General features: G+C 36.3%; 4 protein-coding genes across 4 annotated transcripts; all 4 read left to right on the top strand.

Moving 5' to 3' along the window:
* Window positions 1-8,739: 8,739 nt before the first annotated feature.
* On the top strand, window positions 8,740-9,687 carry LOC116867517 (olfactory receptor 4K13-like). The gene is given in 1 exon segment (XM_032857141.1): window positions 8,740-9,687. A coding segment is annotated over 1 exon segment (948 nt).
* Window positions 9,688-41,587: 31,900 nt separating this feature from the next.
* On the top strand, window positions 41,588-42,514 carry LOC116867516 (olfactory receptor 4N5). Its single transcript, XM_032857140.1, has one exon. It carries the CDS (start codon window positions 41,588-41,590, stop codon window positions 42,512-42,514), a length of 927 nt encoding a protein of 308 aa, XP_032713031.1.
* Window positions 42,515-47,764: 5,250 nt separating this feature from the next.
* LOC116867442 (olfactory receptor 4K13-like) lies at window positions 47,765-52,427 on the top strand. Its single transcript, XM_032857076.1, has 2 exons — window positions 47,765-47,776; window positions 51,501-52,427. The coding sequence occupies exons 1-2, from the start codon at window positions 47,765-47,767 to the stop codon at window positions 52,425-52,427; spliced, it is 939 nt and encodes a 312-aa protein (XP_032712967.1).
* Window positions 52,428-59,748: 7,321 nt separating this feature from the next.
* Window positions 59,749-60,676, top strand: LOC116867441 (olfactory receptor 4L1-like). Its single transcript, XM_032857075.1, is given in 2 exon segments — window positions 59,749-60,419; window positions 60,421-60,676. Coding segments are annotated over 2 exon segments (927 nt in total).
* Window positions 60,677-72,089: the final 11,413 nt, after the last annotated feature.

The raw sequence follows: 72,089 nt of genomic DNA, 5'->3' as shown, positions 1-72,089 counted from the left end.
TTTCTGATGGCCATGAAATATTTAATCTGTTATTTGCTCAAAAATGTCTTTTTCTTCACCTTTAAGTTTGAGAAGATAATTTTGGTATAGAATTCTACTTTGAGGTTTTTTTTTTGTCTTTTCATATTTTAAAAATAGTGGGCATAGTTTCTGAAACTAGTCTAGAGTTGTCAATATCTTATTCTTCTCTATATATCTTTTTCTCCTCTGACAGATATTAAGACTTTATAAATTGCTCAATTTCAGGATTTATTGTATGTCTTAAAGTGATTTTTTTCATGAAGCATTCAAACCTAATTTCGTTCTGTGATTTTAAAACATTTTTTTTTTAAACATTAAAAAACAAGTATATAATCTTGAACAGATAAATGGATACTCTGATGGTAATTACTATCACAAATTTGCACAAGCTCAAATGAGTTTTTATCTGAAGGCCTTGATATATCATTTATGATAAAAGTTTTATGAGGTTTATGACAAATATTTCCATTTACACATTGTAATGAAGAAAGTGAAGCATAGAAAAGACTTAAAATTGCTAGCATGTCCTTTACCATGTCCTACAAACACATGGATTTATCAGTCTCTTACTGATAGAATTACAGTTAAATAGAAAGAAGAAAAAGATGTAGCATTTTCCTACTATTTTTTCTTGTAATTATTTTCTAACTTGCAAGGAGAAAAATAAAATTTGATGAAATTATGAAAATAATAAAAAAAATAAAACATTGGAATGTTCCAGTCATTGTCAATGCCTCAATGTAGTGCAATAAGAGATAACTCCTGGGTTGTAGAGTTGAGAAAGAAGGCTTGCTAATGAGAATTAGCAAATCCTAGTGCTGAATCCGTGTCAGTTCCATTGAATTCCCATTTTTAGACCAATGGGGCTTCTGGAAGGAGTCCAGTATAATCCATTTGCTGCTTCTGTGCAGGACTTTGTCTTCAGAGAAATCCACTTTATATTATCGTCAGATGATTTCTCCTTGTGGACACTGAGTTAAGAACTCAGTGTTCAGACTAATGGCTTTGGAGGGTAAGAGAGAAGTATGTCCACTTTTTCTCTGCTTGGATGTTTCCATGTCATTTTATTCCATTACCCCCAATAGCTGGCTCAGGAATCCCTCAAGCATCTGACAAAAATCTTAGCATTCCAATCCCTTGCCTTAGTACCACATCTGTTTTGTGTGGTTTCTATATGGTTTGTCTTAATCTTTCTCTAATTCCCATAAATGTGTACATGACTGAATGCTTGAAATGAGAGTGGTTTTAGTTTCCAATTACCTACACCCAATTTACTTGCCTGAAATTTACTCTATTTAAATTTACTTTACTTAAATGATCACATTCTAGTACCTTTAAATAATATTATACCATTTCACATATAACATACTGAACTTCTCTACCCTCTTATCTCTGTACTATGTTGTCATGTCATACTTTTATTTGTACATATTATAAATGTAGTAAATTGTCATTATAGCTTCATTGAACATTTCTGATGGCCATGAAATAATCTTTTATTTGTGCAAAATGTTTTTCTTTCACCTTTAAGTTCATGAAGATAATTTTGGTATAGATTTCTACTTTGAGAGGGTTTTTTCTTTACATATTGTAAATAGAGTGTGAATAGTTTCTGGAAAAAAAGTCTAGAATTGTTAATTTCTTGTTCTTCTGTATATATCTTTTTTCCTTTAACAAATTTTAAGACCTTATAAATTGCTCATTTTCAGCATTTATTGTGTGTCTTGATTTTCTTTCTTTTTTCCTGACACATACAAACCTAATTTTGTTCTGTGAATTTGCACTTTCCATCAGAATTATTTTTAAACATTATTTTTCAAATTTTTTTTTCTGTCATCTTTGAATCTAGCACCACATGCATTGGATCATTTGATTTTTTTTTAGATCATTTGATTTTTTTTTAGATCATTTGATTTTTTTTTAATTTATTATTATTTTTATTTTTTTATAAACATATAATGTATTTTTATCCCCAGGGGTACAGGTCTGTGAATCACCAGGTTTACATACTTCACAGCACTCACCATAGATCATTTGATATTTTTTATAGGTCACTGAAATTCTGTTCATTTTTTCTACAATTTTTTTGGCTTTTGCTTTAGCTTTAGCTTAAATGGTTTCTATTTTCTACCTAGGGATTTTTGTTGTTGATATTCTTTTGTCTTTGCAATGGAATTTCTCAATTTCTATATTTTAAAATTCCATTTAACATTTTTTATGTCTTTTATTTTTTCTGTCATGTTTATGTTTTCCTATAATTTCCTGATTATTTAATAGAACCTGTTTTTAGAATCTTTAAAATTCCATCATCCAAGTATTTTTGAATATGGTTTTCTTTGTTGTTTTTTTCTCTTGGTTATCTTATCTTGCAATTTTTATTACATATTTTATATTTAAAATTTTATATTTAAATTTTATATTTAATATTTATATATTTATGTTTGTACTTATTATTACTCAAATGGAATATATCAGTCAGTGCTTCTCAACTGAGGGGGATTTGGTAATATCTGGGGATATTTTGGGGTGTTCCCTGTGGGGACAACTATTGGCATGTAATGGATAGAGGCCAGGAATGCACCTAAATATCATAGAGTGCTCAAGGCAGTCTCCCACAAAAGAGAATCACTGAGCCTAAAATGTCAATAATGACAAGACTGAGAAACCCTACCATACATTATGAATATTACATTATTGCATTTTTTGGTATATTTTCAAAATAAGAACATTGTTGGAAATACGTATTTGAAATGTCTTTTCTGGTATGTCAACTTTTCTTTTTTTAAAGTTTTTATTTAAATTCCAGTTAGTTGATATACAGTGTAATATTAGTTTCAGGCATACAATGTAGTGACTCAACACTTCCATACAGCACCTATTTCTCCTCACAGCAAGTGCACTCCTTCATCCCCACCATCTATTTCACCCATCACCCCACCCACCTCTCCTCTGGTGACTATCAGTTTGTTCTCTAGGGTTAAGAGTATTTCTCGGTTTGCCCCTCTCTCTTGGCAAGTACTCATATGCTTTGGACACAAAGAGGTAAGTAGATACTTCACAACTGGAAATATTCAAAAAGTAAATAACCATATGAAAAGCTATCTTACAACATGAAATATCAGGGAAATAATAATTAAGCCACAATCAAGATTCCAATATATCTAAAAAAATTGCTAGGGGCACCTGGGTGGCTCAGTGGGTTAAGGCCTCTGCCTTCGGCTCTGGTCATGATCCCAGGGTCCTGGGATCGAGCCCCGCATCGGGCTCTCTGCTCGGTGGGGAGCCTGCTTCCTCCTCTCTCTCTGCCTGCCTCTCTGCCTACTTGTGATCTCTGTCTGTCAAGTGGATGAATAAGATCTTTAAAAAAAATTTGGTAAAATTAAAAAGGCTTCATAATACCAAAATCTTGTAAGAATGTAGAACAACCTGAACTCTACACTGCAAGAGGGAGTGTAAAGAAGTACAACCACATTGCAACTCTCTGGCACTTTTTAAAAGACTTGCCTACCCCCATGATCTAGTAATTCTACTTCACAGTATATCTAAGACAAATGTGTGATTATGCCCATAGGAAATATACAAGAATGACTATAGCAGTTCTGGAAATAATACATAAACCCCATTAATAAATATGTTATTTTCTTTAGTGTCTGAGCTACAAATGTATGAAGTAATCAATGGTTGAATTAATCAATTCAGAGATGACCAAAAAAAAAAGTAGTTTTAGATATTGCTGACCAAGCTGTTCACTGAAATAATAGCATAATTAGATAAAGTAGTGGTTGTATAGGCCATAGTCCATTTGTTGACATCATAACCATAGGCAGTCCAATGTGAGAAAGAAGAAACTAGTCAGCTATTGCTTAACAAGAAAGAGATCAAATAAAGAATGACAAATTGCTTTCATTTTAACCATGAAGTGTTCTGGCACAATGCAGTATCAACAAAGCTTACAAATCCAAAAGGAACTAATTATAGAAGAAAATTAGAAAGGTATTAGAGAGATGTGACCCTTAGGAACCAGTTATTTCCATTAAATGGTACTCTTCTCTTCACCTTTATTCAGATAAGATTAATGAAAGAGATTTTTGTGACCATCAAAGTTTTATAAGAAGTTTTCTATTTATCTCATGTTTCTAAATTCTTCTTACTCTGGACTTCGGAAAATTCAAAGTTATCCACATTTTAAAGAGACCGTTTATATGTCTGCGTCTGCTCACAGAAACACAGTTACATTGTTTGGTTGATAATGCATTCTTTCTGTCTGCCTCTCTCTTTTTTTATTGTTCAATTAGCCAATGTATAGTACAGCATTAGTTTTTAATGTAGTGTTCAACAATTCATTAGTTGCACATAACACCCAGGACTTATCACCACCACACGTGCCCTCCTTGGTACCCATCACCCAGTTACCCCATCCTCCCTACCCCCCTTCCTTCTGTAATCCTCAGTTTGTTTCCAGGAATCCAGAGTCTCTCATGGTTTATCTCCCTCTCTGATTTCTTCCCATTCAGTTTTCTGTCTCTTCTTTATGGGGAAAATCTACACACTAATGAGAGATTCTGAATAATCTAGCTTGCCAAATGTATGGCTTTTAATTGCTGAGGGAATTCATTTATAAGATGCAAGGTTTTCCCAGGGTCACTAATTGACAAATTCCTCATGTTGTTTCTGTGGTTTCAAAATAAAAGGGAGTTCTCCTTCATTAGAATAGGGACACACAGAAGGAACATGGAAGAAGTGGGGACATGTGAAAAACTCCTGAGTCTCAATGACTTTCAGTTACAACTCCTAAAGCAAGAATAAGGTATGGAGAAGAAAAGTTAAAGATTTTTCCATGTTTCCATTTCATTAAATAAACTATTTACTTAAAAAATTTCCAATTTCAAATGTAGAATATGTTTAATACAGAGTATTTGTGATAAATCAAGAAATATAGAAAAATACATACCAGATATATAATTATACATCCAAAATAAAACACTAAAACACTTTGATGTATGTGACCTCAACGTATATTTTACTGAAATTAAACTCTCTTTTTCATATATTCAACCATTGTTTATATATTTTCTTAAACATTTTATTTTAGCTTGGCTTTTTATATAGGTCTCTTGAAATTTTCTGTATCAATGTTTAAGAATTTGATATTAAAGACATATATATTTGGTTACTTTTCTCCAGTTCAGCTTTTGCCTCTTAGAATTTTGAGTATGTTTTTGAGATAATAGAGAGCTTGCTCATCTTCACTGAATAAAATCTATTAAAACCTTAACTTCTGTGGTTTCTGCCTTTGTCATGATCCTAAGCCAATATTATAAAATATAACAAAGCATGATATTCACTTATTTATTTCTATTATTTATTGTTTGAACTATTATTTATATACTTAAGTATTTAAATTCATTTTTATTAACGACTGTGTAGCTCACCAGCCTATTTATTCCCAAGTAACTGCAACTTCATCCTAAACAGTATTTTTCATATAGGACTCTTACTAAAAAGTCTCGGGTGTTTTACATCTGTTTATTATTCTATCTATCCTTAGTAAGGTAAAGTATCATTTCATTACTCTAGCTTTGTAACACATTTTAAAATCAGAAGATTTGTCTCTCTCATTGTTGTTTTCAAGAATTGTCCTGGAAATTCTCAGAGGGTTTTGGAAGGGCTGGTGGGAAAAGGGGACAGAAGACATCTTGCCTTTTTTGATGAGTTGCTTTGTCACAAGTGGATATATGACACAGAATGTATTTCCAACCCTGGCTGTCTGTAATAGATTGCCAAATCCATACTATCACCTTTAGTGCTGCTGCAACTCTAAATGTTTTAGGGAGTAGATGATAAACCAGCATAGCCTGTTACTATCCCAAGCTGCAAGCTATTTACAGATTATTCTGCAAGTTCTTTACAGCTATATGTAACATAAATGACTTTCTGATTTGAAGTCCCTAGCTAAATATCAACTACATTTTGGGGGGCATTGATTATTTATCTAAGATCTAATTCAACTTCATTAAATTTTACAGAACCTGACTTATAAAAATCAGAATCTGCACTAAACCTAGAAGCTAAATAGACCAGAGGTAAGCACTCTTGATACTTCAATGAATCTATGTTTCGCTGAGATTCTCTGGAATTTGTATATGGGTGCATAATTTTTCATAAAATGTGATAATAATCTATTTAAAATATTTAATATAATGACATTTTAAAATTTAATAACATATCTTACACATTTTTCCATATAAGCACATATAGATTTCCATTTTAAATCATTCTATTAATGACAGGATTTGGAGGAGATTTCCAAATATTACTTATTAAAGCTAATAGTACAATAAGTATTTGACCATTTCCCTGTGAAAACTTATACTATAAATCACAGAATTGAGGGTTCTTTTTAAAAATGTTGCAAAGTGAAATCAAAATATAATGCCATGCCACAATTTTTTGTTTCTCATGTTGTTAATTTTAGCCATTCTGACAGGTGTGAGGAGATATCTCATTGTAGTTTTGATATGTATTTCCCTAAAGATGAGTGATGTGGAGAAAAGGGAACCCTCCTACACTGTTGGTAGGAATGCAAGCTGGTGAAGCCACTGTGGAAAACGGTATGGAAGATCCTCAAAAGGTTAAAAATAGACCTACAATAGGATCCAGTGATTGTACTACAAGGTATTTACCCAAAGGATACAAAAATTTGAATTCAAGGGCGTACATGCACCCCAATGTTTATACCAGCATTATCAACATAAACCAATTATGGAGAGCCCAAATGTCCACTGACTGATGAAGAGATAAAGAGGAAATGGTGTATGTATGCAATGAAATATTACTCAGCCCTCAAAAAGAATAAAATGTTGCCATTTGCAATGACATTGAGGGAGCTAGAGAGTATTATGCAAAGTAAAAAAAAAAAGTGCACTTTCTTTTTTTAATTGGAGTATCCTTGAAACACAACAGTATATTAGTTTCAGGTATTCAACACAGTGATTCCACAAATCTATATGTCATACTCTGTTCAGCTCAAGTGTAGCTACCATCTTTCACCATTCAACCCTATTACAATACCATTGACTATAGGCCCTGAATTTTACTTTTTGTTCTCCCATGACTTATTCATTCCAAAACTGGAATCCTGTGTCTCTCATTCACCTTCACCCATTTTGCTCATCCTCCCACCTTCTGGCAACCATTAGTGTGTTTGTTTATATGTGGAATCTAAAAAAAAAAAAAAAATCAAATGAATAAAGAAACAAAAAGCAGAATCCAACCTACAAATACAGAAAACAGACTGATGGTTGCACCATTTTTATAATAACAATACTTCAGTAAAAATAATTTTTTTCTCAGAATTTTGTTATGATAGGATATCATCTATTCATTTTTACAAGCCACACCCAAAATAGTAAGATGTTAAGTGAAATACACTTATTCCAGTAGTTTTTGTTTTATTTAAATCTGTGAAGCAAAATGATGAAAATACAAATATTTATTTACTCTAAATAATGGTATGAATATCTCAGTTATTTTATTCTTATACTTTTCCAAATTCTTACATTTCAAAATATTTTAAAACTATATTGTATCTATTTATATGAATTAAGTCTTCAGATATAAACTCTTTTGTGTTTTTTTCCATGTCTTCTTTTTTTTTCAGATGTCACTTTTTTTTAAGTCTCAAAAAATTTATTCTGTTACTACTATCTCTTCGTGGATATCTGTCTTATCTTCCTTGATACTTTACTTCAAAATTTCTGGCTGGCACAATTCATGCTTAAATGGATGTCATTCCACATGGGTCTGCCTTAGTCATCTAGAAGCACATGGATCTGTTCCCTACAGATCCTCCTTTGTTTATCAGAACTCTACAATCATACTCTCTTACAAATAATATGGATGTTATACCAAATCCATTAGGATGTTTAGCCCACTTGACAAAGAATGTAACTTAAGCGAGGCAGTAGGAAGCTAGCAGCAAGCATCCATTTATGTCATATCTGAGCACTGTACCTTCCTATCTACTAACTTCATATAGGTTTGGAGGTAAAGTCAGAGCCCATGGGAGAAGACCCAAACATCTGAGTCTTTTCTCCACCTTATGTAAAAAGAAAATGAGAAGCCACCTCAATTTGGCCAACCCTAGATTAAACTGTCCAAAACTCAGTGTTTATTATGACTGCTCATCTGATTTTCAGCAGCCACTCAGAACTGACTCTGAGACTTGCCATGTTTTATATTCCATCTACTTTCATTTTTCTTGGTCCTGTTTTTCAGTTAGAAAATCACTTTGGCATCATCTTCACTGATAGGCAGTGCAGAAATAGATTTCAAAATGGAAGATTTCCTCTTCTTTGCCCATGGATGACCAATAAATCTATACTTTATCCTTGAAAAAGGTGGCAAAGAACTTCTAAATTCTTTCACCAACTCAGATACTCACTTTTCTCAAGATTAGTGCAAATATGAGCTAAGTAGTGCCGACTATAATTTTCTTCAAATGTCTGAGTTTATGGCAGAAATTCCTCATAAGCTTTGCTAAGACATTCTGCCTATTCTTTTTTTCTTAAATTTTGGATTCAATGTTGTTCAAAACTTTTGATTCTTTTTGCACATTTCAGTGGATTTTAGGGAGCAAAGTTAAGTGTATATATATTTCATCTCTCAACTTTAATTCACTGATTTTGTTTTAGGTAACATATGCCAATAGCCAAACAAATGGAGAAACAAAATCACTCCATGGTGTCTGAGTTTATTTTGCTGGGCCTCGTAGTTTCGTGAGTTACAGATTTGCTTTTTCTTGTTTTTTTTTTTTTTTTTTCCATTATCTACATAGCCATTGTATTAGGCAACCTCACCATTATCTTTGTGGTAAAACTGGATCCTCACTTACACTCTCCCATGTACTTCTTACTGGCCAACCTCTCCTTTATTGATATGTCCCTGGCCTCTTTTGCTACTCCTAAAATGATCTGTGACCTAATTAGTGAATATAAGGCTATCTCCTATGAAGGCTGCATGGCCCAGATGTTCTTCCTTCACCTTTTAGGTGGAAGTGAGATGATGTTGCTTGTAGCCATGGCAATTGATAGATTCATTGCCATTTGCAAACTCCTCCATTACAAAACTATCATGAGCCACCGTGTTTGCATAGGACTTGCACTTCTGTCCTGGACCACTGGTTTTGTGCACACTATGAGCCAAATGGTGTTCACAGTGACTTTACCATTCTGTGGCCCCAATGTTGTGGATAGCTTTTTTTGTGATCTGCCTCAGGTCATCAGACTTGCTTGTACTGACACTTATATCTTGGAATTATTAGTCATTGCATTTAGTGGACTACTTTCTTTGTTCTGTTTCATCTTTCTGTTCATCTCCTATAGCATCATTCTGATTACTGTCCGGCATCGCTCCTCCAATGGGTCTTCCAAGGCTTTATCCACTCTTTCAGCCCACATTACAGTGGTGGTACTGTTCTTTGGACCTTGCATCTTTATCTATATATGGCCTTTCAACAGGGTGTCCATAGATAAGATCCTTTCTGTGTTTTACACAATTTTCACTCCCCTTTTAAATCCAATCATCTACACATTCAGGAATAAAGACATGAGAAAAGCAATAAGAAAAATAAAGACCAAACAAGTGAGTTCCAGATCAACCTTTTAACTGAAACATTACAATCATCAAAGTCATCATCATCATTTTTGTCATTACCATCATCAACCAAAGATACTGAGGTATTTAATTTTGTATCAACCATATGTCACATTTTTGGGAAATGGTAATCCTTCCCTACAAAAGTATATATATGCAATAAAATATCCTGAATCATACAACCAAATACAAACTATTCAATATAATCATTCTTATATGTTGTAATTTTCAGTTTTTTATAAAATAAATGAGATTCTAAATAAGTATTTATTAAGTTCTATTCATGGTTTAGGCACTTTGCATGTGTTTCTCTTAACTTTACAGCAATGAAAATAGAGCACATTATTAACATATTCTCAGTAGAAAACTGAGAATTCTTTCATTTAATGAACTTGCCACCTATGTACTAGACTGAGAATCAGATCCTCCCTCTAACTTCAAAATCTATACTTTTATAATAGATTGGCTTTATACTAAAATTTTAATAACATTCATAACTTTGCCTCCCATACCCTCTTTTACATGTTTTCAATAAATAACTCTTTCCAACAAGAAGATAAATTGATCTGAAGGTCAAAGTCACCAGCCATTTCAGTCTCTTTATATCTCTGATTTCATAGAACTTATTAAGCCAACTCAAAAGACTGATTCCAATTATCAAGGTATACTAGGATTAGTGTTACTCAGTAGGGTAGGAAAATCATGTATGAAATTCAAGTGATTCTCTGTGGGGCCTCGTAATATTTGCATATCAAGTAATAAAAGCAAATGAAAATGTTTTCCACAGTGGCTCCATCAATTTACATTCCCAATAACAGTGCACAGGGATAACATTAATGGTGACTAGCGGTGACTACATATATTATGTGAACACTAAGTAATGTATAGAACTGCTGAATCAATATATTGTACACATGAAACTAATATAATATGTTTATTATATTTCAATAAAAAAGTAAATGAGAAGGGCATGAGCAAATACAATTTTAAATTTAATTCACTCCACCAAGTAAAGAATCCTCATTATTGGAGATATTAGATGAAGACAAAAGAAGAAAGCAATTGGAAGTAAAAGAAAACAATGAAGGACAATTGAGCCTCATGACCCATTAGTAGGAAAACGATGATTATAGTAACTAAAATATTTTCCTCCTGAGTGTGGCAACTCAGTTCCTCCTGTATTATGGCAATTGTGTATTTATTGTATTTATTAAATTCCTTTTTTAAATTTTTCCTCACCAAGATGTTGGTGATTAATTTTACCATTTAGTCTCTAGGTTACAGAATATTCCTGTGAGATTATGACTAAACTAGAGGAGATCCCAACACTCCACTGAGATGGATATAGTAATTTATGAGAATATTTAGCTTTATGATTGGAGAAAAAGGGGAGAATGTCTTAATTTGTATGTAGGATAAGTGAATCCTTAGGTTGAAGTAACTGTCATTGATTGGAAGTTTAAATAAAGATGGAATGATGTGCATGGATGCTGAGCAACCAAATGGAAAGATGATTCTGGATGTTTCTCTTTTGACTATCAGCCCCTTATTAGCTCTTCTATAGTCTTCTCTCTATAGGAGATAGCTACAAGCCTGAAAATTACACTTCCTGAACTCCCTTGCAAACTTATTCTTATCAGGTTCTATCAGTGGGAGACATTAATATGATATTGGAGGGCAAGAAAAAGGGAGAAGCTTTAGATTCCTCTGCTTTGGGATCAGGTAGCAGCAGTATTGGGCAGCTGTGGACTTCAGAATTATTTTGGGGGGCTCAGCAGCATCAGCAAGTGAAGGATCCAAATTTCAACAAGTGCATGAGCTCTTATCTTCTTACTCAGTAATAGGATAGAGGTTTCAGCATCCCTAATGATGACACTGATCTGGCAACATTTATGGGTTCTGGGTAATGTCTTTTGCTCACCCAGCCTTCAAGGTGGAATTTTTTCTACTTACCCTCAGTAATATCATTTTCTCCTTTATGTTCCTCATTTCTGAGCTGTGAATTTTTATTTTCAACTTTTTACTGAGCCATTCCCTGGGTATCTTGAAGACATTTCAAGCCCAAAATATAAAAACTAAGTAAGTTACCTAACTTCCTAAACCTGTTATTTTTCCTGCACTCCCTATTTGAATTAATAAGATCTTGATCAGATTAATGGTCCAATCTAGAAGCCAAAATTTACTATTACATATATACTATCCTATTACATATATACTGGCACAGTTAATGGTGCTGTCATTCTTCTGAGGTTCTATTCACTTTTCCTCATTTTCTGTTTTACAACTATTCTTAAGATGGCATAATTGCTACAGGTGTATCTTCAAGTTCCCTGGTTCGTCCTTCTGACTGCTCACATCAAATGGTGAGCTCCTCTAGTGACTTCTACCTTTGAGTGAATTATTGTACTTTCCAACTTCAGAATCTCCACTTTAAAAAAAAATAATAATTTCTATCTGTTTTGATACCCTCTACTTGATGAGATATTGTCATCCTTCCTCTACTTCTCTGGGCATGCTTTCCTTTAGTTCTCAGGATATGTTTATAATAGTTACTTTGAAGTTTGTTTTTCTACTAAGTGCACATTGGAGTCCCCACAAAAGCAGTTTCTGTTAATCTTTTATTTCATGTAGTGGACATAGTTGTGTGCTTCTTCATATGTCTCATCAGTTTTGTTTAAAACTGGACATTTTGGGGGGCACCTGGGTGGCTCAGTGGGTTAAAGTCTCTGCCTTCAGCTTGGGTCATGGTCTCAGGGTCCTGAGATCTGGCCCCACATCAGGCTCTCTGCTCAGCGGGGAGCCTGCTTCCCCTTCTCTCTCTGCCTGCCTCTCTGCCTACCTGTGATCTTTCTCTGTAAAAATAAATAAATAAAATTTATTTTATTTTTAAAGTATTTTATTTTTAAAGTATTTTATTTTTAAAGTATTTTATTTATTTATTTTTGAGAGAGGGATAGAAAGAGAGAGAGAAAATGCATGAGCCAGGGGAGCAGCAGAGGGAAAGAGAAAAGCAAACTCCCCACTGAGCAGGATGCTCAATCCCAGGACTCTGGAATCATGACCTCAGCTGAAGACAGATGCTTAACTGACTGAGCCACCCAGGCACCCCAAAACTAGACATTTTTAATAATGTATTGTAGCAACTCTGGTTACTGATCCCTCTCCTCTCCAATATTGATGTTAGTGGAATTGTTTGATTGGTTGGTTGTTTAGTTCCTTGGCTGAATCAACTCAGAAGTGTATTGTCCCTGCAGTGTGTACCCTATGATGTCCCTGCTCAGATTTTTTCCTTGTGTTTAAGTTTTTTTTTAATTTAATTTAATTTAATTTAATTTAATTTTTTTTTCAATGTTCCAAAATTCATTGTTTATGCATCACATCCAGCTCCATGTTTTTAATTACCAGCTTGGTTACCTTTGGGACATCATAAACCACTTACTGTTTGGTGGTTTTGCTTAAGTCTCCTAGGCCAGGTAGAATTTTACACTTAACTAGTAGATATGTTGTGTGGCTTAGAGGCAGCTATCACAGTTTAGAGTTTACATTTTTGCCCATTTATTGAGGGACAAATAGCTGGATGCTCTAACTCTAGTGTTTCCTGAGAGGTGCACAGACTTCAGCACTCACACTGTCTTCCTGACTAACAGGAATTTGTGTGACTTTTTTTTTAAAGGTTGGCTTCCTAGAAGTTGCTTTTGGTTTGGTGTTGCTCATTATTCAGAGATAGAGCTGAGATAGAGCTATGGAGTTTTTCATCCTTATGGTATGCCTGTCCTTCTGTGCAGAGCATGAGTACCATTGCACAGGAGTTGAGGGCAGGGATACAGCCCATTTCTCCCTAAGTGACATCCTCCTGTGTGAGTGGGCACTAGGGAAGCAAAAGTCTTGGTCATCTCAACTTTCCCCTTCTGACATGAACTTCAATTCTAACTAAGCTGGAGGAAAGGGATGCTAAGGGGTGGTCTTGGTGTCCTCAGCCTGCCATGTCTAGAATACAGTTGTTGTTATTTATTGCTGTGTTAAAAAACATTTTTAAATGATTGCTATTTTTATATATCATTTATTTTTTAATGATTTTATTTATTTATTTATTTATTTGAGAGAGAGAGAGAAAGAGAGAGAGCGCTCACATGAGAAGGGGGGAGGGGCAGAGGGAGAGGGAGAAGCAGACTCCCAGCTAAGCAGGGAGCCTAATGTGGGAATAGATCCCAGGACCCTTGGATCATGACCTGAGCCAAAGGCAGACACTTAACCAACTGAGCCCCCAGGTCCCCTGTGCTAGATTATTTAGTATGGGAACCACCCTCTTACAAATTTTAAAGCACACAATGTAGTATTGTTACCTTTAGGGGCACTGTTTTACAGCAGAAATTCCAGAATTTGATCTTGCATAGCTGAAACTATATACCCATTGAACAGCAACTCCCCATTTAATCCTCTGTCCAGGCTTTGGTCACTACCATATTACTTTCTGTTTCCATGAGTTTGACTGCTTTAAATACCTTATATAGGTGGAATGTCTGTTACATAAGTAGATGTGGAATGGAGAAAGATAACCTCACTGTTTCCTTGGTACTCACCTGGAGTATAACCTCTTCAACACTTAAGTCCTTACCATTCCAGGGTAAAACCTAAGAACAAAATGCTAGCCTGGGGGGGGGAGGAGTCAAGATGGCGGAGAAGTAGCAGCTGAGACTACTTCAGGTTGCGGGAGATCAGCTAGATAGCTTATCTAAAGATTGCAAACACCTACAAATCCAACGGGAGATCGAAGAGAAGAAGAACAGCAATTCTAGAAACAGAAAATCAACCACTTGCTGAAAGGTAGGACTGGCGGAGAAGTGAATCCAAAGGGACGGGAAGACAGACCCCGGGGGGAGGGGCCGGCTCCCGGCAAGCGGCGGAGCAACGGAGCACAAAATCGGGACTTTTAAAAGTCTGTTCCGCTGAGGGACATCGCTCCAGAGGCTTAACTGGGGTGAAGCCCACGCGGGGCCAGTGTGGCCTCAGGTCCCGCAGGGTCACAGAAGGATCGGGGTGTCTGAGTGTCGCAGAGCTCGCAGGTATTAGAACAGGGAAGCCGGCTACAGAGACGGAGCCGAGGAGTGAGCTCACAGCTCGGGCTTACCTTGAACCGGTCACAGGCTCGGTGAGCTCGGAGCGCAGCCGGAGGCCAGGTAGACGGGAGTAATTGGACGCTGTTCCCTGAGGGCGCACTGAGGAGTGGGACCCCGAGCTCTCGGCTCCTCCGGGCCGGAGACTGGGAGGCCGCCATCTTCCTTCCCGTCCTCCGGACTCTATGGAAAGCGCTCAGGGAACAAAAGCTCCCGAAAGCAAACCCGAGCGGATTACTCAGCCCGGGCCCTGGTAAGGGCGGTGCGACTCCGCCTGGGGCAAAGACACTTGAAAATCACTACAACAGGCCCCTCCCCCAGAAGATCAACAAGAAACCCAGCCAGGACCAAGTTCACTTACGAGGAGTGCGGTTTCAATACCAAGGAGAGCACCGGAATTCCAGAGGAGGAGAAAGCAAAGCACGGAACTCATGGCTTTCTCCCCATGATTCTTTAGCCTTGCAGTTAATTTAATTTTTTTTTCTTTTTCAATTTTTTTCTCTTCTTCTGCTAAATTTTTTTAAACTTTTACCCTTTTCTTTTTTAACGTTTTTTAACTAGTTTATCTAATATATATATATTTTTTCCTTTTTATATTTTTTTCATTATTGGTTTTCTTTTTTTTAATTTGTTTCTTTTTTCCTTTTTTTTTTTTTTTTCTTTCTGAACCTCTTTTTATCCCCTTCCCCACCCCCCTCACGATTTGGGATCTCTTCTGATTTGGCTAAAGCATATTTTCCTGGGGTTGTTGCAACCCTTTTAGTATTTTACTTACTCCTTCATATACTCTTATCTGGACAAAATGACAAGGCGGAAAAATTCACCACAAAAAAAAAAACAAGAGGCAGTACCAAAGGCTAAGGACCTAATCAATACAGACATTGGTAATATGTCAGATTTAGAGTTCAGAATGACGATTCTCAAGGTTCTAGCTGGGCTCGAAAAAGGCATGGAAGATATTAGAGAAACCCTCTCGGGAGATATAAAAGCCCTTTCTGGAGAAATAAAAGAACTAAAATCTAATCAAGTTGAAATAAAAAAAGCTATTAATGAGGTGCAATCAAAAATGGAGGCTCTCACTGCTAGGATAAATGAGGCAGAAGAAAGAATTAGCGATATAGAAGACCAGATGACAGAGAACAAGGAAGCTGAACAAAAGAGGGACAAACAACTACTGGACCACGAGGGCAGAATTCGAGAGATAAGTGACACCATCAGACGAAACAACATTAGAATAATTGGGATTCCAGAAGAAGAAGAAAGAGAGAGGGGAGCAGAAGGTATATTGGAGAGAATTATTGGAGAGAATTTCCCCAATATGGCAAAGGGAACAAGCATCAAAATCCAGGAGGTTCAGAGAACCCCACTCAAAATCAATAAGAATAGGTCCACACCCCGTCACCTAATAGTCAAATTTACAAGTCTTAGTGACAAAGAGAAAATCCTGAAAGCAGCCCGGGAGAAGAAGTCTGTAACATACAATGGTAAAAATATTAGATTGGCAGCAGACTTATCCACAGAGACCTGGCAGGCCAGAAAGAGCTGGCATGATATATTCAGAGTACTAAACGAGAAAAACATGCAGCCAAGAATACTATATCCAGCTAGGCTATCATTGAAAATAGAAGGAGAGATTAAAAGCTTCCAGGACAAACAAAAACTGAAAGAATTTGCAAACACCAAGCCAGCTCTACAGGAAATATTGAAAGGGGTCCTCTAAGCAAAGAGAGACCCTAAAAGTAGTAGATCAGAAAGGAACAGAAACAATATACAATAGCAGTCACCTTACAGGCAATACAATGGCACTAAATTCATATCTCTCAATAGTTACCCTGAATGTTAATGGGCTAAATGCCCCAATCAAAAGACACAGGGTATCAGAATGGATAAAAAAACAAAACCCATCTATATGTTGCCTACAAGAAACTCATTTTAAACCCGAAGACACTTTCAGATTTAAAGTGAGGTGGTGGAAAAGAATTTACCATGCTAATGGACATCAGAAGAAAGCAGGAGTGGCAATCCTTATATCAGATCACTTAGATTTTAAACCAAAGACTATAATAAGAGATGAAAATGGACACTATATCATACTCAAAGGATCTGTCCAACAAGAAGATCTAACAATTGTAAATATCTATGCCCCTAACGTGGGAGCAGCCAACTATATAAACCAATTAATAACAAAATCAAAGAAACACATCTACAATCATACAATAATAGTAGGGGACTTTAACACTCCCCTCACTGAAATGGACAGATCATCCAAGCAAAAGATCAACAAGGAAATAAAGGCCTTAAATGACACACTGGACCAGATGGACATCACAGATATATTCAGAACATTTCATCCCAAAGCAACAGAATACACATTCTTCTCTAGTGCACATGGAACATTCTCCAGAATAGATCACATCCTTGGTTCTAAATCAGGTCTAAACTGTTATCAAAAAATTGGGATCATTCCCTGCATATTTTCAGACCACAATGCTCTGAAGCTAGAACTCAATCGCAAGAGGAAATTTGGAAAGAACCCAAATATATGGCGACTAAACAGCATCCTTCTAAAGAATGAATGGGTCAACCAGGAAATTAAAGAAGAATTGAAAAAATTCATGGAAACAAATGATAATGAAAATACAACAGTTCAAAATCTGTGGGACACAACAAAGGCAGTCCTGAGAGGAAAATATATAGCGGTACAAGCCTTTCTCAAGAAACAAGAAAGGTCTCAGGTACACAACCTAACCCTACACCTAAAGGAGCTGGAGAAAGAACAAGAAAGAAACCCTAAACCCAGCAGGAGAAGAGAAATCATAAAGATCAGAGCAGAAATCAATGAAATAGAAACCAAAAAAACAATAGAACAAATCAACGAAACTAGGAGCTGGTTCTTTGAAAGAATTAATAAGATTGATAAGCCCCTGGCCAGACTTATCAAAAAGAAAAGAGAAAGGACCCAAATCAATAAAATCATGAATGAAAGAGGAGAGATCACAACTAACACCAAAGAAATACAGACAATTATAAGAACATACTATGAGCAACTCTACGCCAACAAATTTGACAATCTGGAAGAAATGGATGCATTCCTAGAGACATATAAACTACCACAACTCAACCAGGAAGAAATAGAAAGCCTGAACAGACCCATAACCAGTAAGGAGATTGAAACAGTCATCAAAAATCTCCAAACAAACAAAAGCCCAGGGCCAGACGGCTTCCCGGGGGAATTCTACCAAACATTTAAAGAAGAACTAATTCCTATTCTCCTGAGACTGTTCCAAAAAATAGAAATGGAAGGAAAACTTCCAAACTCATTTTATGAGGCCAGCATCACCTTGATCCCCAAACCAGACAAGGATCCCATCAAAAAAGAGAACTACAGACCAATATCCTTGATGAACACAGATGCAAAAATTCTCACCAAAATACTAGCCAATAGGATTCAACAGTACATTAAAAGGATTATTCACCACGACCAAGTGGGATTTATTCCAGGGCTGCAAGGTTGGTTCAACATCCGCAAATCAATCAATGTGATACAACACATTAATAAAAGAAAAAACAGGAACCATATGATACTCTCCATAGATGCTGAAAAAGCATCTGACAAAGTACAGCATCCCTTCCTGATCAAAACTCTTCAAAGTGTAGGGATAGAGGGCACATACCTCAATATTATCAAAGCCATCTATGAAAAACCCATCGCAAATATCATTCTCAATGGAGAAAAACTGAAAGCTTTTCTGCTAAGGTCAGGAACATGGCAGGGATGTCCGTTATCACCACTGCTATTCAACATAGTACTAGAAGTCCTAGCCTCAGCAATCAGACAACAAAAAGAAATTAAAGGCATCCAAATCGGCAAAGAAGAAGTCAAACTGTCACTCTTCGCAGATGATATGATACTATATGTGGAAAACCCAAAAGACTCCACTCCAAAACTGCTAGAACTTGTACAGGAATTCAATAATGTGTCAGGATATAAAATCAATGCACAGAAATCAGTCGCATTTCTCTACACCAACAACAAGACAGAAGAAAGAGAAATTAAGGAGTCCATCCCATTTACAATTGCACCCAAAACTATAAGATACCTAGGAATAAACCTAACCAAAGAGACTAAGAATCTATACACAGAAAACTATAAAGTACTCATGAAAGAAATTGAGGAAGACACAAAGAAATGGAAAAATGTTCCATGCTCATGGATTGGAAGAATAAATATTGTGAAAATGTCTATGCTACCTAAAGCAATCTATACATTTAATGCAATTCCTATCAAAGTACCATCCATTTTTTTCAAAGAAATGGAACAAATAATCCTACAATTTATATGGAACCAGAAAAGACCGCGAATAGCCAAAGGAATATTGAAAAAGAAAGCCAGAGTTGGTGGCATCACAATTCCGGACTTCAAGCTCTATTACAAAGCTGTCATCATCAAGACAGCATGGTACTGGCACAAAAACAGACACATAGATCAATGGAACAGAATAGAGAGCCCAGAAATAGACCCTCAACTCTATGGTCAACTAATCTTCGACAAAGCAGGAAAGAATGTCCAATGGAAAAAAGACAGCCTCTTCAATAAATGGTGTTGGGAAAATTGGACAGCCACATGCAGAAAAATGAAATTGGATCATTTCCTTACACCACACACGAAAATAGACTCAAAATGGATGAAGGACCTCAATGTGAGAAAGGAATCCATCAAAATCCTTGAGGAGAACACAGGCAGCAACCTCTTCGACCTCAGCCGCAGCAACATCTTCCTAGGAACATCGCCAAAGGCAAGGGAAGCAAGGGCAAAAATGAACTATTGGGATTTTATCAAGATCAAAAGCTTTTGCACAGCAAAGGAAACAGTTAACAAAACCAAAAGACAACTGACAGAATGGGAGAAGATATTTGCAAACGACATATCAGATAAAGGGCTAGTGTCCAGAATCTATAAAGAACTTAGCAAACTCAACACCCAAAGAACAAATAATCCCATCAAGAAATGGGCAGAAGACATGAACAGACATTTCTGCAAAGAAGACATCCAGATGGCCAACAGACACATGAAAAAGTGCTCCATATCACTCGGCATCAGGGAAATACAAATCAAAACCACAATGAGATACCACCTCACACCAGTCAGAATGGCTAAAATTAACAAGTCAGGAAATGACAGATGCTGGCGAGGATGTGGAGAAAGGGGAACCCTCCTACACTGTTGGTGGGAATGCAAGCTGGTGCAACCACTCTGGAAAACAGCATGGAGGTTCCTCAAAATGTTGAAAATAGAACTACCCTATGACCCAGCAATTGCACTGCTGGGTATTTACCCTAAAGATACAAACGTAGTGATCCGAAGGGGCACGTGCACCCGAATGTTTATAGCAGCAATGTCTACAATAGCCAAACTATGGAAAGAACCTAGATGTCCATCAACAGACGAATGGATAAAGAAGATGTGGTATATATATACAATGGAATACTATGCAGCCATCAAAAGAAATGAAATCTTGCCATTTGCGACAACATGGATGGAACTAGAGGGTATCATGCTTAGCGAAATAAGTCAATCGGAGAAAGACAACTATCATATGATCTCCCTGATATGAGGGAGAGGAGTTGCAACATGGGGGGTTAATGTGGTAGGAGAAGAGTAAATGAAACAAGTTGGGATTGGGAGGGAGACAAACCATAAGTGACTCTTAATCTCACAAAACAAACTGAGGGTTGCTGGGCAGAGGGGGGTTGGGGGGGGTTATGGACATTGGGTAGGGTATGTGCTATGGTGAGTGCTGAGAAGTTTGTAAACGTGGAGATTCGCAGACCTGTACCCCTGGGGGAAAAATATATATATATATATATATATATGTTTATAAAAAATAAAATTATTAAAAAAAAAAAAAAATGCTAGCCTGATTTGTGCAGAGAGGGAATCCCTATTTTCTTCACCATACCTGCACAGCAGAGTAACCAGAGTACAGCAGAAAAGAGCTTCTACAATATGGAGCTCTGAAAGGAGACATGGGGTCGGAGGAGGCTTAAATGCTAGACTACTATTCTTAAGATTTAGTAGATTTTCTTAAAGGACCATTTCTCTATTTTCTATATGATTTGGTCAATTTCTGAAGACTGTACATTTTTGTTCTCTGAAAGATTCACGAATGAAGTGTTTGTTTTGTTGGGAGAGAAAGTACAATAGGCTCATCACTCTGTCAGTCCAAAAGTTCCTACCTTACCTGATTCTGATATAGAACATCTGCAAACAGTATTATGGAACTCACCACTTACTCTGTTCAATGTGTCATCATTTCTATACAATCTGTTAACAAATTTTCATGATTCTACCAGATTACTTATTTAGTTTTTTTTTTTTAAGATTTTATTTATTTATTTGACAGACAGAGATCAAAAGCAGGGAGCCTGCTTCCCCCGCTCTCTCTCTGCCTGCAGAGAGAGGCAGAGAGAGAGGAGGAAGCAGGCTCGCTGCTGAGCAGAGAGCCCGATGCGAGGCTTGATCCGAGAACCCTGGGATCATGACCTAAGCCAAAGGCAGAGGTTTTAACCCACTGAGCCACGCAGGCGCCCCTCTACCAGGTAATTTAATCAGAACCTCTTCTCCATTACCCTCCAAGGCCTTAGGTCACACTTTCATCATTTTTTTATGTAGATTATTAAAATAACACAGTAATTACTTCACAGCACTACTACCATCATCCTGTGAAAACTCAAATCTTTCAGTCTCTATTTTACCATTTCAAGCACTCCCCACTAATTATAGAATATATTCTAAACTACTTAGGTATTTAAGACCCTTCAAAGTTCTTATTCTAACCTAACTTTCTGTCCCTATCGAAAACTCTCCCTTCTTTGGGGACTCTGAGAAACAAACTGAGGGTTTTAGAGGGAAGGGGGGTGGGGAGATGGGTGAGCCTGGTGGTGGGTATTATGGAGGGCACCTATTGCTTGGAGCACTGGGTGCAGTACATAAACAATGAATCTTGGAACACTGAAAAAATTAAATTAAATTTAAAAAAAAAAAAACCTCTCCCTTCTTTACCACCCAAGTTACCACGTACTTCAAACATACTAGCTATTTTCTCTTCATTCAATAAATCAGAATATTCTATGCTTCCATACCTCCCTACATATAATTATTTCTGCCTAGAATTTTCTTCTTGCTTCTCTGTGCAGCCAATCAATGACTACCATTAAAGACAAAGTTGCCTTTTTGAGGAAAGATAGCCTCTTTTAGGAGAAATTTGCAATTTAGGGTCAGTGTTGAATAATAAGATTCTGAGATCCTTTAGGACAGGTTCCTGACATACATTATGGGCCCAAGAAAGTTTGAGACTTGCTGAGTTCAGTACCTATTACAAAGCCTCACTCTAACCACTTGAGAACTAGTTGTAAAGCGTTTCCTTATCTCTTAGAGCAATATCTGCACTATAACAACTTACACAACTAGAAAAAATTTTAAAGTTAAAAAATCAAAATTTTGTTTCCAGAATTTTCTTTAGAGGAAACCAAAGGACAGTATATTTAACACTAGAGAGTGAAAGGATATTAGAGAACAGAAAGCAAATTCACTCAATAAATTGGCCAAAAGTAAGAAATTAAATGAAGAGTGAATGCTAAATACAATCCTTATCACCAGAGAATATGCAGTGATGCATTTGGGAATATTGAACATTTGAGGACTTGTGGAATTGTGGGAAGTACAGACCAGGAGGAGTATTAATTGGGTCAATATCCATTGTTGAACCAAAAGAGAAGATTTAATTAAACAGTCATTACAATTTATTTAAACCCACTGTCCCAAAGGAGGTGAATACATTTTAAGCTGTTTCTAGCCAATACATCAAATATACAGAAAAATTGTGAACATCTATTTATGTGTCTCAACTTGAAAAGATAAGTAAGCTTCATTCATATTTAATATTCAGATTATTTTTGGTACTCAAAATTAATCTGTATAATACCTGGTCACATTACTTATGATATTTAAGTTGGTCTGTCTGAAAAAGTATGAGTGAACCAAAAGACAGAGAGATTTAGAGCGGTTCACTTTGCAGCTATTTGCTTTGAACACATTGCTATGTATTACAGCTTAGGTGTGCCAAAATTGGGAGAAGGGAAAACTGGAGGATTATGTTATTTCATTTTAATTTGATTTGTTCTCCAAAACTTTATAAGAAGCTTAAATAGATTTGTGTTAATAAGCCTTGCATTGAAGATAATTCTAGTTATAAAAACTCACATAAATGATTATAAAATGATGGGGTTGACAATTTTATGCATAATATAAACCTTTGTCATCTTAACCACAAAGTAAAAGAACAAAAAGTTGTGAGAACTGACAATAAGCTGGCTAAAAACATTCCAAATTATTGACAAACATTATATTACAATATGAATTTACTTCCATTATTTTTAACAATGAACCTGATAATCTATACTGTACCTTGATATATTAACTAGTGATCATAAGCAAAACATTTAAAAAGTAAATATAAAATTCATAAAGCTCTATAAATTTTTGCAGTATTAATAAACCAGCTAATAAACGAAGGGTTTCAATTTTTTACTGAACATATTCTTGAATGTTTCTTACTAATAGCAAAAGGATAAAAGCCACATTCTACTGAGAAAATAATTCTGTTTTCAGCCACTGAAAAAATGACTTACACAAGCAGTAAGACAATAAATAAAATGGATTTCTTATCAGCAAAAAATATCAAGAAATACACAGAAAACATTCTAATGATTTCAAATTAAATGATTTGTGGTGGAATCAGATTTGTCTTATGAGAAGGAGTTTTGCATTATACAAAAGTATGGATGATTTTAACATCTATATCTAATCATCTGTCATCAACTGTAATGACTCCTATGATAAACATGATGTCTTGACAAAAACCACATTAAGCCATGGGTTAAGTGGTGAATTTGACTGGAATTAAATAAGAACTTGCATATAAGTGACAGCAATATCAACCAATTTGAAAGTTATTCACAAAAACCTTTGTTGACAAGTTATTGAAACAAACATTGAAGCCACTATTTTACACAGCATTTTCAGAGAATTTAACATTTACTTTGACAGCAAAGCTGTGGAAAGAAAGGTTCTGACCGAGTGGTTATGGATGAAAAACCAGGTAAGAAGCTTGACTTTAAGGAATAATTTGTATCCTGTTAATTGTCCTATGGGTCTTAATGAAATGAGATAGACAATAATCCATTCTTAGTGGGCTAACGAGGCACATCTGAAAAGTTGGCATGTATATTGGAAGTTCCTTGATGATGAATGATGTCGAACATCTTTTCAAGTACCTGTTGGCCATCTGTATGTCTTCTTTGGAAAAATGTCTATTCAGAGCCTCTACTCATTGTAAAATCAGACCATGTTTTGTTTTGTTTTGCTATTGAGTGGTATGAGATCTTCATGTATTTTAGGTATCCACTCTACTCCAAGTCCTATTTCTATGTTCCCTTTTCATTTACTGGCAGCACCATTCATTTGGATAGGCTAGTTTATCTCTCATCCTATCGACCACTGAATATTGAAATTTTTACCTTCAAAACATCTTTTGAATTCTTCTGTCAGTTTCCACCATAGTCTGAACAACATTTTTTTAACATTGGAATACTGCATTATTAGCCTTAAAAATGGCTTTCTTGTATGCAATCTGACCTTCACCCTGGCAGAATAACCCTTTCAAATATGAATCTGTTGATACCACCACTTAGACAAGACACTTCAGAAATTTCCCTTTGCATTTAGGATAAAGACTATTTCTTTTTTTTTTTCTTAATTTTTATGCAAACATATTTCTTATGCAAAAAATAAATGTATATTTAAAACAACAGTTTTTTCCTATTACTAAACTAATCTTGTCCAAGTCATTCCCATATTGCTAAATTGCAATTCTATTCATGGTTAACCCATCTAAATTCTTGAGTTATTTCTGATTCCTCTTTTCAGATACCATGTCTTTTGGCAAATCCAAATGACCCTACCTTAAAAATATGAGTAGAGTTCTCTTTATTTTTTTCTGCTACCTACTTCCTTCTTTCATCTTCCCCCAAGCTAAGTCCCCAGACTCTCCTGCAGATAGTACAGCCAAATCTTCAACCTGTTCTCCTTGCTTTTAAACTTGCGTCCTTCATATCTCTTCTCCGCAGTAGCCAGAGTGGCCTTGAGATTACAAAAGCCCTATTATAATTACACAGATAGAATAATGACTAAATGCCATATCCTGTGAAACTGCTGCCTACCTCTCAGACATGATCTTGTACTTTCCTCCTGTTTGCCCATCACTTAGTCACCACTACAATCTCCTTTTTGTTTCTCAATGCACCAGCTTTTTTGCCTTCATCGTCTTTGTATTTGCTCTTCCCATTGCCTGTTACGCCCTTCTCTCAGACCTCCTCAGAGCTAGATTTAGCTAATTATTCAACTTAAACGTCACTTCCTCAAAAAAGACTTTTCTAACATCTAACTAAAAGAACACCCTACTTGTCTACATTTGTTCTCCAAAATATCACTCTTATATCCTTTCATTTCTGACATTTTTAAAATTTAAATTCCATTAGCCAGAATAATTAGTTTTTTATGTAGTTTTCAATGATTTATTAGTTCTCTATAACACCCAGTGCTCATCACAATATGTGCCTTCCTTAATACCCATCACCCAGTTACCCCAGCCTCCCACCTACCTCCCTTTCCACAACCTTCAATGTGTTTTCCAGAGTCCAGAGTCTCTCATGGTTTGTCTCCCTCTCGGATTTCCTTCTATTCCTTCCCTTCCCCTATCATCTTCTGTGCTATTTCTTATATTCCACACATTTTTTTTAAGCCTATCTTCTTTACTCTCTGACTGACTCCCTTCACTGGCATGTTAAATCCCTGACACCAAGGGCCTTGGATACCAGAACCACTGCTGAACAGCAGACCCGCCCATACAATAAGCCTTCCACATGATAGATACTTAAAACATTTTTGTAAAAGAAAGCAATGCCTTTCCACAGTTTCTGATTGGCAAGTATCTGAGGACTCTGTGACAGTTTCCTCAAGAACAGACATTGTGAGTGGAACCAGGACTACAATCTTGTCTTCTGAATTCTAGTCTTGTATTTTTGTCACTGCTGAATGCCTTGTGTAGTAAACTACTTCAGGTCATCATGAGATACAACTCTTAAAACGCATACATGGACACCCACACCCACACACATCTTTTTTTCTTTTTATTAACATATAATGTATTATCTGTTTCAGGGATATAGGTCTGTGAATCATCAGTCTTATACAATTCACAGCACTCCCCATAGCACATACCCTCCCCCCTGTCCATCACACCACTATCCCAACCCTCCCACCCACTTCTATTCCAGCAACCCTCAGTTTGTTTCCTGAGATTAAGAGTCTCTTATGGTTTGTCTCCTTCCCTGGTCCCATCTTGTTTCATTTCCCCCTCCTTTCCTCCCACAACCCTTCACCTTGTTTCTCATACATGGACACACACACACACACACACACACACACACCCCTTTCTTTTGATATTAAAAATTGCCAAAGATGAATAAGCTTTCTCAGCTGAGAGGAGAGGCCCACTATAGATTAGTTAAGAGTGCCATATTACTTTTAATCACTTCTAAAGCATCGTGGTAAATTCTGAGAAGTGAGATCCTGGCAAGTCTGTAATTAGATGAAACCACAACAACAAAAAAAGAAAAACAAAAGACTTTGTATTTCCAAAGATCTCTCCTTTCCCCACCCTCTAGTTTCCTACTCCCTCCGCACCCCCTGCCCCCCAACTCCTGTTTTGGTATCTGCACATGCGGCTTTGTGGTATAGCATCTCTGTAGGCATGGATTTTCTGTCCCTTCATCTTTTCTCCCTGTTTTTTTTTTTTTTCCATATATGTCGTGTCACTTCTTTCCTTCTGCTCTTTTATCTTTTCCAATTATCTTATATTTCTAGCTTTCTAACATTTCAAGAAGTAAAATTCTTTATTTGCAGCAAAAATTTAATAGGAAAAAACTGCAAACAATATTATCTCCATCTCTTTATCTTTTTTCTCCACTTTTCATCATCTCCCACTACACCTCTGGCTGAGCTGGACATAAATCTGGATGGAAGTATACTTGACTGTGTATTGCATTTATTTTATAAAAGTTAAGTTTATTGCTAATTTTAATATGAGTCAGATTTACTGCATCTTCTCTTTTAATGTATAACAAAGAAACTAAAATAAATGGATTTTTGTATGATTAAGTATTTTTTCTTTACTGTTGGAATACAACTCGGATTCTCGCCAGTGCAACTGGGGTGGTGTTGAGTCCTGTGAGAAAACTCCAGGAGATGGAGGGGAAAAGTCTTCCTGGGTGGAGGCCCAGAGTAAACATGGGAGGATCCCTGGAGTGTTTTCAGTCCTCCTTTAGATAGATCTGATAAGTGTGGAGAATCCAGAACTTGCTCTTGTCATTTAAATCTAAGAGATACTGTCGTTTAAAGCTAAGAGATAATCGTTGCTGTTCACTTGTCTCACTTGATTGCCGCATGCAAATCACATCTCACACATAGCCTGCGCCCTGCATATAAATCTACATGTTTGTAATCGGATCTTGTGGAAGGTATACGAGAAGTGATTGTAAGAGGTAAAGGCGACTACTGATCATCAGTGGTCCCCCCCATCACTTCGGCTCCAATCACCAGGATCCCTACCTCTCGAAGGTGACAATTGGCACCCAAACAGGGACCTGAAATCGACGAACAGTCATGCAGTGATCCGGAGACCCTCCCAGAAGGAGGTTAAGTGAGAATGATGGGGCAAAATCAAAGTGGACCCAGCCTTTTCTAGCATTAATACAACACCCTTTATCTCGGGTAGGCGCTTGAGTATCCAGATGTCAGTGAAGAACTTGTCTGGATGTTATTTGGAAATAAAATCCTTGGTTTCCTAATGAAGGAAACTTGGAAGAGACAATTTGGGAGCGCACATGTCATAATGTGGAAAAGGCTTATGGACAAGGTGAAAAAATTCCTGTGGAGTTTTGGGTTACATGGGCATTGGTAAAAATGGTAATTTTAGTTCTTAGAGGGGAACGTAAGAAAGAGGGTCTTGAGCTGAAACAGCCGCCTCTCTGCATACATACGGGTTAGATGATGAAACAACCCTACAAATTCAAACCGAAAGTAAAAAATTATTTTCCGGCCAAAAGGACAAACACCATGTTTCTCCTTTGGCCACGGCACCTCCGATTTTCTCCAGGGATGAGGACAAGGAAATAGCAGCGGACCTCTTTGGGGATGAGGGAAATGACACTGGGTTGGATGATAATTTAAGCATGTTACAATTAGGACCAACAAAAACTAAAAAACAAAATTCTATTTCTATACTGTCTTTCTATACCGTCTCGCCCCCATGAGCTGCACTTAGTTTTCCCTGTAACTTTTCATGCTAATGGGATAAATACGTATGATGGGATGCTGATGGAGACTGTAAGAGAACTTAAAAAGGCATGTTCCATGTATGGGCCTACTTCTCCTTATTGTTATGAATATTTATCCAGTTGGGGCAATAACGCCTGCTGGATTCCCTATGATTTTCAACTCATAGCTAAAATGGTATTAACCTCTTCTGAATTTCTACAATGGAAGATGTGGCTTTCGGAGAAGGCACATGAAAAGGTCAGGAGTTTAGGACAGAGAGGAATGTAACAGCTGTTACTTACGATATGCTCATGGGAACAGGAGCTTGGATGACTTCTAATCATCAAACTCATAACATCCCTCCTGCAGCCCTTCCCGTGTATATGATGTGGCCTTACAAGCCTGGCAAAAAATTAATTCGGGTACCGATTATACTGCCAGTTATACAAAAATACAACAAGGGCCTAAATAGCCATACGTTGATTTTATTGGCGGGTTAAAAGAATCACTGGAAAAGCAGATAAGAGGAGAACAAAGTCAGGAAATACTCTTAAGACAACTAACATATGATAATACTAATGAAGATTGCCAGGCCCTGATTTGACCTTTTAGAGAATCTGGCAGTGTCATGGATTATTTAAAAGCTTGTCATAATGTAGACTCCTTTAAACATCAGGCCTGAGTAATAGCATTAGAACCCATGGATGTTCAAAAACAATTGCAGGCAAAATGTTTTAATTGTGAACAAACAGGACACATAAAAAAACAATGCCATCTCCCTCCCTGTCTGGTTACCCTCTCTTCTTCCAATCGCCTGAATAAATCCAAGGTTCAACCCCCTAATGTTTGTCCCCACTGTCGATGAAGCAAACACTGGGCCAAGGAATTTAAGCCTAAACCGATAAATATGGAAATCCTTTGGGGAACCCTCCTCAGGGAAACTTTCTAAGGAGCCAACTCCAGGCCCCAATATCTATTCAGTTTGTACCCAACAGCGACTCTCAGTAATGGACTTAGTCCCTGCTACTCAGGGGAGCGCTTGTCTTGATATCCCTCTCCCTAAGGCTTGCTTTATATATCCATCTCAATGTCTTTATAAATTGTCAGCAAACCTATATGAACCTATACCCCCAAATACGGTTGGTCTCCTGCTTGGATGTAGTAGTTTAACTAAGAAGGGATTTATGGTACATACTGGAGTTACAGACTCCGATTATTATGGTGAGATTCGAATTACAGTTTCTGTCACTGTTCCTTGGACCTTTTCAGCCAGTGAAGGAGTCCCCCAACTTTTGGTACTCCCCTATATTATGCCTATTCAATCTTCAAATTTTAGGGAAGGAGGATTTGGCAGAACTAATAAAAAGATTCATTTTTCTAAGAAACTGTTTGAAGGAAGTCAACCCCAACTGAAGCTTTCTATTAAGGGATGAATATTTGAAGGGCCTTTAGATTCTGGAGCAGATATCCCTATCATTTCTTGTCAACCTTGGCCATGCCAATGGCCTACAATGCATGCTAATTATGCCCTTGAGGGTCTTGGCAATGTAACTACTCAACAATTGAGACAAAGCAGCTGACCTCTGCCCTGTACGGGCCCAGAGGGATTACAAGGTCATATTCAACCTTTCATTGCCTCGTACCTATTAATCTGTGGGGATGAGATTTATTACAACAATGGGATGCTGAAATTCACATACCTACATCCTCACTTGTAAAAAACATGATGAAAAACATGGGGTATATTCCTGGGAAAGGCTTAGGTAAAAACTTACAAGGAGTACCTGAACCTGTAGATCTTAACCCTAATGATACTCGCACTGGGCTGGGTTTTATATAGGGGCTGTTGGGGTTGATAAAGCCCCTTCATCAATTCTAATCACCTGGAAAAGTAACGAGCTATTTGGACCCCCCCAATGGGCCCTCAAGTTAGAAAAACTGAAGGCTCTAAAAGGTTTAACTCAAGAACAATTGGAAAAGGGACATATTGAACCTTCTTTTTCTCCTTGGAGTTCTCCAATTTTTGTTGTAAAGAAAAGGTCAGGTAAATGGAGATTATTAATAGATCTCTGTAATATTAATGCCACAATGGTAACTATGGATGCATTACAACCAGGACTTCCTGCTCCCTCTTGTATACCTGCTAAATGACCTTTAGTAGTTCTGGATTTACAAGACTGCTTTCACACTATTCCTATCCACCCCTCAGACAAAGAGTGTTTTGTGTTTTCAATTCCAACAGTAAATCAACAAGAATCTTTACAAAGATTTCAATGGAAAGTTCTCCCTCAGGCATGACTAACTCTCCTAGGATGTGCCAGTATTTTGTAGGAAAGATTCTTGAGCCCATTCAACAATTATATCCCACATGTTATATTCTCCGTTACATGGATGATATCTTACTAGCAGCCCCAACCCCAGAGGTCTTACATCAATTGTTTTCAAATACACAACACTACCTGCAACAGGCTGGTCTTAAAATAGCTCCCCAAAAGGTACAATTTACTCCACACTTCTCCTATTTAGGTCGTATGACAGAACGCATCACTGTTCAACCCCTAAAGTTTTCCATTCATCAAGATACTTTAAGTACTCTAAATGGTTTTCAAAAATTATTAGAAGATATTAATTGGTTACTCCCAATGTTGGGTATTCCCACACATCAACTTACAAATCTATTTGCCATTCTTTTTTTTTTTTTTTTTTCTATTTGCCACTCTTGAAGAAGACCCTAACCTTGATAGTTCTCGAAGCTTAACACTGCAGGCTGAACAGGAACTTCAGTCCCTTGAAGAACGCCTTCATCAAGTGTTCTTGCATCGATATGATCCTGCATTACCTTACTGTTATTTGTGTTCCCTACTCCCCATTCACCTATGGGGTGATAGCTCAACAAGACTCTGCTTTAGCATGGATCTACTTGAAATAACAGATCTCATGATCCATGGCCGAACCAGATGTCTTCAAATATCGGGATACGACCCTCATGTTATCATTCTTCCTATCTCTATAAAACATTTTTCTTCCCTCTTTCCCTTGAATGATCATCTCCTTAATGCTTTAGCAGGATATTCTGGAACCATTGGAAACCATTACCCTGCAGGTAAATTATGGGATTTCCTACAAAAGACATCATTTATAGTTTCTAATATCTGTAAAACTAGTCCAATTTCAGGTGCTCCTGTGTATTATATTGATAGCTCCTCGACTGGAAAAGAAGGCATACATGGTCCTGGTTTAAGCCTCTCAATTCAAAGCAAGTATGCATCAGTGCAACAAACAGAAATATTTGTTCTTACAGCTCTGTTAACTCCTATGTCTTCTGCACTTGACATCGTTTTTGATTCTGCTTATGTAGTTATTCTCTTTCCCACCACTGAAACAGCTCAGATAACTACAACACAAAAAACCATGTTACACGTTCTCACAAAACTACAGTCCCTTGTACAATCATGTTCCCATCCTCTTTATGTCACCCATATTAGGGCCCATTCTTCTCTCCCAGGACCCATGGTAGAAGGTGACCATCAAGCAGATATCCTGACATGTCCTATTTTCACATCACCTGCAGATGGACACTCGGTTTTGCATGCTAATGCTAATTGACTGCACAACTGTTACCGCATTCCACTTTGAAAGGCGCATAACATTGTTCAATCCTGTCCTATTTGTGTACCTTTGCACTGCCGCCCACACCCTTCAGAAGCCAATCCTCATGGCTCACAGGCCAATGAACTATGGCAAATGGAGGTAACTCATTTCGATCTCTTTCCTCGTCAACCTTATTTACATGTTGTTATTGATACATTTTCTAAATTTCTTGGAGCAGTTCCTCAGTCCTCCGAGTCCTTTATGGCCATACGTTCTACTCTATTGCAATGTTTTAATGTTATGGGAGTCCCCACTACCATAAAAACTGATAATGCACCAGCTTACACAAGCCACAAATTTACTGCCTTTTGTTCTGATTGGCAGGTTCATCATATTACAGGTATACCTTATAACCCACAAGGACAAGGTATAGTTGAACGAGTTCATGGTACACTAAAACTGCAATTATTAAAAAACAAAAAAGAGGAACCCCCAAGGATATTTTAGCACTCTCTTTATTCACTCCTAGTTTTCTGAATTTACCCCAAGGCGACATTCAGACAGCCCCAGAAAAACACTTCTCACAGTCACAGCGATCCCTTGAAGCATCTTTCCTATTTGGTTCAAATATTTTAATGAATGGCTCCCTGGCCCCCTCTTAAGGAAAGGCAGAGGGTCTGCTCTGATTTCCTCAGATTCTGGTGACAGACCCTCTGAAACACTATGTCTTCCTCTTCAGCTCATCAGGCCCTGGAAAACCAATGACCCTGCCGATAACCACTGCACCCCTGATGTCCGAGAAAGATCCGGAAATATAAGATACATAGGAGGTCACTCACAAAATGCATGTGCTGTCCTTGCATAAGAAGAGACCCTGACCATATCGGCATAGGGACGATCCACCCACATGGGGTCAGATTAAGGCCCTGTCAGCTAAAAGAGAAACAGTTTTATGATCATCCAGAAGCCCACAGACCCCTGAGAACTTGCTTTTGGCTATAGTTGCTCTTCTGACCTGTACACCAGCAGTAAGCGGAAATTATATATATTGGGCCTGGATACCTCATCCACCACTCTTATGCTTGGTTGAATGGAATGAAAAGGGGCCTAAAATATACACAAATGATTCTATACATATGTGCTCTCCTTGGAGACAATAGGGCCCAAAACATCCTCAAGATGAAGGTACCCCTTTTAACATTTCTTTAGGATATAGAATGCTTCCTATCTGTTCAGGAGGCACTTCTTGCATTCCATTGGCCTTGCAGACTTGGCTTAGTATTTTACCCCCTACAAAACAATCATGAACAGTGTTAGGACTTTTTGGAGGCCATGTCTCTTAATTTTACAGATGTGAACATTACTATACAAGGTAAACCTCCTGTTATCTCAATGTCAATCTGTATCTTATAAACATTGGAGATATATGCCTGTTTGGTGGAGTGACTGCTGCTCATCCCATGGGAAATTATTGAGTATGAAAATAAACAATCACACTTATTACTTCATTGATTGGGGTCCACATGGGCGATTCTCTCACAATTGTACAGAGGACGATAACACTGTGTGACAATATACATAAGATACTTTGGACTGGCAACACCACTCATTGGGAACACCACACACGCGGTTTGATGGCTTGGCATGAAGGAGGATTATCTTCACCACAGCCTCGCCTTAAATATAATGATCAATTATATCCTGAACAACCTGATATCTGGAAATTGGCCACTGCCGCACAACCTCCTGAATATTGGAAAGGCAGTTTCTCAGAAACAATCAACAGTCCAGTTCCACTTACTCATTTGATTACAATGTGTCCTTTTATATTCATGCTTGTATACTAATACCTTATGTTTTTGCTCTTGGACCTTTACGATTTAATGAAACTCTTAGAAGTGTTGAATGTACATCATGTAAATTATACACTTTCATGAATTCATTTGTACCGCTTAATGCCACTAAGGATAGTATTATCATTCTGAAAGCCAGAAAAAAACATCAGGCTTCCTGTAAATCTCACTAGAGAATGGCAACATTCTCCAATAGAAGGTCTTACGACAAAGGTAGTTTCTTATCTTCTGACCCGATCAATGAGATTTATAGAATGGATAATATTTGTCCTTATTATTCTTATTGCTATAGCTCCTGTAGCTGCAGTCGCTAGGATTGCCTTGCAGACATCAGTTCAAATGCATACATATGTAGAACAATGGCAAAATCAATCCCATGAATTATCGACTACACAGTTAAAAATAAATGAGGATTTAGAAAATTGTGTAGCAAAACTACAGCAGGCTATGACTTGGTTAGGAGAACAGGTCCTTTATTTATTTATTTATTTATTTTTAAGATTTTATTCATTTATTTGGCTGAGAGATCACAAGTAGGCAGAGAGGCGGTGGGGGGCGGGAAGCAGGCTCCCTGCTGAGCAGAGAGCCGGATGCAGGGCCCAATCCCAGGATCCTGAGATCATGACCTGAGCCAGAGGCAGAGGCTTTAACCCACTGAGCCACCCAGGTGCCCCTCAGGTCCTTAATTTATAACAACAAATTGTACTCACTCGTGATTGGAATGTGACATCTTTCTGTATTACCCCTGAAAATATAATAGTACTTGTTATGAATGGGATAAGATCAAATAGCATTTACAAGACTTACAAGGGAATGTATCTCTTGACATCCAAGAGCTCCAGAGGAGATTTTTGAAACTTTTCGAACAAATTGCCAGGCGTTCCTTATGAGAACCTCACTACAGGGACGGCTGAGGCACTACAGGGACGGCTGAGGCACTGCAGGGCCTTGACCCTTGAGCTTGGTTTCAGAGTATTATCCATTCTGTTTCTGGGGCAGGAGTTACCTTGCTAATATGTTTATGTATATTTCTTATAAGGTACTATCTCCTCAAACAACCAGTGAACAAACAGGCATCTAGCTTGGAATTGGCTCTTAAGATGTTGCAATTGAAAACAAAAGGGGGGATTGTTGGAACACCACCCAGATCCTCGCCAGTATGACTGGAGTGATGTTGAATCCTCTCCAGGAGATGGAGTTTTCTTACAGGATTCAACATCACTCCGGTGATGGAGCCCATTGTGGGATTCCCTGCTCTGTAGTGACTCTGTTTCTCCCTCTCCTTCTGCCCTTCTCCCCCTGCTCCTGCTGTCTCTCTTGTTCGCTTTCTCTCTCTCAAATAAACACAATCGTTAAATACATTAAAAAAAAGAAAGTAGTGTATAAGACACCATCAAGTTCTTTTATTTAAGTGGAATTATTCCTGAAAAAGCTTTCTGGAGCATAATATACTCTCTCTACCTAACTTTTTTGCACCCAAAATATGCAGATACTAACATACTTATATTGACTTAGTGTCACTAGTAACCTTTTAATAAACCTTTTAATAAACACTATAGCCTTCTCATCATGTATATGAATTATATAAAAAGATTTATAACCTCCCCAGGCTTAGTACTTTCATTATGTTTAATAAACATGTGCCATTTCACTGTCACTGTTAAAACGTCAAATTTAAAATGCTGACGTGATCCAGTGGGATCTTAGCTGGCACATGTTTTGAGTATATTTAATCCTTAAAATGTTCTTGTCTTTTTTCTCTTCAAATTCTACTTGACATTCTAATAATTCCCATTGGAAACATCTGCATGATTAAGGTAGCTGAAAAACCCCAAAGCATATTCCCTATTGCATCACGAATGACACAGCAAATTTCAGAATTTACAATGTCCCACCATGAAAACATATATTTGACAAAAAATTGAGAAATGATCAGGTAATCTCCTTCTCATCAGAAGGAAGAGGACAGCCCCTTGTTTGAGAGTAGCAGTGGAGTCCTAAAAGGGTGAAATTTTTGGTCATTCATCATATTTAGAAGGAATTGAGAGGAAGAATACAAAGAAAGTCATACTATTTGTCTGAGACATTTGCTGCCTTAAAATGCATAAGAATGGAATAATCCTGCAGAAACAGGAAAAGGGTAAGTTCTAAATTCAGACATACAGCATTTTCTACCTTGTCCCTCAAATATACATCCTGCATGTCCTGATGTTTAGTATTATATTAAAGGAGTTAAAATCTTTAATTGTACTATTATAAAGACGTGAAAATGCCAACAGCCTTGGGAGATTCATCTCCTGGATTTACATTTGAGTATCACACAAATGACTAGGTTTTTCCTATTGTAAATCAGAGATAAGGGGGAGAAGAAAATTGGGAATCATAAGTTAGAAGGGGTAGGCTGAGTCCAGAAACAAACTTCACTGATTTCACAAGTTTACAAACCTCTTGGTTACCACACTCAGTTGGCCTGAGTTTCTTCTCTTGAATATGGTCCTAACATGTACAAATACAAGGCTCAGAGTTAAGGATCTTAAAACAAGACTCAATTCACAAATCCTATCTGAATTCTATAACAAGATCTAAAACAACCTCCCCAGGCTTACTACATTCATTATGCTTAAGAAACAATGCATATAAACAATTTACACTCTTCCTTGAAACAACACAAGTTTTTACCTCAAAATGACTAAGATTTACGCAGTCAGCATCTCTGGGATTAACTCCAGCACAATGACAAAAAAATCTACTGACACAAGGTCCACTTAGCATTTTTTACTAGAATTTTTCTAATCACTGAGTGCTTTCTTAGTTGTTTATATGGATATAATGTGGCTACTAACCCGCTCCTTTGATTTTCATGTCAACCATATGCAGGAGAAAGAATAGATATATTATTCCTCCCTTATAGACTAAAAAAATTCAGATTTTAAAAGACTAAATGACTTGCTAAGGTTATATGCTCCCCAAGTTAGAGAAAGAGTAGCTTAAATAAGATAGAATAATTCCCAAAGCAGAGTTCTTCCTGGAACATTTAAGATACTATCTAAAAACCACAAAATATAAAAAAAAAACCCACAAAATAGTAAAAGATGATAGAGGTTTCCATCATCTAATTTAGCTATCCTATTGAATTGATAAGTAGTTGTCTGAGTGAAGATTTGAGTAACTGAATAAAGTTTTATATAATCCTCAAGTTTAGTATCAATTAAATATTTTTTATGTTCTTCAGCTTGATCCACGTATTTCAAAACTTGCAGAAGTGTTTAAGAGTGTATTTTAATAATTTTTAAAAGGGTATAAAGGGTGGCTCAGTCTGTAAGTATCTGCTTTCAGCTCAGGTCATGATCCCAAGGTCCTGGGATCGAGTCCTACACTGGGCTCCTTGCTCAGCAAGGAGCCTGTTTCTCCCTCTACCTGCTGCTCCTCCTGCCTGTGCTCACTTGCTCTCTCTCTCTCTCTCTCTCTGACAAACAAATAAAATCTTTTAAAAAATAAAAAAGGAAAAAATTAAAAAGGGTATGAATACAGAGTGAGAAGACACACTGTTATTTTAGAGAGAGAGAACGCTTGCCCAGGTGAGAGGCAGAGGAAGAGGGAGAAAATCTCAAGTAGACACCCCATTGAGCCCAGACCCCTACTCAGGGCTCAATCCCATGTCCTTGAGATCATGACCTGAGCCAAAATGAAGAGCGTGCCACTCAACCAACTGAGCCACCCAGATGCCCCAGAAACCACCCTGTCATTTTCAAAGATTTATTAAATGGATTCATGTTGGCAGGATGGTTTTAAGAAGATTAACTTCAGAGCACAAAAATCGATTTATTTTTGTCAGAATGAGTTAGACAAAATGTTTGAGAAGAGAATGTGAAGTAATTAATGAGTGGATGAGACTAAGTAAATTTCAAAAAGGATAATGTTCAGGGACAAAGTCTTACCAGTGAAAGGAAGTCAAGCTTCTTATCTGTAGAAAAATCCATTGGAATACAACACTTAGGAAGCATGTGCCATGTTCCTTTTACCTTGGAGAAAAATAATCTATCATCTCAGAATTGATGGAAAGATGGGCATTGAATATAATGATAGAATACATGCATAAAACAGAGTGAAAATGAATTAAGACTCAAAGAATGTAGGTAAATGAGAGAAAGAAAGAGAATGATAAGAAAGAGAGCAATGAGGAAGGAAAAGCAAAAGGTCGATGGAGAGAAACTGCAAGGAAAATAAAGGAATAAAAAATAAGGCAAATGCAAAAAGAATAACTGAGAAAATGAGTGTGTAAAATAGAACTAGGAGGAAGAGAATGGGCAAATGAGAAAAATTAAAAAGAAGCAAGAGAAAATGAATGGGGAGAGATGAAGGAGGAGATGCTAGGAAGGTGATCAGTCCCCAAACACCCAGTTCCAGGAGCTGATCTGATGGCAGCTGGAATCTAGGCATCATCAGTGTGGCCTTGTGGACGCTTTGTCTGCACTCTAAGAGGGGAGGATACGAGCCCCCTCTCCACCTGCACATCTTCAATGCCAGGTGTGTTTTCTACCAGTTGACATAACAAGGAAGGTTAGGAATGATGAAAACATTCAGGTCTCTATCCGGGCCTACACTGACAATACTTCTTTGCCCTGACAAGAGCAAAATGCTGGTCTCTGTGAGAGTCACTGTTTTGGGCTTCATTTCCCCAGAAATTCATTTTATGTAGAGTAATGTTCCTCTGATGCATGTCTGTCCTCAGTCTCTGTGATGAGCACAATTTGAGAAGCACAGGAACAGAAGGTATATAAATGAGAGTGGGAGAAGAAAGTGGGTTAAAGGGGGAAGTGGTATGGAATTCCATCTATTACTAACAGGGAATAGAAGTGGATCTGGAAAAACAAAGCAGAGGAAGAGTGGAAGACTGTAACTCTTAGAATGCTTCCTGTGGCTTGGAATTGTCAAACTCAGAAAAGCATGAAATAACTGTCAGTGAGCACCTGGAAAGCACAAAGACTAAGAATAGTTAGAAGGAGCAATTGACTGACTTTCCTGAGAGTAGGTTTCTATAGGTTTCTAGAGACAGAATAAGAAATGAATATGGAGGCATTCTGGGTGAAAGACAGAAGAAAGGATCGCAAAGATATTTTTTTCTTATTTCTTTTGTTTTTAGGCTTTTAAAAAAAATTCCAGTTAGTTAACATACAGTATAGTATTAGTTGCAGGTGTACAATATAATGACTCAATACTTCCATACAAGGGGTAGTGCTCATCACAAATGCACATCTTAATCACCATCATCCATTTAACACATGCCCTACCCACTTCCCCAGTGGTAACCATCAGTTAGTTTCTTCTCTATAATTAAGAATCTGTTTCTTAGGGGCTCCTGGGTGGCTCAGTGGGTTAAAGCCTCTGCCTTCAGCTCAGGTCATAATCCCGGGGTCCTGGGATTGAGCCCCACATCGGGCTCTCTACTCTGTGGGGAGCCTGCTTCCCCCTCTCTCTCTGGCTGCCTCTCTGCCTACTTGTGATCTCTGTCAAATAAATAAATAAACTCCTAAAAAAAAAAAAAAGAATCTGTTTCTTGGTTTGCTTCTCTCTCGTTTTTTCCCCCTTTGCTTATTTGTTTTGTTCCTTAGACTCACTACAGAGTTTATACATATGTGAATAAGTATCTCTATGCACAGATATGTGCCCATGTGTTATAAATTCCTTTTGCATAACATTTAGCTGCTAGTTACAAATGTTACTAATAACACAGAACGTATGCTCTGATGTTTCTATTAAGTGTGCCCTAAAATACTAGCATATTGCCTAAATTTGTTTTAATGGACTTTTTAAGGTTGATTTTTCCTTAGTTTTTTTTTTTTCCTTTTTTCCTCTCTTCCTACATCTTCTTTCTAGGAATGCTATCAAAAATTTCTGTCAAATTTTAATTGGGACTTTTTACTTCTCCAGTTTTTCCCTCCACAAATAATGGCACTTAAAAAAAGATTTATTGAAGGGTATCTGGGTGGTGGAGTCATTTAAGTGTCCAACTCTGGTCAGCTCAGGTTGTGATCTTGGGCTTCTGGGATAGAACCCTGCATCCAGCTCCATGCTCCACAGGGAGTCTGCTTAAAGATCCTCTCTCCCTCTCTCTTTGCCTCTCCCCACTCTGTGCGTTTTCTCTCTCACTCAAATAAATCTTTACAAAAAAATTTATTGAGATATAATCAACATAATATAAAATTTACCATTTAAGGTGTATAAGTCAATCATTTTAAGTGTATTTACAGAGTTATGCAAGTATCACCATGATAAATTTTAGAGCATTTTAATCACCCCAAAAAGAAAACTCATATTAGCAGTCATTCCTCATTCCACCCATAGCCCTAGGCAACCACTCTTCTACTTCCTATCTCTATTAATTTGCCTTGTCTACAGATTTTCAGAAAATGAATTGAATAATATGTGGTCCTTCGTGACTGGTTCCTTTCATGTAGCATAATGGTTTTGAGTTCATCAGTGTTGTAGCATGTTACAATATGTCATTTCTCTATATTGCCAAACTGTATTCCATTGTATTCATAGTACTTTTGAAAAATAATTATTGCATGTAATTCAAAATCAAGGGAACTTTAGTTATATGTCACATTACAGTATTGTGTTACAATTAGCAATCCTTCATTTTTTAACTCATTCATGCCAACAGTCAAACATGTACAGGTATCACAATATATGAGTATATATTTACAAAATAAGTTTCTACAATTATAGTAATATACAAATTAGAAAATGACCACAAATGCAATTCTAAATAGAATTCTTATTTAGACCAGATTACAGCCAGAAAGGGGGAAACATTTATGCAAGCAAAATTATGATTAATTACCTGCCTAAATAAAGTAATATCAATGGGTAGATGATTACTAATGTCCTAATCAGTTTAAACTGAGGAATACACACCTTATTTTTCTTACCACTTGTGAATGAGAATGAAGAAGAGAATTGTAAAACTAAAAATCCTAACTGTAATTGCTTTTTCTCTTCTACCCAAAGAGTATGTCATACTATATGTCCTATATGACCAAATCCAACTCTATCATGCTTTGATTATATTAGTTGAGATATATCAAATATTTTTTATATTCCAATAAGTTTTATATGGAAATATTTGTGGGCAGGATATCATTTGGCTATCATTCTGAGATCTGAGGGAAAAATAGGTTATGGACACATGGTGAGCAAATAAAACTAGATTAGTATTCATTAGGATTTAAAAGGTATGTAGCAGTTTCAGGATTGGCATCCAACCAAGAATGTACCTAAGGGAATACCTCTATGTTAAGAGAATGTAGGATTTTTGCTTGAGACTCTAAACCAGTTTAGAACAAAGGTGCACGAGAGCACCAAAGCAGAACAATGCGATGGGAGCAAGTGAGAAACACATTTAGAAAACAAGACATACAGATACCACCAAGAACTAAGAATTCTACAGGAGCTAACGGAAAGAAGCACTTGCAAAAGCACTTTGCTCTACGGGAATGAAGAGAAGCAACAAAACCCCAGCAACAAATCTAAACATTAGAGACAGTGCACCACAGCTAACTGAGAAAACAGCACACCTAACAAATTAATAATGGTTAAGTTCTGTTTTCATCAGGAGATTTCCACTATTCTTTAAGCAAAGTAGCCCAGAGTCCTAGAGGAACATAATTATAAAGAAGCACATGGTTAAATAAGAGTGAGAGTGTGGTTATGGAAAAAACATCTTACAGACGGATCAAGAAATGGAGGGTAGTAGGGTCAGCTCAAAACACAAGACACTTATGGGACATGCATTTTTTTCAGCTACACAAGTGTTGGATGTGGTCAATGTATTTACCTGGAGAAGAGCTATGGAAAAGATGGAAAGGTGGTTATAACAGATAATACTTTGTTACTCTGCAGACAGAGGAGAGATGGAGAGGGAGAATAACACAGTGGTGACAGAATTCATCCTCCTCGGTCTGACCCAGTCTCAACAGGCTCAACTCCTAGTCTTCGTGTTAGTCTTAGTTTTCTACCTCATCATCCTCCCCGGAAATTTCCTCATCATCCTCACCATCAGATCAGACCCTGGCCTCACGGCCCCACTCTACTTCTTTCTGGGCAATTTGGCTTTCCTTGATGCATCCTATTCCTTCATTGTAGCTCCGAGGATGCTGGTGGACTTCCTCTCTGAGAAGAAAATAATCTCCTACAGAGGCTGCATCACTCAGCTCTTTTTCTTGCACTTTCTGGGGGCGGGGGAGATGTTCCTTCTTGTTGTGATGGCCTTTGACCGCTACATCGCCATCTGTCATCCTTTGCACTATTCCATGGTCATGAACCCTAGAGTCTGCTATGCCTTGCTGTTGGCTCTGTGGCTTGGGGGCTTCACTCATTCCATTGTACAAGTAGCCCTTATTCTCCACTTGCCCTTCTGTGGTCCAAACAAGCTGGATAACTTCTTCTGTGATGTGCCACAAGTCATCAAGCTGGCCTGCACAGACACTTTTGTGGTGGAGCTCCTGATGGTCTCCAACAGTGGCCTGCTCACGCTGCTGTGCTTCCTGGGACTTCTGACCTCCTATGCAGTCATCCTCTGCCATGTGCAGGGACATTCCTCTGAGGGCAAGAATAAGGCTCTTTCCACATGTACCACACACATTATTATTGTGTTTCTGATGTTTGGACCTGCCATCTTCATCTATACTCGCCCATTCAGAGCCTTCCCAGCTGACAAAGTGGTTTCTCTCTTTCACACGGTCATCTTCCCTTTGATGAACCCTGTGATTTATACCCTTCGCAACCAAGAAGTGAAAGCTTCCATGAAGAAGTTACTGAATCGTCACATGGCTTGCTGAATGAAATAGAAGAATTAGACAAGCAACAATGGAGAAAATTTAGTTGGAACTGATTAAATCACTTATTCACGCACTGAATCATTCAGTCATTTTAGCAAATACTACATTTATTAAGTACTTGGCAATTTTCAGGCACTGTTCTAGCTATGTGAATAAGGCAGGTAAGATTCCAGGTCTCTTGGGGATATAAATAAACACAGGTAAATAAACACAGTTTAAACTACTAAACTGAAAACAACCCATAATATCCAAAAGAGATAGTGCTCTAAAGCAAATAAAAAATAGTGTTATGATAGAGTTTGACTGGGATATGCTAGTTGCTTTGCTTTTGGTGGTTAAGTGAGGTCTTTTAGAGCAGTGGTTAGCTGATATCCGGACAACTTGAAAGACACACCCATGGAATTGCATGGGGACAGAAAATTCTAGTGAGGTACAAAGATCTCATGAATTAGTATGTTTTAAGACCACAAAAAGGAATATGTTGATATATGTAAATAAGCATCTACTAAATATTGACTGTACAAAAAAGAGTATGATATCTTGTTGGGTTTGTGTATGTATGTATGTATGTGTGTGTGTGTGTGTATATATATATGTAAATGCATGACAAGTCCCATAAGATAAATGACATATAATAAGATTATTATTGATATGATTGGATTAAAATTTGCTTTCTTGTCAGATGTTTTATATTTACATTTTTTCACATTTTCTGCTTCATTTGGTTTAATTGGAAAAGGCAAGGAAACTGATTCTTTCATAGAGTCTCCAGAAGGGAATACAACTCTGCCAACTAAGTGTAGCCCAGTGAGACCTGGATCAGATTTCTGACTTAAAGAATTGTAGCATAATAAATTTTTGTTATTTTAGGTCACTAAGTTTGTGGTAATTTGTTACAATGAAAGAGTAAATTGATACAACACAGTCTTGTTAACAGGAACATATTAAAGTAGTTTTTCTTACACTATCCTTTCACTTCTCATCTGTATAGGTCTTTATTATTAGTGTGGTTTCTTGTATGCAACATACATCTATCCAATACAATAACCTCTGCTTTTAAATAGGTTATTAGTTCATTTATACATATCATAATAGACATGTTTCAGTTAAAATTGACAATGTTTTTATTTTATATTTGTTTCATTTTTTTTCAGTTTTGTCTTTTTTATGTATTTTCTTGGATATTTGAGTATTATTTATATTTGCTTTTTTTCTACTTATTATTTAGTTAAATTTTTTTGTATGAATAATCTTGACCTCTTAGCTATCTTTTTCTTGAGGTTTGTAGTGTTTATTTTAGGGTTACAAATACACACTAAACATTTTACTGTATCATAGTCTGACATCAATATATATCTTTCCAGGTATCGTAAGAAAGTTACAACAGTATACTTCCATTCACCTTCTCTTGGCCCTGGTATTTGTTTTGTTTTATATTAATGTCTACTGTTAATCTATTGAGATAATATATTCAACAATATACTGTTATTACCTTTGCTGTGTATGGTCATTTACCTTTTAAAGAGATGTATATAATAAAAATATTTTTATTCTCCTTGTGTTCTACTTTGTATACTGCTATTGCTATGTTTTGATGTTCACTAATATTTTATTTTTCAATGTCATCTCTGTAAGTAATACCATCCAGTACATTTTTTCACCTCAGACATAGGATAGTATTTCAATTTGGATTAAAAAAAATTTCCATGATCCTACTTTATCTTTGTGTAGTAGCAGTGCTACGTCTTTGGGTGATCAAGGTAAATTACCTTTTACAGCATGGTAACACCTTTCCTTGCCTTTAAATCTCTGGGAAAGAAAACTGAAAAGTGACTGAGCTTGAGGTTAAGTAGAAATCTTACTGCATCACTGGTGGAAACATATCCCAGAATTTCTGGAACTAGAGAGCCTGAAGCTGTGAAAAATGAAGGCATATATTATACACATGTATTACAGGGAATGAAGAATGGGGAATATCCTATAAAATCCTGAAGATTCTTCTTATTGGGAACAAGTTACATATAATGTGATTTATATAGTAAGAGTGTACACTACATCCTAGAGGATGCCACACAAAGCAGGATACAATTTTAAAATTGTGATGCTCTCTAGTACATCTTAATATAAAAGAACACAAATATGAAAAATATCTCCATCTCAATAGTCAGTAGAAGTTCTATGCTACCATAGTCCATTCTTATGTGGGCATAGCAGAATGCCAGGAGCTGATTTCCAACTCATGTACAGTTCTCTGCTACACATGGCATAGCCATGCTACATAATCTTAGGAAACTACACTGTGATTCTCCTATTAGGATATGGAAAACCTTATAAGTGGTCTGTTTCCCAGCATAGGTAATTTTAATACTGTAGAATTTGCCTGGACATACGGCCCTAGTGATAAGGCTACTTTCACTCTGTACTAAATCTGCTAAGTTGCTTTCCTGAACTAAGTTCACAAAAACTAGAACCCTCATGTCAGTCAATAAATAAGTAATATACACACATTGGAATATACGGCTCCAAAACTTGGAGCGAACTACCAGATATTATGTTTTCTTCTTTGTGGTAGTCATTGAGGTACAAGATGCCATACTTAAACTTTTAAGCTGATGTCTCAGAATACTTGCCCTATATAAACTCCCCAAAACTTTACAAATGTATCAGGACCCTGTCACTTCAAAGAATGAGGTTTTTGTGTTCATTTTTTCTCATTGTTGATCTGTTAGTAATCAACCATGATTACAGTGTTATGGTTAGTGTAACAAATCATAGTATCCTAGTCCAGTGTTCGTATAGTAGTACCACAGTATCACCAGAGTATCACACCGCCTGTGTGTATGCTCTTTTTAAAATAATTTGTCACAAAGGGGTGCCTGGGTGGCTCAATGGGTTAAGCCACTGCCTCCAACTCAGGTTATGATCTCAGGGTCCTGGGATCGAGCCCCACATCAGGCTTTCTGCTCAGCAGGGAGCCTGCTTTCCTCTCTCTCTCTCTCTCTGCCTGCCTCTCTGACTACTTGTGATCTCTCTCTGTCAAATAAATAAATAAAATCTTTAAAAAATAATTTGTCACAAAATGTCTGTAGAAATTCCCCACACCACACTTGTATTCCAGAAAGACTGAATAATAAAAGGAGGTGTGCCATCACATGTCCATTTTCCTTTCAATCCATTCTTTTCATTTTTACAAATTTGCTCTGTATCATTGGCTACCCTAATCCATGAAGACTGCATTTCCAGGACCCTGAGTCACTTGACCTCCAGATGCTTACAAATGAGTATCACTGTTAGATTAACATGAGATAGGAGGAAAGGACGACAAAGAATACACACACACATACACACACTCACACTACCTTAGCCCAGACATCTGCAGTACTTCTGTGGCTCACTCTGAAACTCAGCCACACTTCCATGGCTCTAGCTCTCCTAGGGAAATGGGCCACAACACTTCTGACTTTTGCATAGTAGCTGTTATAACCAGAATAATGGTCTCCCAAAGAAGTCCACACCCTTATCAGGGAACTTGTGAATATGTTACCTTACATGGCAAAAAGACCTTTGCTGATATGATTGTTTATAAACTTTCAGATGGGGAGATTATCCTGGATAATCTGGGTGGACTAATCTAATGCATGAGTATTTAAAAGCATTGAACCTTTCAGGGATTCAGAGAAAGCAAAAAGAATACAGGAAGAATGAGATGTGAGGAGGCTTTAATGTACTGTTTCTGGCTTTGAAGAGAAAGAAGACATGACCAACGAATACAGGCAATGCCTAAACCGCGAGAACAACCCCAGACTAAATATCAGCAAGGAAACAGAGATGTTATTCTACAATCACCTGGAATGAAAGTTGGCCCATAGCCAGCATGAGTCTGGGAGCAGTTTCTCCCTCAAAGCTTCCAGTAAGGAATATTGTCCTGCCAGCCACCTGATTGTATCGGGGTGAGACCAATGTTGGATTTTGGACCTACACAGATATGAGATAATAAATTTGGTTGGATGAGGCCTCTATGTTCATGGAAGTTTCTCAAGGGAGAAGAAGAAAACAAATACATGATCACACCCTTGGGCGATGGCATGACTGCATCTTCTTTTGACCCTCCAGTTTAGATTTGGTGGTAGCTTCCAGCTGATGCTCATCTTTGGTTTCCCTGAACATTTCCTGTTAGCAACTCAGATATTTTGTCACTTGAGTAATTACTTAACATCCTTCTGTTTGTACAATATTTAACTGATAGCATTAAACTATAAGCATTTATAGTACTTAACATTAGTATAAAAACTCAAAATTTTCCAAATAGACTTGAGAAAAAATGGAGTTGGGGAGAGAGAAAGTATAAAACTCTCCTAGGAGTCAGCACCTACAAAGAATTTTCACCAAGTAGCTTCCTAATAACTCTGTTTACTTTCATGGTATTGGTGACTTTTTCTTGCAGGGAAGGGTGCACAATGTCATTTAATGAATTCAGGTGTCCGATACTAATGAAGAATGGGAGAAGGCTACTCGGCAGTCTCTTGTACATGGTCTGGACTCATTGCTAAACTGGTGAGGAAAATGAAAAACTGTGGCTCAGGGAGGGAGATCAACTTTGTGCGTGGGTTCGAGACTCCACGGAAGTGCACAGACAGCTGATCCCAAGAAAATGAGTTTTCTTTTTAAGAAATAAGGAAGGGCCATGGTTGGGAAACTAACAAGTTCTGCCATAGTTATTATCACTGTTATTCAGCATTGCTCTAAAATTCTAGTTAATACAATAATGCACAAGAAATGTATTAGAAAAAGTATGTTATTAATATTTATAGGTTATTTTACAAGTAACCTAAAACAAAGAAGACAATGAACTGGAAAATATTGCAAAAGAGATTTCCACAATGATACCATTTACCACTTAAATATGTAAAAAATGAAAACGAACAATAAAATCAATTATGATAAAGAAAAAGATCATATTAAGTAAAGCATCAAAGTAGGAAATAGGCAAAATTAATTATAAAAAAATGAGTTGCAAAAAATGTGTTGATAATGAAGATGAGAAAATTTTATTGTGTCATAAGTACGCAGACATTTAGAGGAAATAAAATCCTTTTGGATGAAAGACTCAATGTTGTAATTCTGTTCATTTTTTCTACATTTCTTATAAGTTTAATACTGTAATATCAAAATATTGGTGGAATTTTTTAACTTTAGAAAATAAATCTAATTTAGAATAAAACCACATGAAACTCACCAAGAAAACTGTGAATGAATAAAGCAGTGAGTGAGTGCAGACTTGCCCTTCCATACATTAAATATACTGTAAACATAATGAGTAGTAAAATTTGTAGTATCTCCTCGAAAATTGTGAGGGAGAAAAAATAGAAAATGAGTACACCAGGAGAAGAGCCTAACCTATCAACAAATTCAAAAGGTTATAAAGAAAGCATAACAAATTCTTACTGGAATGAATTATTATTTAATTGCAAAGATGAAAAATTACCTCACAGTATTTACCAATAAATTCTAGACAGATTAGAGTTTAAATGTGAAAATTTCAGCCTTAATATAATTTAGACTTAAAGCAATCTAGAATATTTATATTTTCCTAAATATATTTTCAGTGATTACTGTAGAAAACAAACTCCAACAAAAGAATGAACATAATATAAAATTCTCATAATTCAACTCTAGTCCTACCTTTCCACTGCCACCTGAATACTGAATATTGTCTTTAAAGTAATATCAATTTTATGGATGAAAAATGATGTCTCATTCCTGTAATGTCACAAATTTATTTTAACATCCCAATTGCTTTTTTACTACTAGTCTCTGGGGAATCTAAAACAATCAAATGAGTGTTCTCCTTTGTGCTTTCTACCTAGGGATACACTGATATACTGCTGTCCTTCGAAGTTCAGAGCAGAAAATAAAATCACTGAATGATGAAGATTAAGCATCCACTTCGTATCAATGTTACTTCTGAAGTCCAAGTGCAAACAGGTAGGTTACATAATCCTGAGCCCTTACTCTACCTTACATACCATCTATCTCATTATTTTTATCTATCTCATTATTTTCATTAATAACCTTAAATGTATCAATAAGTGACATGTATAAATGCCAAAAAGATAACTGAAGAGAAGGCTGAAAGGGGAAAATTAAACTGGAATATACCTGATTTTGTCACAACTGAAAAAAAAAAAATACAAAAATCAGAAACACAATATAAATGGCTACCAGGAATTAAGATAACAGTCCAGCAAAGTAAGTTATTCTTAGAGAAAAGAAATCTAGGCATGTTCAAATTGTTTGATTATCTTTATCAGGTTGAAAGATTTTATTCTTTGACTTATATATAGCAAAAAGAGAAAGTTCCTTCATTGTTTTTAGAAATGCAATTATTTTAAAAGAGAGATAAATGATAGAAATGCAAGGATAAAGTACCTGATTCATGACTTTGAAAATCATAGAATATCACCACTTATAAAACATTGATGGTATCATTAACTTCTTAGGAATGATTAGAAAATGTATGAGAAAATTCAACTTTCCTATGGCAACATTCTGAAAATGGTCAAGTAGTTAAAAACTTTTAAAGTGAAAAAAATTTAGAAATAGCATCTTGTCTAGGACTCTATCTCTGCCAGACCCATGTGCACCTGCAAATGTACTTATTGCATACTGCAGACAAATACAGAAGGTCCAGAAACTGTAGCTTGGGTAAGATCATTGTCTTAGAGCAGGGGTGTGGAGCACAAAGAACAAATACACATTCACATCTGTGAATGAGAACTAACAAAGATTTCCATTTTCAGTTCTATTTCCTTGAGAAAGAAGGAACGTTTTTTGTTTTGTTTTTAAAGATTTTATTTATTTATTTGACAGAGAGAGACACAGGAAGAAAGGGAACACAAGCAGAGGGAGTGGGAGAGGGCGAAGCACGCTCCCTGCTGATCAGGAAGCCCGACATGGGGCTCGATCCCAGGTCCCTGGGATCATTCCCAGGTCCCTGGGATCATGACCTGTGCTAAAGGCAGACAATGACTAAACAACCCAGCCACCCCTGAAAGAAGCAAGTTTTTATGCTACTCTGAAAGATGGTGTCAAACATAATGGGAGATTATAAGCCACTTAAAATAACTGTGTGTTAGTGATAGTAACTATATATAGAAAAGAGGGGCACCTGGGTGGCTCAGTGGGTTAAAGCCTCTACTTTCGGCTCAGGTCATGATCCCAGGGTCCTCGGATCGAGCCCCGTATCGGGCTCTCTGCTCAGCGGGGAGCCTGCTTCCTCCTCTCTCTCTGCCTGCTTCTCTGCCTACTTGTGATCTCTGTCAAATAAATAAATAAAATCTTTTTTTAAAAAAAAAGAAAAGAGAATATGACTAAATGCTTATTATGTTATCTAAATATACTGTATTTTTTTAAATTTGAACTATGTAACCAAAAGTTTAATAGGTACCTTGAAACCATGTATTCTATTTTCTTTTGTGGTGATCTGCATTAGGCCTGGGTCTAGGCTTTCATAAAAGCAAGGAAAGGACTGGAGAGGAACTACAATCCTGGAATAAGACTTGAAAAACAGAGCTACAATCAGGCAAACAGGAAGGTCTTAAAAAAGTGAATTTATATACATCGAGCGCTGACCTATTCCCCTGATATGTGTGTATTTTTTTAAAAGTTCACTTAGCTTAGCTGAATCCATCTCAGTCAGTAACATAATATATGACTTTTTCCATCTTGACAAACAAAGTTAAAGGCTTAAAGAACTTTAAGGAAGTAACTGTGAGAAAGGATAGGTCCAAGAAAGCTAAGTAATCCAAAATGGCACTATTTTCAAACAATCCAACATATTTGAAATTTTATAAAATCATGTTTACAAATGTCAATGATTCACCTTACTCTTTATCCCTCACTAATGGGAGTTAAGTGGAACAAGACTATAATAACAAGACTACGATGGTAAACTTTACTAGTCTTAATAGTAGTGATTTAGATGTTTCTATACACTTACATATGTGAAAACATATGACTTAAAAAAAGATACCAGATAAAAATGGATATTTAATTCAATTTTGCTACAACTGGATATGCATGCACAGATAGGATATACTTCACGTCTAATCACATGAAGAGCTAGGCAATATGTAAGTGAGCATCTGTAGTTTTGAGAGTCAATCTGGTCATTCAATTCTAACAAACCTTAATCTTTCCTTAGTAATAGGCTTTAATCTCAGTTAATAATATAACTGTGCCCAAATTCAACTTTCTAACAACAATATGCTCATGATTTGTAATCAGTTCTATTTAATAAGCATAATGCAGATTATGTGACTTCAGCAATATTTAATATGGCAAACCTTTTTTTAAGATTTTATTTATTTAAGAGAGGATGAGCAGAGGGAGAGGGAGAAAGAATCTGAAGATGTCTCCATGGGTTCAGTGCAAGCCTCCAGGGGGCTCAATCCCACCAATCATGATTATCATGACCTGAGCTGAAACCAAGAGATGGATACTTAACTGACTAAGCCACCCAGGTGCCCGTAATATGGCAAACTTTTTACTGCATACTGAGACTGTCACAAAAATGTGTCGGTAAATGCACTTCCTGAAAAAGATAAAAATCTGTTTTGCTGATGCCTTCTAAAACTCTTTTCTAATAAGTTAAGTGTTTCACACAGTTTGATCTGCAGCTGAACAAGAAGGGAGAGATTTTCTCAAATGTTCAAGCAACCTTGCTCCTACTAACCAACACATGCATTTCATTTAGTTGGCTCCATGCCCTCCACACTTTCTACTGTTATGTGGTCCTATGAAATATCTCCTGCAAAATACCTGCGAAGCAGTCATGTTACCAAAATGGTTGTTTGCCTACATATGAGACAGCATGTAAGTAAAGATCAGGTTTACTGACTTCTCAGTCCCTATGACACCCTGTTTTTTTCTTCTTCTAGGCAACCTCTGACAAACTCATACAAAAGGATAAATGGATCTCCTGAAGAACAGATCAAGTGTTTCTGAGTTCATCTTGCTCGGACTTTCCAATTCTCAAGAAATTCAAATATTCTTTTTTGCAATCTTCTTTCTTGTCTATGTAGCCATCATAGTAGGAAACCTCCTCATTGTGATCTCTGTAATAGTTGACAACCATCTTTACTCCCCTATGTATTTCTTTCTGGCAAATTTATCATTTTTTGACTTGTGTCTTTCTTCTGCTACAACTCCCAAAGTAATTGCAGACTTCCTTAGAAAACGCAAGACCATCTCCTTGTGGGGCTGCATGGCCCAGATGTTTTTTATGCACTTCTTTGGGGGTGGAGAGATGTCTCTTCTGATAGCTATGGCCATGGATAGGTATGTTGCCATATGTAAACCCTTGCACTATAAGATCATTATGAATAGCAGGACTCTCATTGTACTTCTACTGCTCTCATGGGCAATTGGGTTCATACATACCACAAGCCAGATGGTTTTCACTGCAGGTTTACCTTTCTGTGGTCCCAACGTTGTGGACAGCATTTTCTGTGACCTTCCCCTGGTCATCAAGCTTGCCTGCACTGACACCTATATCCTAGAGCTCTTGGTGATTGCAAACAGTGGACTCCTCTCCCTGGTCTGCTTCATTTTCTTGCTCATATCCTATATTGTCATGCTGGTCACCATCTGGCAGCACTCCTCCGGGGCATCCTCCAAGGCAGTGTCCACACTATCTGCTCACATCACTGTGGTCACTCTCTTCTTTGGTCCCACTATCTTCATCTATGCTTTCCCATTCAGTAGTTATTCTGTAGATAAGTTTCTTTCTGTGTTTTACTCTATAATCACCCCCCTCCTTAACCCAATTATTTATACTCTGAGAAATCAGGAAATGAAAGCAGCCATTAAGAGACTCAGCAGCCAGCATCTTGGTTCCTGGTTCACTTCCTAAGTAATGTCTATAACAACTGATTATTTGTGGTCTCTGCTATTTGGGACTTTTGAGTCTTATATATTTATTGGAATAATTAAAATGAAAATATTAATACCATCTATTTTCTTCCCTTAAAATTCACGCAATTATCAAGGTCACTTTTATTAAAAATCTAGTGAAAAATTTCATAACGCAGATTTAATACATAAGTAAGTGTGCATTCATTACTTCCTTGTCTTAGAATTCAGAGAAACAGGGGTGGCTGGGTGGCTCAGATGTATGGGCATCTACCTTTGGCTCACGTCATGATCCTAGGGTCCTGGGATTGAGCCTCACAATCGGCTCCCTGCTTAGTGGGGAGTCTGCTTCTCCCTCTCCTGCTGTGGCTCCCCTACATCTCCCCACCACTTGTGCTCTCTCTCTCTCAAATGAATAAATAAAATCTTAAGAAAAGAAGAATTCAGAGAAACAACCCTGATGAATGTTTAAAATACATAAGCATATGTCTTTTTACAAAATTTTTTTCAAGTTTTAATGTCAGTATGTAAAAATACGTAACTTTAGTAAGACAACATACTATATGGTGTTTAGTATCAATTTTTTTTTCCTGAAGTTATATTAAGTAACATAATAGGTGTTCAAATATCTGTCAATATTTGTCAACCATATGGGTCTTCACAGAGGGGTTGTGGTTTGATTGAGGATAAGAATACTTTCTCAATATATAGCCTCCATATGCTAATTATCTTTAATAGAATATAAAAAACATGCCTAAAAACAAATATTTCCTACATATCTTTGAGTACTCAAATAGTTTTATAAGAATTAATATCAACTGAAATATTTAAGATTAAAACCATGAACTTGGTAGAGCTTGCTCTACCAGATCACATTAACACTCAATGCTTTTGCAACTGAATTTTATCATTCATGAAACATTAAAAAAATATTTACTAGGTAACAATCGCTGCCCAAAGAAACACAGATACATGGTTATAGATACAGACCTGATCCCTGTTCCAGAGACAGTAACCCCTTGGTCTCTTAGGTGTGGCAGTATCAGAAGATCATTTTAAGGGGAGACATTTATACGAACACATTAAGAAAGCTCTAGAATTAGACATTAAAGCAGGGGAAAGAGCACTCCAGGCAAATGGCCAGTGTACCTAGACATAGTTAAGTGAGAAAGATTTTGTGTAAGAATTAAAGAGAGACCTTGATGAAGGAGATTGATGAATAAAAGAGTGAAGATCTATGCTGAGATTTTATAGAAAGGAAAAGGCCATGGTTTTCAGGCTAGTGGATTCATTTTTATTATCAATATAAACCCATTAATGTGTTTTGATAAAGGGAAAGATGGGATCCCATATATATTACAGTTCGGTATATCTCTGTCCTCTTAAGTAGAGAATATAATGTAGCAAAAGTAAAAGCAGAGGGAATTGTTAATGGGCTATTTCAGATAGCAAGCCTGAATTTATTAAATAATATAATAATATTTAATGAAAAACTATTTAAATACTAATAATACACGAATTTGTGAAAACTGTAAAGATTTCCAAAGGCAAATAGAAAACCTTAAATTATTTGAACATCTTTGAAACCATCTCTTTTTATGTTTTTTAAATTTTTTTTAAATGTCTCACTTTTTAAAAACATTTTAATATTTTTTTGATTATGAAATTTTTTATTTGACTATAGTTTAAATACATATTACATTAGTTTGAGGTGTACAACATTGTGATTTGACAAATTTATACATTATACTAAGCTCACCAGAAGTGTAGCTCCATTTGTCACCATACATTATCATAATTTTACTGACTATATTCCTTATGCTGTGGGTCTTATTCCTGTGACTTGTTCTTTCCCTCACTATAAGCCTGTATCTCCCACTTATCTTCACCTATTTTGCCCATTAGCAACCATTAGTTCTCTTTATTTATATGTCTGATTCTGCTTTTTGTTTATTTTTAAAATTCATTTGTTTTGTTTTTTGGATGCCACATATGAGTGAAATTTTATGTTATTTGTCTCTCTCTGACTCATTTCACTTAACACCCTCGAAGTCCATCCATTCTGCTGCAACTGGCAAGACTTCATTCTCTTTTATGGCTGAGTAATATACCATTGTGTATATGTACCATATCTTCCTTATCCATTCATCTAATGATGAACACTTTGGTTGCTTCCATATCTTGGTTTGGGTAATTGAGTCAGAACACCAATATTGTTCTAATATTATCTTTCTGATTTCTATATTTAAGAATCTTCCTCTTGCAAACATCTCCTCAAATGCCACACTAAACCATGGCATATATTTCCTCACCATAAATATTTTTTTACAGATTTTTTTTAACAGAGAGAGAGAGAGAGCAGGAGGGGGCGAAGGGGTAGTGGGAGAGGGAAAAGCAGACTCCCTGCTGAGTGGGGAGCCCAGTGTGGGGCTTGATCCTAGGACCCTGGGATCATGACCTGAGTTGAAGACAGATGCTTCCCCCCTCACTTCTCTTTTGTGTTTAGTGGTAAGCCCTATCTGGGGCTTACACAGTCTTGATTTGCTAGGGAAAAAAAACCCTTTTTTTTGAACTTTATTTTTTCTTTTTTCCTTCCTTCCTTCCTTCCTTCCTTCCTTCCTTCCATCCTTTCTTTCTTTCTTTTCCTTTCTTTCTTTTTCTTTCTTTCTTTCTTTTAGTGTTCCAAGATTCACTGTTTACATATAACACTCAGCGTCCATGCAATACATGTCCTCCTTAATACCCTCCACCAGGCTAACCCATCCCCCCACCCACCTCCCCTCTAAAACCCTCAGTTTGTATCTCCATGTCCACTGTCTCTCATGGATCATCTCCTCCTCCGATTTCTCCTCCTTCACTTTTCCTTTCTTTCTCCTAATATCCTCTGTGTTATTCCTTATATTCCACAAGTAAGTGAAATGATATGATAATTGACTTTATCTGCTTCACTTATGCTTAACTGACTGAACCACCCCATCCATAAATATTTTTTTTTTAAGATTTTACTTATTTATTCGACGGACAGAAATCACAAGTAGGCAGAGAGGCAGGCAGAGAGAGAGAGGGAAACAGGCTCCTCACTGAGCAGAGAGCCTGATGCAGGGCTCAATCCCAGGACCCTGAGATCATGACCTGAGCCCAAGGCAGAGGCTTAACCCACCGAGCCACCCAGGCACCCCATCCATAAATATTTTTAAAAGGTTTGTTCTTCATGGCAATTATAATTGTTAGTGGCTGTATAAGGAACTAAGTCTTCAAAAAAAAATTCTGAGGTTCAATTAAAAAGTTTGAGAATTCTATTAACAATGTCTGTCATGGGCTTTGGAAATGAATGTGGCACCACATTTATCATATATTTACTACTCTCACTTTCTTGTAACCTTTTCAAGAGGATTTTAATTGGAGCAACATGGAAAAGTTATATATAAGAATAAATACAGAAAAATTTCTGTAGCATATGAACTCATCTGCAATCATATATTTTTATGCTGTTAGCCTTTAGAATTTTACTTGCTTAATTGCATTGTTTTACAAAGGTTTGCTACAGATCTTTCTTTATACTTTTGAGTCATCATGAAGTTATATATAATTAAAAGGGGCTAGCAAAATTTTCTATCTCTAGAATGGTTGGTTGTAAAAATTCACTAAGGAATTATGCATTGATTACCATTACTCATTTACTGATTACCATGGTGAAAGAATCCCCTGCTTGCTTGCTCAAGCTCTCTCCTCTCTTTCTCTCCCTTTACATGGTAATAGGAGATTTGTCTCTGTTAAGAACTGGTTTATACCAGTGCGCCTGGGTGGCTCAGTGGGTTGGAGCCTCTGCCTTCGGCTGGGGTCGTGATCCCAGAGTCCTGGGATCAAGCCGGACATCGGGCTCTCTGTAAAAACAGGGAGCCTGCTTCTCTTTTTCTCTCTCTGCCTGCCTCTCTGCCTACTTGTGATCTCTGTCAAATAAATAAATAAGATCTTAAAAAAAAAGGACGGGTTTATACCATGAATTTCCTTACATGCCTTGTTTAGTTCACTATTTTAATTTCACAGAATAAATGCATTCAATTACCAAATTAATAATAAATATTCAGACTGATGTAATCAGATTGATAGAATTATAATTTCCTCAAGTCTTTATTTTATAATAGATCCATTTTCTATAAATGTGCTCATCCTGGTCCAACCAAAACACGAGTTAGTGCAAAGCACTTATTAGAGACAGTTCACATGACTGATACACTTGGTGAATTCACAATCCATTTAAATAATGAGAGAGTAAGTCCTTGTTCTGAACTCTGGGGAATACTAAGCATGTTTATTTTAATAATTCCCTTTGAGGGTTGATCACCAGTCAGCACCTTATGTATATGATTCTTGCCTTTTTTTTTTTTAACCTGCAAATGATTACCATATATCTTCATGGGGGTAAAAAAGATAAACAATATATATACAGGATCTCACAGTGACTGCATGTCTTTGAAGAGACCACTCCTCAGGTATAACTGGTAAGTTTAAATATCAGTATTAATAACAAACTGCAATTGTACACTTTAATAAAAGAAATGTCAAGTTGTCATAATAAATGATTTCACCTATTGTGACAGAATTAAATCCATCTATATCCTGGATATATTTTATGAAGGAGCTTATAAATTTTCGAACAAAGGCTAATTAATATAGTTCTTTGCTTTTAATTTTCCAATTTAACAAATTGAACTAAAAAATTACTTTTCTGGGGCACCTGGGTGGCTCAGTGGGTCTGCCTTCAGCTCAGGTCATGATCCCAGGGTCCTGGGATTGAGCCCCACATCTGGCTCTCTGCTCCCCAGGGAGCCTGCTTCCTCCTCTCTCTCTCTCTTTGCCTACCTGATATCTCTCTCAGTCAAAAAAATAAATAAAATCTTTTAAAAAAAATACTTTTATAATTCTCAAGATTTTCCTCCTATTAGATTTTGAGATTAAGGACTGCATAGTTTCAAAGCTATGCATAACTAGTATGTAGACTCAATTACTGAATGAAATATATACCAATGATGATATTAAATCTTTATAATGAAGACAATTAGGTAATCATATCATTTATATTTCATAGAGAAGAATGTTTTCATTAACATTCTCTTCTTTGGGGCGTCTGGGTGGCTCAGTGGGTTAAGCCTCTGTCTTTGGCTCAGGTAAAGATCTCAGGGTCCTGGGATCTAGCCCCGCATCAGGCTCTCTGCTCAGCAGGGAGCCTGCTTCCCTCTCTCTGCCTACTTGTGATTTCTCTAACAAATAAATAAATAAAATCTTTAAAAAAATCTTTTATTTACCAAGTCTTCCATAGTAAAATTCTGTGGTTCTTACTGATTTGAGTATCCTTACATCAGAAAATGAAATAATGCTAAAGATAGAATTATTTGAATGCACATACATAGGACCTATATATATTTAATGAAATATACAAATATATCCTGTATATGTTACCCTGGGGTCTCATAACAATCTGTGAGGTAGTAGTGTAGGTATCATTTCATTTTTATGGAAAAATAAATCACTGTTCAAAAGTTAAGAGTATATTTCTCTAGTAAATGCTGAGCCCAGGACTAGAATTTAACTCTTCATTCTTGACTCGGTTTTTTTTTTTTTAATTCTGTTAGTCAAGCTAAACAGTAACATCTGAATATTTCATGAAATATTTAAGCAAAAAAAAAATGGAAATTCAGAGTAGATTTTCCACATTCTGTTTGGTGTTCCAGGACTAGAACATGGTACAAGTATGTGCTTTTATGACTATATAAGTCTAGATCCGTGTGTTTGGTATACATCACTAATAGTTTTTTTAAAGGAAGAAAAGAAAGGGGGGGGGAATTGGGAATAAAATATCTAAATAACAATGAAAAGTAGATAATAGTGAGCCAACAGTATCAGGTCAATGTGGAAACACATGCAGAGTACAAATGTCAAGAATGTATGAGCCAAGGTAAGAGTCCAGTCAGTCTGCACACAAGTGTGATACTGTGTCAGAGGAAAGCACTAGGTACAAAGATGATAAGAATTTAGGAGCCAAGGAAACAAAAACTATTTGCCAAACATTTGTTGGTTGTTCAGAGACCATATACATATAGAATGTAAAGGGACAAGAACGAAAACTCCGGTCAAAAACCCAGCAACAACAGATTCAGGAAAACAGGCAAAAAGGCTCAACAGTGGAGGTCATGAGTTTCATCCAGACATCAAAGTATTAGATACACAGCACTATTCAGAAGAATGAGGAAGAAGAGGAGGGCAACAATGACGAGGACAAAGGGGATGAGGGGAGGAAGGAAGAAAGAATAAAAGAAATAAAGAAGGAAGAAAGAATATAAGAAGGAAGGAAAGGAGTGAGGAAGGAAAGAAGGGAGGGGGAGGGAAAGAAGTAAAGAAAGAAACATGGATGCTAAGAAACATTGTGGTCTTGTCCAGAAACTTCCTAGGAAGGTTGATTTATTATAATTTGGGGGACAATAAGAAATAAGTGAAATCATTGGTATACCTCTTTAGGATAAAAGATTATTATAATTTGGGGGACAATAAGAAATAAGTGAAATCATTCGTATACCTCTTTAGGATAAAAGAGAGGGGAGGGATGCCTGGGTGGCTCAGTTGTTTCAGTGTCTACCTTCAGCTCAGCCCATAATCCCAAGGTCCTGGGATCAAGTCTCGCATCAGGCTCCTTGCTGAGCAGGGAGCTCGCTTCTCTCTCTCTGCCTGCCACTGCCCCTGCTCGTACTTACTCTCTCTCTCTCTCTCTCTCTCGCCGACTAATAAAAATTAAAATCTTTAAAAACAAAAGAGAGAGAGAGAGGTGATAATACAGCATAGCTGATGGAGAAATTACCCGAAAGCAATTTGTTGAAAAGTATATCAACTTCCACGCACCTGAACATTTTAAATTAGGGAGGGGGAAGGAGGCAAAAGATTGAATCACTTGACTAATGATCCATTTGGGTCTTTTACTCATTGGCCTATTGAACTCATGGTTCATACATTCATAAACTCATGACAGAAACAACAAATTACTGTGGGGATGCACTCTATGCCTATAAACTCTGTTTACAAATTTTTAGAATTAATTTCTTATCTTTTATTCCTTCCTGGCTGAAAATAAATTTGATAATGTGAATTCTGTTTGAATTAATAAATTAAATTATTTTTCAGAAATGTTCATCTTTTCTCTTTCTATAGGAATCAAATACTTTCTATATGTCTATATCTTCAAAATTCTCACAGTTTAAATTATCACTTTTTTCAGATACTCTACATTTTAATGACTTTCTGACAACCCCTACATAGACTAGAAGGATACAATGAATAGCTCAATATCTGAGTTTGTTTTGTTAGGACTCACCAACACTTGGGAACTTGAGATTTTCTTTTTTTTCATATTTTTGTTGGCCTATGCAGCAATTGTGGCAGGAAACCTTCTCATCGTGGTCACCATAATCTTTGACTCACTTCTATACTCCACACCAATGTACTTCCTCCTTGGAAATCTCTCCTTCCTGGATATGTGTATTTCCACAATCACAACCCCTAAGATGGTCACAGATTTCCTCAGAGAGTATAAAACTATTTCTTTGTGGGGCTGTATGGCACAGATGTTCCTCCTCCACTTTTTAGGCGGCAGTGAGATGACTCTTCTCATAGTCATGGCTGTTGATCGATACATTGCAATATGCAAACCTCTTCACTACACATCCATCATGAATCGCCGTGTCCTCGTGGGCTCTGTGCTGCTCTCATGGGCTGTTGGTTTTGTGCATACGATGAGCCAAATGGTTTTTACTATCACCTTGCCTTTCTGTGGCCCCAATATAGTGGACAATATTTTTTGTGACCTTCCTCTAGTTCTAAAACTTGCCTGCACAGAGACCTATATTCTGGAGTTACTGGTAATCGCTGACAGTGGACTGTTGTCTTTTATCTGCTTCATATTCCTGCTCATTTCCTACACTGTTATTCTGGTAACTGTCCGACGTCGATCCTGGTGGACTCTCCAAGGCTGTGTCCACACTGTCTGCTCACATTACTGTGGTCACTCTATTCTTTGGGCCATGTATCTTCATTTATGCTTGGCCATTCCGTAGCTTTTCAGTGGATAAATTTCTTTCTGTGTTTTACTCGGTTATCACACCCTTACTGAACCCCATTATTTACACTCTGAGAAACCAGGAAATGAAAGCAGCTATGAATAGACTGAGGACCCAACACATCAGATCCAGACAGACCTTCTAGGCAACAAGCACGATGATGAAGATTTCAGTGCAAAACCCATGTACATCTCAGAATAAGTTGATATTAATTCATTCTGTTTGTAGCTTTTAAAAATATTCATAATATACATTGAAATTATCAAATATTCCATCATTATATTTCTATAACATGTTTGGTTTTATTGGAGGAATGATTATTTTAGTTAAGATTCAATTCAGTTAGGGTTAATACTTTTTAATGTAATAAAGAATTAAATAGAAAAAAACTGACTCACTAACTATAGTTAGAAACTGAGAAATACCCAAGACGAAATTTCACTAAAGAAGAATCAAAAAGGAATTTATTTATCTATTTTTAATTCAGAATTAGGAGACTTTCAACTAAATTCTCTAGTTGACTAAGTGTGTGTAAAATTATATGAACTCTTATAAACTCCTAAACATACACAAACTCACAGTTTTGTGGATCCTAGTATGTGTAAGAATTATTTTTTTAACAAGGTAAACAGATTCGTTTCTATGAGTATATAGATCTAAGTGTCATTTACTCACAAGAAACACATATTTCTTCCTTAAAAAAATGGGAATTCCACCTGATATATATATTACACAGCTCATTTTACCTTATTCCTTCTTTCATGTTTGTATACATATTTGTTCTCCTATATCTCAAGAATCAAGTAAGAGCATTACTATTGTGTTAATCCCCATGGACAAGGGAAAATGAAGAAGCCCCTGTATATTCTAGCCCCTGTATATTCACAACAAAGCAGGAAGTAGTCAAGCTGCCTACCTTTTATAAAGTGCATTAAATTAAAATGTTTCATCTATGGTTCATGGGTATAAAAATAAAAAGACATTGTATGGCCTCTTTGATATCAAATTCAAATGTTCTGCTCTCTCCCAAATGCTCAGGAACCTGTCTATAGGCTTTTATCCAATACTTTTTCATCATTGCCTCTTAGATGATATGTGTAATATACTAATTATAGACTAAAGGGTGCTTTAAAGATCTATTCTTAGATACATGTGCATGATATATTTTAGACTAAAATTTTATTTTAAAAAACACATTAAAGAGGATAGGAACTGGGTCCCTAAGGATCATTGGGCATATATATTTGTATCTATTTCTTATGAATTAATTCAATCATAGAATTAACTGTAGACATTGATATAACATGTAGCTTTATCAAATTTCTAACATTTGCCACATTTGTTTCAGATTCTTTTACTACAAAAATGGATTATTAGCAATAATAAAGACTCCAAAGCAACCATCTACGCCTATTTTATTGCAGCAAAGATCATCACTATCATCTACTCTAGTATCATTCATTTGTATGTTTTTTTAAAATATTTTATTTATTTATTTGACAGACAGAGACCACAAGTAGGCAGAGAGGCAGGCAGAGAGACAGGAGGGGAAGCAGGCTCCCTGCTGAGCAGAGAGCCTGATATGGGGCTTGATTCCAGGACCCTGGGATCATGACCTGAGCTGAAGGCAGAGGCTTTAACCCACTGAGCCACCCAGGCACCCCCCTTCATATGTTTTTAAAAATTATTTTCCTTATTTTTCATATAGTGTGTATAAAAACATTTTGTGTGTTTTTAACTTGATGTAAGTGGAATCTATATAAATGTCATTATTCTAAAATTTATTTTTTTACTCAGTTTAATGTTTTAATGACTTATCTGTCTAAAAATGTACTTCTCTGGTTCATTTTTTATTGTGGTTAAAACCATGTAACATTTTAAACATTTTCAAATGTACAGTAGTGTTAACTATGCGCACCTTTTTGTGCAAAAGATTTCTAGAATTTTTCATCTTGCAAAACTTATACTCTATCCTCATTCACAAAAAACTTCCCCTTCCACCTCTTGTTAGCTCCTGGCAATCACCATTCTACCTTCTGCATCTTAAGGGTTTGACTACTTTAGGTTTATATAACTGAATCGTGCAGCATTTGTCATTTTGTGACTGGCTTATTTCACTTAGCATAATGCCTTCAAATTTTAACCATATGATAACATGTAGCAGGATTTTTTTTTAAGGCTGAATACTAGTCCATCATAGGTATATGCCACATTTTCTTTATCCATTCATCCACTGATGGACATATAAATTGTTTGCTCCTCTTAGCTATTGTGAATAATGCCACAACAAACATGAATGTGTATCTCTTCAAGAGCCTGTTTTCAATTCTTTTATTTTTTATTTTTTTAAAGATTTTATTTATTTATTTGATACAGAGAGAGATCACAAGTAGGCAGAGAAGCAAGCAGAGGGAGAGGAGGAAGCAGGCTCCTGGCTGAGCAAGGAGCCCGATGTGGGGCTCAATCTCAGGACCCTGAGACCATGACCATGACCAAAGGCAGGTGCTTAACCAACTGAGCCACCCAGACACCCCTTCTCACCCAATTCTTTTAGATATATACCCAGAGGCTAGATTGCTGTATCATATGGCAATTCTATTTTTAATTTTTTTGAGGAACCTCCAGAGTTTTCCAGAGCGGCTCCACTACTAACAGTGCCAAAGTTTCTAATTCCTCCTCATCTCCATATCCCTACCAGCACTTGTCATTTTCTGGATTCTTTTTGTTTTTGTTTTCAAAGTGACCACCCTAACAGATATGGTTTTGGTTTGTCTTTCCCTGACAATGAGTGATGTTGGGCATTTTTTCATATGCTTGTGGGCTATTTGTGTATTTTTTTTAGATAAATATCCATTCAAGTCCTTTGCTCATTAAACTATTGGGTTTTGTTGTTAAATTGTGGTTCTTTATAAGATTCTGGATATTAACTCTTCTTATTATAATTTATTTGAATATAATTGACACACAGTGTTACATTAGTTTCAGGTGTACAAGATAGTGATTCAACAAGTTTATACATTATGCTATGCTGGTCACAAGTGTAGCTGGCATCTGTTACCATACAGCACTATCACAATACATTGACTATATTCCCTATGCTCTACCTTTCATCCTTGTGACTTATTCATTCCATAACTGAAGGCCTGTACCTCCCACTCCCCTTCACCCATTTTGCCCAACCCTTTAATACCCCTCCTTCTGGCAAACATTGCCTTGATCTCTGTATTTATAGGTCTGATTCTGCTTTTTGTTTTTTTTATTCATTTACTTTTCAATATTAACTCTTCATCAGATGTATGATTTGTAAATATTTTTTTCATTCTATAGCTTGCTTTTTCATTGTATTTATTATATCAACTGAAAATACCTTCACTCATAGATTATATTAACAATTTCTGCTGTTTATAATACACAAATTTAGAATAGTTACATTTAATTACTTTTCCTTTAGGGTTTCTGATTTTGTCTCTTATGTAATACATCTTTACAACTAATTGCCCCAAATATTCTGTCTTCTCTTTTTTATAATTTTAAACTTTTTCTTTTATCACATTTAGTTATTTAATCCAACTGGAAGTTAAATTTTGTATTGGTATCTGATAGGAACCTAATTTATTTTTAAATGGATATAAACAGACATCCAAATACCATCTACTGAAAAGCTTTTCCCTGCTGACTGAAATGTCATTTTTGCCAGATATCAATCAATCATCCATTGTAAGCTTGGGTCTGTTTCTGTCTCTGTCAATACTTTAATTGGTCATTTTGTTTGTCAGTGACAACACTACACTATCTTAAACAGAGTTGTTACTTGTCATAGTGAATCTGCACTCTCATATGCTCTACTTTAAGTATATCCTAGTTGTTGTTGATCAACTCTACCAGATGATTTCAGGATAAATCGTCAATTCTTCAAAAACAATTCTGAATAGCAATTAAAATCAGAATTTATAGATTAATTTATAAATAAAAAACTTTATGATTTTGATTATTCTAATTCATCAATGTAGCATATCTTTTTATTTCATTTTATTTTATAATATTTAGTGATTTTTGGTAGGTTGTATTGCTTTTGGCTGAAACCACCAGTACAATGCTGAAGCGAAAACATTTTTCCCCTGAATTTATAGTGTTTATATCTAAAATAATACCATTTAAAATTAAGATGTTTATTTTATTAATTTCTAATCTTGTTATTTTTTTAAAGATTTTATTTATTTATTTGACAGACAGAGATCACAAGTAGGCAGAGAACCAGGCAGAGAGAGGGGAGGAAGCAGGCTCCCTGCTGAGCAGAGAGCCCATGGCAGGGCTCCATCCCAGGACCCTGGGATCATGACCTGAGATGAAGGCAGAGGCTTTAACCCACTGAGCCATACAGGCACCCCTAATTTCTAATCTTTTTTAAATTATAATTGTGTCTTGAATTTATAAAAAGTTTATGCACACTTTGAGATAATTTTTTTTTCACTTAATCTGTTATACTAACAGATTGACTTAATATTGCCAGTATTTTCTTAACTGTGGTTTAAACTCCATTTTGTAATAATATGGCTTTTCTTTTGCCTTTTATCTTTCCAGGTTTGATTACTAGTTGTTTTCGAGTTGTTCATTGTATAATTTTCTCTCTTTTTCTATTGTCTAAAGCAGTTTAAAAATGCAGTGATGTTAGCTTATTTTTTTTTAATTTTTTTAATTTTTTTATTTTTTATAAACATATATGTTTTTCCCCAGGGGTACAGGTCTGTGAATCGCCAGGTTTACACACTTCACAGCACTCACCATAGCACATACCCTCCCCAATGTCCATAACCCCACGCCCCTCTCCCAACTCCCCTACCCCCAGCAACCCTCAGTTTGTTTTGTGAGATTAAGAGTCACTTATGTTTTATCTCCCTCCCAATCCCATCTTGCTTCATTTACTTATTTTTAACCCACTGAGCCACCCAGGCGCCCCTAGCTTATTTTTAAAAGTTGAGTATAAGCTCCTCCATCTATCACCATCGTTTCTACACTGAAGCCTGCTCACTTTTCAGGGAAAGCTTCAACATCATCTTCTGAGAGAAGGCTTCCCTAACCCTCCAAACTTGACTGGGACTCTCTGTCGTAGAATTCCAAAGCAGCCTCGCTTGCTGTTTCATAGTGGTCATCAGACCATATACTATTTAATCAAATGTTTGCATCTATCTCTATTTCCCATTAGGACATAAAGAAATCATGAAGTCAAGGACCATGTCTATCTTCTTCACTGGAATATCCATCCCTACTGGGTGTCTGCCATAAAGTAGTTACTTAATAACACCGCTTGACTAAACAACTGATTAGATTGCAGGAATCATTAACATACCTTGTCAGATACATAAGCTCATTCTCTGTAATTTTTAAGAGAAATGATTAGCCAAAAATTTGAGACAGGACTTAATTAATTAATTGCTTCTTTACATCATGCAGGCAAGAAAAGATTTAGAACACCAGACAACATATATCAGTCATTTTTCCCCTAACTTTTTTTTTGTAACTGTTTTGAAGCATTGAGATAAAACAATGTCTCAGTTTATTGAACACTAGTCTATTTATTTTCATGTCGTTCATTTATTTTCATGTCTTCTTCCTAAATTAGTTATTGACTGCAGTTCTTTCATTCTAAATGTATTTATTTCCCTTTAAATATGTCAATTTCTTTATGAAATAGGAATTGTTATTTTATGAAATTTAGTGCTTTAATTTACAAAAATGCTATTCTATTCCTCTCCTCTGAATAAATTCATATTATTTTATACAAAGAGAGCTCATTGCTATTATTCAATAGTACAAATAAACTCACTTTACAACCCATTCACCAGAAGACCGACGGCTAAACTGCTTATGATTTCTTATTACCATAAATGATTTCATGATTACTATTTGTCCAACAGCTCTATGCAGGGATAAGAATTTCCCTAAGATAAATACCCAGAAAAGAAAAAAAAACTCGATAATAAAGCATTTACCCATGCAATTTCACTAAATGCAGTAATGATAGCTTTACAGAATGACTCTAATTCCAACTACAGAGCAAGAGTCCCTACTGCTCATGTCTCCACTAAAAAATTGAACATAATTTGCCTTTCTAAACGTTTGTTTCAACATAAAATAATATCTTGTTGCTTTAATTTGCCATTTTTTCTGATTATCAGTGAATTTGGCATCCCTCTCACACTTATTAGCTATTCAAGCTTTTCTATGAACTACTTTTTTAAGATTTGGCCCACTTAAAATAAGTTTTCTGTGCTTTTCTTGGTGATTTGCATGCTGTCCTTCTGTTCAGTATAGTAGCTAATAACATATATGTCTGTTTAAACGCTAACTTGAATGAACTTAAATAAATAAAATTAAAATAAAATTGAAGACTCACTCAGATTCAGGTGTTTAATAGCTGTATGTATATAGTGGCTACTATATGGGATGAGACATGGTTATCTGGTTATATAAGACATGAAAATGGTTTCATCATAGAAAATTCTAGTGGGCAGCAGTCATCTAGATATTAATCCTTGTCAACTTAATATATTACAAATATTTCTTTTCTTTTTTTAATTTTTATTTATTTGACAGACAGAGATCGCAAGTAGGCAGAGAGGCAGGCGGGGGGTGGGGTGGGGGGAACCAGGCTCCCTGCTGAGCAGAGAGCCCAATGCGGGGCTCGATCCCAGGACCCTGGGACCATGACCTGAGCTGAAGGCAGAGGCTTTTAACCCACTGAGCCACCCAGGTGCCCCACAAATATTTCTTTTGAATTTTTTATTACTTCTGTCTCTAGTTTCCATGACTGAACAAAAATTGTGTTCTGAAATGTATTAAAGATTTGACTTTTTATTCATTTTAAAATATCAGATTATAAAATCTTCTTCAACCATATGCTTCACATATATTCCTCAATATATTATCACATTTTTCATATTTTGTGTTTAAATATTTCTGGAGCCCACCTTTGTATATTTGGAAGGTAGGGACCCAACTTTATTCTTCTTCTCTTAGTTAACTACTAGTCTCAGCAGCAGCTACAAATTAATCTGTCCTTTCTCCACATTTCTGCTTGGTTATCACATAAGTGTGTGTGTATACACATGTATAAAAATTTATATATGTATATCAAATGCATACTCACATATAATCTCATATATACATATACGTACACGTGTGTATTTTAGAACATAAATGTATGCGTATACACATAATGATCTGAGTTTTCCACTCAGTTACATTTATTTGTCTTTTATTTTACCATTATTTTATTATTTTTCATGCTATAACTTCATATATGGCTTAATATCTACTTGATTTGTTCACCTGTTTTGTTACTCAAAGTTCACTTAGCAAAATATTCACCTTTACTTATGCATGTTTAATTGTCAGGTTTTTTTTTTTTGTTAAACAGCCAAGTTTTTAATAGAATAGATACATTTACGATAACATAGATGTCTTTGCTATGTTATATCATTTCATTCATGAGCATGATAGGTACTTCCATTTAATCAAATTGTAATTCACATCTTCTAAGACAGGTTTTAAATTTTCTCCATAATGTCATTATTTTCAACTTGCAAATATCACTTTGTTTCATTTTCTTGTCATAGTTAAACTTGTTTCTGCTATAATATTAATATTTAATACTGGTCTTTATATGTAGATATAAAGATAATATAGGTTTGCAAAAGAATAAATATATTTGTGTAAATATGTGTATATATGGTATATAAATATGTACATATGTTAAATTATATGTGTGTATGTAGATATAATTATATATGCATATATATTCATATGTATACAATACATAGGTAATATATGTATTTTATATATATATACACACATATAATTTTATTTCTGAACTTTAAGTTATAGACATAATGCTCTTCTACCTCAGTCTGTATTTCCTAAAACAATGTAATTTTTAAATTTGGAAATCAATAAGACATAGATATCTAATCCATCAACCTTATTTAATTGTATGCCAATTTTGTAAATAATATCCTTTTAGAAAGCAGTGTCTCTGGTCCAGGACCAATCCAGAATCACAATTGTATTTCATTATCATGACTCTTTTTTAAATTAAATCTTCAATAATTCCTCAATCTTTCTTTAATTTTCTGCCACTCAAATTGGTTATAGGTAACCAATTTCATTGTTCACTAATTCATTTCCTATGTTTCATTTGACACAAATGTCCAGATATGTGGTTCCCTCCTCTTTTATTTTCCTTTTTACTTGCTTCCTGTGGACATTATTCTGGTTTTATCATTTAACACTGTATCCTGGAAATATCAGGTCATATGACTGCCATATATCGTCATAAAGATCTTCCCCATTCTTCATCACAGCTGTGTGTCTCAAATGTTCTAATAAATATATGAAAAAAGTAGAAAAGGAACACAATCCAAAGGCTTTCTGGCAGCTTGTCATACAACTAGCAAGCCCTTATCTGCCTGGGACTAAAGTATTCATGTCAGATCAGTACTACCACTTGCTTCACCAGGAGAGTCTCATAAATTTTATTCTAGCTTCTCAGATCATTCACTTTCTTCTCTTCTCATATCTGTATCACCACTGAGTTGGACCTCAAATTAAGTGTCTATATCATATAATAGCTGGCTACCAACATGTAAAGAATGTCATTTTGTTTTCATAATTATAACAATTTTTTATATGAATTAATTCCTCATTCTCTGCTGATGAGGTTTGATTTTGTAATTACTTCAAAGTTCAGACACTGAAAAACTACTTTCCACTTCTCTCATCCCCTTGTAGGATGCTTAGACAAAGAGGGATTGAACCACATTTAAATTCTATGGAATTAATATGATCACAGCTTCCCTGGGGTAAGGAGGTGACATATTTCTGCTTTTATACTTGAGGTCATTGCACATGATTTATATGTAGAGACAGATGTCTATGTTTTGTGGTTTCTTAAAAAGCTTTTAACATATTCACATTCTGGTAATTCCATTAGAGTAACAGTGCCTTGTCAATAAAGGATTTTTTTTTAAAGACAAATTTTCAAACCATACTCACTGCCAAGATGCAGATAGAGGGTTTACATTCCATCCATCCAGTATCTCCATCTGTGGGAGAGATTTATTTGAAAATGAGTCATATAAATAATAAAGCTCCAAATAGTCATTTTGCTGGCACCAGTAACAACAAAATCCACTTAATCGGATTATTTTAAAACCCCAAATTTAAAACAATTACTGGTCTCACAGCCACCTGAAGACATCAGAAGAAAACAAGCCACCAGCACTAAAAATCTCTCTAATCACCCTGGTAGGTCTCACCTCATCTAGCCTATTAAAACTATCATTTATTCTATGGGGCGCCTGGGTGGCTCAGTGGATTAAAAAACTATCATTTATTCTAAAAGATGAAATCATTACAAAACTTTCTTTGTGAAGCATTATTCTCTCAACAGAAAGAATTCCCAATAAAATTACCTTTTGAGGATTTCTCGAAATTTCTAGCACTTATTGGTGCTACCTAATACTAACACAAACTGTATTAAGAAGTCCCTAGGTTGGAGTTTATACATCTTAGTCATCTATTCCTTCTTACCTATGAATTCCAAAGATTCCTGGCCATCTTTCTCACCTGAACACACTGCCTATAGCTGCTTCTGAACTTGTAAGCAAAAGAGATGCTGCAAACATAATAAAGTCAATGCATTTGCCTGTTAAGCTCACACAAAATAACAAATGTTAGCTGAGCTTGTTATAATTAGTGAAAGGCACAGTATCAGGTTTGGGGAAATATGTCAGACATTCTGGAAAATGAGCCAGAGAGAAGATTTCACTCAGAGTTAAGAAAATTAAGTGAGATGATTTATGTGAAGTTCCTAAAAATAGAATCTAGCAAAAGGCAGAACCTCAATAAATGGCTGCATTTATTGTCACTTAAGAAAGAAACATGAGCCTCCATTGTATGTCAGTCAACATTGCAGGCACTAAGATGACAATAAATAAATTTTAAAAATTCATAATCTTGGAAGAATGACAGAAACATATGTAAATAATGAAATCACTAGGTGCAAAGGCAGTACCATGGGGGCACAGAGAAGAGAAACATTAATTCTGACTTGGCTTGTTAGGAAAAGATCCACTGAGAACCTATTATTTGATATAGGTATTAAAGACAAATAGAAAGAGAAAATCAAGAGGATTCATTTATGAAGATGCATTTATTTCCTCTTGATATGGAGTTAAATTTCTTGACATAATCCTTTCTAGAAGGCTTTGCAGATAGTGAGGCTGCATCTAAATTAAACTATTAAAACATATAGCCAACTCTCAATAACCCATGTTAATTTAAGAAAACCTAAGCATTTTCCACCCAAACAGGTAGCTGTATGCAGGGTTTTCTTTAGGTGTGGTTGCTTCATTTCCACCAGTTCCAATAAAGAAATCACTATATTGCTGATCTTGGACCATTTTTTGAGAGGCTGGGAATAAAGAAGAGCCTAGAAAATATAAGAATATGCAAGACAAGAAATACAGACCTTCCCAAACTACTCTTAGAACCTGCATAAACACCAGAAACAAGTCACTTGCAATCAGCTTTATTTCAGTGACCTCACCCATAATTACCTCTATTTCTCTAAGCCTGGGCTCTCTTTTTGTGGGATCTACTCAACAGCCCTGTCCAATTCCTCTCCCCAATGGGAAGAGTAAAACTTCATTACCCATTTCCTCTTCATTGTATATGGGGCTAAAAGACAAAGGAAAAGATAATGGGGCTATGGAAAGATGGGTTAGGTCAAAGTAAGGAAAAGAAATTGGACTTACCCTCTATTTAAGGAGTGAGGAAAAGAATGGGAGTCAATAAAAGAGCACCATAATGTAGTTGGATGGGTTTGGGGGGAGGCAGAGAGGGAGCAGTTACTGGAAGTGGAGAAGTCCTAGTGAGGAAAGGGATTGAGGAATCCTGAAAGCTGACAAGTGTTAGTTCCTTCTCATGAAACTATTAATTTAGAAATAAAGTATTAGTGGCCACATTTAACCCACTGAGCCACCCAGGTGCCCCATAGTGGCCACATTTAAAAAACAAAACACTATAGAACACATAGAAGTATATCTTGGAGATATTGGGTGATCGTTCTAGACCACCACAATACAGCAAAAATTGCAATAAAGTAAGTCACATGAATATTTTGGCTTCCCAATGCCTATGACAGCTATGTTTACAATATACTATTGTCTTTTCAGTGTGCAACAGAATTATATGTAAAGAAAATGTATATGCCTTAGGTGAAAAAAAAAAACTTTATTGTTAAAAATTGCTAACCATAGGGACACCTGGGTGGCTCAGTAGGTTAACCTTCTGCCTTCGGCTCGGGTCATAATCTCAGGGTCCTGGGATCGAGCCCCGCATCCAGCTCTCAGCTCAGCAGAGAGCCTGCTTCCCCCTCTCTCTCTGCCTGCCTCTCTGCCTACTTGTGGTCTCTCTCTGTGTCAAATAAATAAATAAACTCTTTTTTAAAAATTGCTAACTATCATTTGAGCTTCCAGCAAGTTATAATCTTCGTGCTG

The sequence above is a fragment of the Lontra canadensis genome, unplaced genomic scaffold (assembly GCF_010015895.1).
Source record: "Lontra canadensis isolate GAN:19392208 unplaced genomic scaffold, GSC_riverotter_1.0 scaffold12, whole genome shotgun sequence".
Classification (NCBI taxonomy): Eukaryota; Metazoa; Chordata; class Mammalia; order Carnivora; family Mustelidae; genus Lontra; species Lontra canadensis.
Note: the sequence above shows the minus strand (reverse complement) of the source record. Positions and strands in the feature narration are given on the sequence as shown.

Bases quoted from the DNA above. Each gene is read 5' to 3' on its own strand.
- LOC116867516 (XM_032857140.1), top strand. From the start codon at position 41,588: ATGGAGAGGGAGAATAACACAGTGGTGACAGAATTCATCCTCCTCGGT.